Genomic DNA, 72,089 nt, shown 5'->3' on the forward strand with positions numbered 1-72,089 from the left:
AAAATTTGCTCACTAAAGTATTTATCACATTGTATATCTACTTTATCCACACATCCTCACACGGCTTTTTTCATTTACCAGTCACTTTAAAAAACATAATGGCTTTAAATCTAATTACTTTTTCAACTGTTATGCATATCTGTGTTTTGTTTATCTGTTGTCTCTAAATAAATTCTGCAGCATTCTAAATAAATACAGGACCTGTGAAAAAACCTTTGGCACTTGCTTATGATCACAATCATCAATGTTTCAAATATTATTTAACTTTGAAAAGCTTGTAGCAATTAAATATACGTGGCATTTGTCCATTTTCAGATCCCTCGACTTTTTATACTTACTTCTGCCTTGGCATACAACCCAAGCTTTACATTTTGACAACAAAATATGCAGAATCAGCATCTGTGCTACATTTAATTTATGGTGGAGCAGACGATATTTTTAATATTTATTTTTCTTTTCAGCTCTTTGGAGAAGAATAGAATTCTTTCACGTCAGGGGAATCTGACCTCTTTCCTTGGAATTGGTTGGAAAACATAACTTGAGTAGCAACTTAAAATCAAATTAACTGTTCTTAGAGTTTCTGTCTGCAATGAGAGAGTTCCTCCCTTATCGTTTAATCAGAAACAGGCAATGGAAAATTAATCAAATTCATGCTTCGACACATAAAATACGTTTTTAATTTGTCGTCTTATCTTCTAAATCACGTCCACCTTAGAGGCAATACAGAGATCCTCCATGAAAAATCAAATACACTGCAAGTTGTCCAAATATTTACATGAACCTATAACTTTAACAAGAATGGGAAAAACAATGTTCACAGGTAACATTGATCCGCTGCCGGGTTTCTTTCCATGATAGATTAAGATACATAAAAACCCTTATGTGATTTTGTTGTTCCCTCATTTACTGACAATGAAGTTTTTCGAAGATTGTCATGACAAAAATCTGCATTAACCCTTGCTGCCAGTTATTGTTACCAGTAAAAATAATATTTCTAATCATTATTAATTGAAAACTCTTCAAATCTTATGTGAGCTGACACTGGGGGAAAAAAGAAATGAAACATGTACATGAGAAGCACATTACTAAAATACATTTCCCCCTCTTCTGCTCCTTGAAATTGACACCAGTTTAGCATATTCAAATCATATTCAAATTAAGTAAATTCAAAGGACATTTTCTTCAGAGACAGCTATTGAATCACCCATTGGGGTTTTTAAGGACATACTGCATAAATGTCACTTGATCTTTAATGAGAATCATGACATTATGAGAGAAATCTGTAATGTATAAACTATCTTTAAGATACTGCATCTAGCAGTAGAAACACTGAGCATGCTGTTATTTTTACAAACATGTTGGTGGTCTATATGAAGGGAGCCAGGCCGATCATTTGCAGACAACTGCCTCTGCTGCTATACAGCCTTCACTTTCTGCATCTCACAATTTTCCATATGTCCCATCTGCCCCCTCAATGAACCTGCCATGGACGGGGGATTGGAAATAGGGAGGAGCAGGAAAAAAAAACAGAACTTTGCACTGTCGGATAGTTTCGGATAACATGAGTATGTATATGTGTATGATTATGTTTGTATAGATGTGGGGGTCTACTAAAGTATGATAATGAGGAATTCCTGTCTTTGTATTCTATATACTCCTAAATTGCCTGACCACAGAAAGAGGCCAGAAAATATTTAAACACATCAAAGAATAAACAATCTGAAGAGAGCATATTTAATATATGCAGTGTTATTTTATATATTTTTTATTTATCTGCTTCATTTAAACTGTATATTTTCCTGTACAGAAATAATGCTGCCTTCACATGCTCTGTAAATGATGATGCATACCACTTGTTAATGTACGATTATGAGTACATCCTGTTTATGCGCTTTTGTTGTTGTAGCAAAAAACAACAACAACAAAAAAACAAAACCAAAAAAACCTGTTTTTAACTGAACATTACAACCGACACTCGGTTAAAAAATTAGTGTTTAGAAAATGTGTACACTGTGTTTTTATGTTGGTGTGAAAAAATGTGACAATTGAGGATAAATTTTCTTTAAAACGTTGAGTTTCCTGACTACTTTAAGTGACTTTACAAATACATAGTACACACCTCGCATTTCTGCAGATATTTAAGTATATCTTTTCATGGGACAACACTGACAAAATGACAGCACATCTCATCAGACCAGTAATCCATGTGCTTTGTTGACATGTCTTCGGCAAACTGTTTGCGGGCTTTCTTGTGTACCGTCTTCAGATGAGTCTTCCTCCTGGGGTGACAGCCATACACACCAATTTGATGTAGAGTGCGGCGTATGGTCTGCGCACTAACAGGCTGACCCCCCACCTCATCAATGAATAATAGTATATACAGTCTCCAATATGCAAAATTTTAAAAAGTATGTCTATATATATATATATATATATATATATATATATATATATATATATATATATATATATATATATATATATATATATATATATATATATACAGTGGTACCTCTACATACGATCGCTTCGACACACGAACTTTTCGACATCCGACGTAAAATTTGACTTGCCATTTGATTCTACATCCGACGACATGCTCGAAATACGACGACAATGGCAGCGCCGCAGACGAATGCATGGCGGATTTTCTTGTGTGACAAATCAACACAGGTTTCAGAAAAGGTTGGTACAGGTGGTGAAACAAGGAAAAAGTTGACGCTTACCTTCTAAATAAAGATGCAAATGACAGAAAAATATGAGCGTAGGGTGGGCATCCGTGAAATGGCTCAACAATACATCTCCACGGTCCTCCTCCGACCATCGTTCGCCAGTCTTTATAAGTTAAGCTGACAATTCTTATTGTGGTAACATCTCCAGAGAAATCGCCAGCTTCGCCACATTTTCATCATTTCTTTCACAACTTATTCAACACAAAACGCCTGCTGTCTGCCGCAATTGACAATGTTCTCAAGAAAGCATTGAAAGCGAAAGTAAACTTTCACCCGCTCCCCTCCCTCTTTTTCACGTCAGCGCCGCGGTGCCTTCAGGTACAGAAAAAAACGTCCGCCTTATTAGAACCCGTTTCGTTACACTATTACAGGAATTATTATTATTATTATATTATTAATCCGATTTTTATTTATTATTTATTTGTTTTGCTATATGTAATTGCCATTTGTAATAGTACCAGCAGTATTTTTTAAGGATTTAGTGCAGGTTTTTGGGCTGTGGAACGAATTAATGGAATTATAATGTATTCCTATGGGAAAATCCTGCTCGACATACGACCATTTCGACTTACAAACAAGCTCCTGGAACGGATTAACTTCGTAAGTAGAGGTACCACTGTATATATATATATATATATATATATATATATATATATATATATATATATATATATATATATATATATATATATATATATATATATATATATATATATATATATATATATATATATATATATATATATATATATATATATATACACACATTTACACATCACAAAGGCATTCTATTCTATTCCATGACATTTTGGAGGGAAAATGACATTATTATTCATTCATTCATTCATTTTCCATGCCGCTTTTCCTCACGAGGGTTTATTTATTATATTATTTTGAGGAGAAAATAAATTAACTCTATTATATAACCTGCACACAGGCTACCTTTCATTGTGTCAGAGTGTCATTTTGTCAGTGTTGTCCCATGAAAAGATATACTTAAATATCTGCAGAAATGCGAGGTGTGTACTATGTATTTGTAAAGTCACTTAAAGTAGTCAGGAAACTAAACGTTTTAAAGAAAATTTATCCTCAATTGTCACATTTTTTCACACCAACATAAAAACACAGTGTACACATTTTTTAAATATCTGCAGAAATGCGAGTGTTGTACTCACTTTTGTGATACACTGTATATTCATATTCATATTAAAGGATTAAAAAAAGCTTTTTTTGTTGTTCTGTGATACAATAATAGGAAATACTACTCCTTCCTAAAACTAAGAAATGTAATGAAACAATAAAATGTGCAGAGATTTTGACAGGCATCTTTAGTTTCGTAAATTTTCTGTTAGATTTGAAGTAAGGTTCATGGACAATTAACATGGTTAAAAAGAACATGCAGGAAGTCAATGCAGCTTTTGTGGCGGTAAGCTGCTGCATGCCCAGGTTGCCGTATCGCTACCCTATTTATTCAGGGGAAATAAAAGTAGGTGAGGGGCAGGAAAGCAACTTAGAACATAGAATACAATACATTGACTACATGGGATCCACATGGCCAGGACAAAACGAGGCTGACTAGACAGTAGTTATCCTATCTGGTGACTAACTATAATAGAGAAAGCATGAATGTTAACTGTGTGCACAATAATTCTAACACTTGCCCTCAAAACAAAAGTTGGTGTGCAATATGAAATAAATACAATAATAACAATGATGATATGAATAACGTATACAAAAAAAAAAAGAAAAATATTATTCGCGGTCTTCCATTTTGAAATGTAAAAGGTCGCCTCATCTCGGAAGCTCGGGTATGGTAATAAAATCCCACTTCTTCAGTACAAAATACGACTTGAGGGGGCGTTCACGTGAGATTTTCAACTTGACAAGTGTATTTACTATAATTAAAACATCACATGAAGGCAGCATAAATCCAAGCAAGCATTTCAGCAGCGCTCTTCTTCCTCAATCCTAGGCCAGCTTTCATGTTTGATGGACTTTTACAACTCAGTTCCTCATTGGATGACTTTTACAACTTTTGATTCTGATTGGCCCAGTGTGGCTAAGAGGCACAGGTGCAGCTCATTAACGTCCTAATCAGAGCCAATGACAAACAGGTGTGGCAGCGGGCAAAGTAGGAGCTGGGAGACTTTCGACGCTCCAGGACACTTATTACTTGACTGAACACACAAGGCTGTGTGTCATGCAACTAACTGAGCTGTTTTATGCTCACACTGTGCTCTTTTCTGCTTTCCAATACAACTGTGGATGGCTGCCAGTTCATTTACAGTGGTGTCGTCTATGCCTGATTGAAAAGACAAGGTGCACATTTTCAAGAATGTCTTGACAGTATTCCATTTCCCATATGGACAATGAAGCTGCCTTCACCGCTGCAATCACTCAACCACCTCTTGCCTTCCTTTTTACTGCATAATGGTCTTACAACAAATGCTAGACTAAGTGCAAGAAGGCCCACCCTTACACAAGTAAAAATATATGGTCCAAATTTTCTTTTTCCCTGAAATAAACTTGTGAAAGAAACCAGCAAAGCAAGCATTTTGATCATAAGCAAGTGCCAAAGGTTGTTTCACAGCTCCTGTATTTAAGCACCATATGTTGACAAGTGTTGACATATGACTGAGAACAACACTCAATTGTACTGTAATATTTGGAAAGATAAATATAGATAATGTCCTCATGAAGCACTGAAACATGTCACATTCTTTCTCAGTTGAATTTATTGGAAAGCAATTTATATAGTGGTACCAACTTGTCTGCTGAATACAATTCACAGTGTAAATGACATTCAACTCAATATTTTCTGTTCTAACAAGCACACATAAAATGGGCTTTACATGATTGATAGTGTTCTTTTTTTGATGCAATGCAAGTGGATACACAGTGCATGTTTTTAATGATTAAATTATACTTCTTTAACTAAAGCATTGCTTTTCTGCAATATGCTCTGGGTTACCAAGTTGTACAGAAAACTTGCATTTGCTAAAAGAAAGCTTATATTAAGTGTGAGCCAAAACTTGGCATCGAGCTCAGTGCACATGTGTGGTGTGTGAGATTAGAGATATACTGCATGTGGCCTGAGGCTGTTACTAAAATACATTATTGAGTGAATGCTATTGGATCAGAAATTCATTCGGGAACATCAGCCCATGATTTTAAAATTAAAACAGACCATCCATGCTACTTTAGAGAAAATAAAAGTGGTATAAAGTATGGCTCTAAATCTACGGTTTTATAACTAGACGATACGTTTGATATTTGCAAACATAAAAGTCTGCCCTGATTTGATTCGTTCATGGCCTTAGAGCTATTTAATACTGTATACATTGTACAATATCAGTTATTTTTCACCAAGCAATTAAACATAGGCAATTTTGATATTTTGACAATGTTGTTGCTGAAACAATTCAATAAAATTATTCAAATTCATAATTTTATCTAAAAGATGACAATGTTGCAACTATTCATTCCTTTTGATGTTTTGTAATTTAATCTTAAGTATTACTAAGGACTGTGCTTAGCTTCTTGGTGAAGACAATTGGCGGACGACATACATTTTCTCCCAAAAAGGCATTTCACAAACTGTCTAAACTAGACGTGTTTTTTTCTTTTGTTTTATTTATTTTTTTTTTTTACTAGGGCAATTTTTGACAAGGCCCTTTGGTAATAAATTATTAAATATAATTGTTGACAATGCTGAAGATCTTCATGGAATGTGCCATGTGCATAATTTTAAAAATTCCACCACAAATTACCTACTATATTTCTACGGGTCCTCTGTTTCGCCAAACACAGATCTCCGGTGCTACTCAATCCAAATTTTACTCTGGATACACAGTCACAAAAACTAGCAAACCCAAGGACAATAACAATTATATTTCATATTTCAAGAGGCAATCATACCTTGTGTTTCCACATGTCATACTGAAATATTAGGGAACTGAAATTCAATTTTGTGAGTTGCACAATGATTCTGTTTTGGAGTTGATGATTCTACAGATAAAACAGTATATTAAAGTCCTTAGTACAAAATGAAGATTCACTGTATTTAGTTGTGCAGAGACAAACATCTCTGTTGCACTTTTCCATGTTGGATTCTCAAAACAACACACATAACTGTAGGCCACCTGCAGTCTTTGCAGACTGGCTTTACTATAGTTAGTATAGTTGTGGGCCATGTAATGAAATACATAAAACTAGTCCAATGCAAATCTGCTATTCAGTGTTTGATATTGTATTTGTATTACTTTTGTATGTTTTACATAATTTAAGCAGTCTTTTCTCTTATTAAACGGACCCAGGAAGGAAGAGGAAAAGACATAATGTCATTGAATGATTTGACACTTTGCTTACCCCATGGAAGTACACTGCAATTAACACAGTGGGAAACAATTGGCCAATTACAGAAAATCCACAGGTATTACTAATCCCATATGAATTGGGCTTTGCTTTAAATTTTCACATTAACTACTTTCTGAAATTACCCGTTGATGGCGTGGCTTCAGGGGCGTGCCTCCTCTTCGTCTGGGCTGCCAGTTGTGGACTCATGACTGGGTGCAATTAAACGCACTCAAGTCGAGAGAATGTCGGTGCCAAGATTAGTGATCAGGCAGCATAGAATAGGATGTCAACATATCCACACGTATAAATGATTCACATATGACTGTGTTCTATACCTCACATTGGTGATTTGTGTACACTTCATCCCGCGTAATACCATCCCTTTTTGACTCATCCCCCCCCCCCCCCCCTCTCCTAGGCCCCCCAGATAGTGTTGACGGGAAATACAATTAGCTAACGATAGCACCACTTCATTCATGGGTAGTGGAGGTGTTCAATGTATTTCTTGTTGCTGTTTGTTCTTCTCCTCTCTCTGTCTTCTGTCCCCCCATATCCCTTCCTGCTCGCTGCTTTCTCCTAATAAACGAAACACAATGAATAATCACAACGGGGGTATAGTTGAGACATTAAAACTGTTCAGACCATAAGGACACTCAGATTCGCATTCTCCATTTAAAAGCAGCTGAACAAGACATGTTTAAAAAATATTTATATATTTATATACTGTATTTTCCTCAGGTCTGAGGGAGCTTCAGGCTATAGAACCAAACCAAGCCAAATTCAACAAGAGTACTGTATTTTTAATGAACATTGCATGGGTTAAATGAAAAGAAAACAAATTGCTACTTCTGGATATATGAATTTATTTTGGAGCGTTTTTTTTTTTTTTTTTTTTTTTTTTTTCATGTTTATTTATTTTCCTCCCTTTGTGTCTTGAGCTGGGAGAGGTATCCAATCATTAAATGTTACTACTTGTAAGTACAGTGTATTTTACTATGTACAACTGACAGAGCGAAAAGGTTAAGAAACACTAAGAATCAGTAGTACTAAAAGTAAGATTGTTTCTGGAGACTGGCCAGTTTGCTGCCCATGTTTTGTTGAACAAATATCTTAATGTTTCATAAAAATGTTATCTTCATTTAAACCGACACAATGAACACACGGCATCTGCTTGAACTAATTCAAAATAAGCAATTATGTATGGATATGTTTATTTATACTGGACAGACCACGTAAACTTTCAAAGCAAAGGTTGGAAAACCGTGAACCGTCCGACTAATAATTTACGGCTAGAGTCTATTCAATGTAATGAGATTGGAGGTGTTGTTTGAAGCTGCCATGGCAATTGTCATTAAATACACAGAATTCTAAATGATCAAGAATCATTTCCCACTGTGAACCATTCCTCATTAAAATTTTGAATTGGAACATTTTGATGAAAGGAGTCACAAAAGTATCAGTAAGGGCTTTTATATTCATGACACCATAGTAAGACATTTATTCATTCATTCATTCATTCATTCATTCATTCATTCATTCATTCATTCACTACTCCCACACGAATGCTAGACTCCATTGAAGTGGTCTTGTAATGATGACAACAAAAACACAACATAGAATGCTCAGTGAGAGGAAGAAAAAATTCAAATGTCGACAAAAAATTTGCTTCGTGATCATCCTTCATAAACCAGGAATAAGCATGTTCCGACAAAAACAGCTAATCCAACTGGAGCCCAATATTTTTTTGTGTACTTTACTATCTAAGTGTCATCTTGTCATGTTATTGCTCTTAACACAGAACTCTGTCACAATGGCTCATCCTGGTAGTCAAGGTCCTTTTCTGAAAGCTTTGCTGTCACCTTGTGCTGTTCCGGTTGCTGCTACAATTCATATGACATCTAAAAGTGCCACCATCAGCCCAACGTGCACCTCTGAGTCTACCTGTCCCTTGATTCATTATTATTACTCCCTATTGTGCTGAGCTTGCTAGCCGTGTTTAAGTATATAGACACAAAGCAGAAATACAGTCCTTATAGTCATAAAATATATATTACATGATTTAGCTGGTTACACAGTGACTGTTAATACAACAATCCACTTTTATTCATTCTGACAGTGTCTAGCATTCTTCAACAGCAATTTCAATCATTTCGCAGATAATGAACTGAATGTTTTGTGGTAGCCTTTTAAGGTAATTGCAGATCAAGTCATTAATAAATGAACTCCCCATAAACGCTCTTTAACTTGTGTATGTTACCCGTACTAAACTGTTAACCTGCACATTACTCAAACCACTTTTCTATTTATAGAAAATTTTCATTCATATTTTTTTTGTTTGTTGCACAAATGGCTGTGCTAATTTAGGACTGTATTGCACAATTTTTTGTGTTGCAGATATGTCAGTCTAAGGAAGCTATAATTACTCACTTATAGCCTTAGAGTATGTGTTTTCCTATTTCATTTTGTTTCATTGTATTTTATTTTTATTCAGTATATATGTTAATACTGGAGTGCCACGTCAAATTGTATTGTTCATAATGTTCATTTAGTTGCTGACAATGACAATAAAGATCTATTCTATTCTATTCTATTCTATTCTATTCTATTCTATTCTATTCTATTCTATTCTATTCTATTCTATTCTATTCTATTCTATTCTATTCACATAACATTTATATTGACACTTGGTTTATATCAACAAATATCATACTTTATAATCAGCTTCTCTTTGTGAGATTCTGACTGCCCCCTTTAACAGTTACTGTAACGGAAATTAAGGACCGTATGAATTTTCCTTGGGCCTGGACATGCTTTGTAGCTCAAGTCTGGTGGAATTGAATGTGCAAGTCTCTTATCCTGCTCAAGCACACTACACTTATCTTGCATCAGCACTGTTGGAGGAGGTGAGCCTGAACCTGGCACAATAGAAAACGTACAAGAGCCCAACCTGGACAGGCTGTTTTAGCATTGAGATTGTCATTGTGATGCAAAACATTTGTGACAGATGTTTCTCCCGATAGGTATATTAAAAAGTGTCATCTTTTACAACAGAAATGACCCTTGGACTTTAAATAATATTTTAATTCCAATTTCCTCCATACAATGATACTATTGTATGTATAGCTTTTAAACGAGCTGTTGTAGGCTTACTTTTTTTTGTGTTGATACGGGGAACTAACATTTTTCAGGAGCATGACATTAATTTAACCTGACATTGACGCCTTTCGTGGCTTGCTAATATTAAAATTCCTAATATTAGAACAACATTTCCTGAACTCTTGAACTTGAATTGTCACAAAAATTTATTCATGGTAATTTTTTCTAGCCCCTTACTTCCTCTCTTTGGATAAATGATAACTTCCATCGCATGGTGGACAAAACAAGACCGCCAGTTTCAGTGAAGCGAACCACTAATGTAAATAATCTCATGGTAAACTGAGTTTTTTTTTTTTTTTTTGTAATTCCACTTATATGCTTTCATTTTGAAGGTCAGAATTTTCCAGTTACAGGATGTAACGTATTGGGTATAGGTTACTTGAGAGTTGTTGAGTAGACTGGGTCCTTAGTTGAATTTCCATCCATCTGTATTAACAATTTTTGAGCAAATTTAGTAAAATGTGCAAAAAAAACACATGTTCAACCCCACTTCCATTTGTTATCGTTTTGCAATTTTTAGGACAACAGAGTGCCATCAGAGGATGTCATAAAGAGGTGACACTGCCTGCATGACAAAAAAGGAACATAGAAGGATTAAAACTATATACTTGAAGGCTCTTGCATGAAGTAACCGTTTTTACAGCATTCACTGCGTATCGAAATATCATAAAGAACAGAATTTGTGTACGGGAATGTATGCCTGTGAAAGACTGAGCAGAATAAATGTTCTCTGGCATTTCTCACAAACAAACATTTCTGTAGTGGAGACTGAGGCAAATGTGAGACATTTTCTACATTTGCTCTCTTCAAGCAAGCTAAAACAACAAACCAGTAAAGTTTACACATTTCCAATTGATTGTGGATATTTCAATGTACTCAGGATGAATAGTATTGAACATTGAAAAAAAAAAAAAAAAAAATTATGGTATTAGGCTGTATGGGCTGAGCGAAATTGTGTTGGTTCGTTCCACTCAAATGGATCTACATGAACTCTGCTTTATAATACTAGTATATATACGTTGCTAATTAGTAACCCCCAATTTTTTTTACTCACGGTTTCCAGTCATTTTTTAATTAATTCACATTTTAAGTCTTAACTTCATATGTGATCTGACCAGAAGCCCGCCAACCCCCATTATTATTCACAACAAAAAGTGTGTGTGTGTGTGGCTTACCTGTAGTCAATGACAAAGTTGTTAAAAATCCACGTCGACGCAATGTTTATCGTTTTGAGCAAGATCCTTCGATGGAGTCTGGAGACAAAACCATTGTCTGACGCATGTTCTGTAAGTTTCCCACAGTTTTTGTTTAAATTCCTGCACTTTTTCACCTTTGGACAGATGAGAGATGCATATAGCATCGTTCTGATGCCTTTTGACTAAATTTGGAATGCGGTTTCCAGATCTTTTGTTCATATTAGCTTGTGTCGGATCTGGACACAGTCGACGCCATGTTGTGGTTTTGAAACCATGGCAAAAATCCTCGTTTCCTATTGGTTCGCGTGACCTAAAACAGCTTCACATACTGACTATGCTACTCCGCCGTATCAATATCACTGCGCCACAGTAAAAAAAAAAAATTTAAAAAAGACCGACTCAAAAACGCTAATTATTAAAAAATGACTGAAAACCGTGAGTAGGACTTTTTTGTGGGTACTAATTAGTAATGTATATATATCATAAAGCAGAGTTCATGTAGAGCACTTGAGTGGAACGAAATCCATTTTCTAAGTACTTTTTCCATAGTCCCAAAACAGCCTATATTGTGTTTGACTTTACCCCATTTAACGTGCAAACTAGGACAGACTAGAGAAATTAAACGGCTAATGTGAACCAAGCAGGGATAAACGGATCCAGAAAAAAAAAAAAAAATCATAGTAGCGAATTTGTGAAAGTTAGATTCCTGACAGTTAGCTTGACAACAACACAATTCAGAATGAATGTCAAAATTGTAACAACATCCTCGGGTTTGGTCTATTGAACACGTTTTTTTAAACACCTGAACACAACCCTGAACAAAATCTAATAGTTTATATCAAGAAACACATTCTAGCAAAAAAACAAATTGTGACGTAATATCCAGTGGCCCCACCCTTCAACACTTTCACGAGGGGACCACAAACTGAAGGTAAAACAGAGCAGAGAAGCAACAAATAACTTAAAGGTGCTGTGATGAGGGTTTACAACATGGTATCCTTTGATTGTATGCAGATTTAGTCTTATTTGATTGCAGGATGCCTGTATAATGAGCTCTGCAATATCCCTCACTTGATGACAGTAAGTATTTGTTGCCATAAATCCAGTACAAATGCAAATTGCCCTACCACTGTATTTCAATGACAAGTTGTGATCTCATGGAATGGTGAAAGTGCAGCATAATTTAATGCATTAGCCTAGTCTATCATATTCTACTTTTCACATTGGTGAGTTATAATGTCTAAATACAGTGGAACCTCTGCATACGAAGTTAATTCATTCTGGGGACCTTGTTTGTAAGTCGAAATGGTCCTATGTCGAGCAGGGTTTTCTCTTAAGAATACATTATAATTCCATCAATTTGTTCCACAGCCTGAAAATCTACAATAAATCTTTAATACATGCTGCTGATACTATTACAAATGCCAATTACACATAGCAAAACAAATACATTATAGATAAAAATCGGAATAATAATGTAGCGTAATAACAATAATAATTCCTGTAATAATATAATGAATCGGGTTCTAATGTGGCGGATGTGTTTGCGTACTGTACCTGAATGCACTGCGTGGCTGACGTAACAGTGAGATAGAGAGTGTGGTAGAGATTTTACTTTCCCTTTTAATGTTTTGTTGTATTTGGTGTCAACTGCGGCGGACAGTAGGCGTGTTGTGTTGCACAAGTTCTGAAATTAACGATTAAAAACCTGACGAAGCTGGCGATTTCTTTGGCGATGTCACCACAATAATACTTGTCACCTTAACTTTATAAAGACTGGCGAACAGAGGTCAGAGGAGGACCGTTGAAATTCTACGGCCATATTGTCGAGCCAGTTCACAGATGCGCACACCACGCTCATATTTTTCAATGATTTCTCTCTTCATGTCAATGATAGGCGTCACCTTTTTCCTTTTTTCACGACCTGCACTAACATTCTTGGAACCCATGTTGTTTTCTCTCACAAGAAAATCTGCCGTGCGTTCATCTTCCGGGAAAACAAAGAAACTGTGGCGCTGTCACAAATTGTCGTATTTCGAGCATGTCGTCGTATGTAGAAACAAATGGCGAGTAAAATTTTACATTGGGTGGCGAAAAGATCGTGTGTCGAATCAATCATAGGTTGAGGTACCGCTTTACTTTCTTTCACAAACCACAGTGTGCAATAGTATAGGCGGTCTAAATGATGCATATTTAATTTTTAAAAACATGCTAGGCTATTAATATGGGCCAAAGCAGCTGTAACCACCAGTAGAGTGATCTATTAATACTGCCAAAGGAGCAGCAGTTTTCTTGGCCCATGGGAGGGTAGTAAATTCAATTTAAACATGTGTATGAATGTCTGCATAAACACACACACGTACACCCCCCTACACACGCACACATACCACACAACGGGAGAAATGTGCATGTCCTAATTCACCTGAAACTACCATTATTTACAAGCAGCACATTACTTGCAATGTGCCTGCTGATTAATTTGTTATTCCTGTCAGAGTGGTACATATAGATAAACACTAAAACGCAAGGATGTGGGTGGTGAAGCTTGTAAAACAAGAGGAATCATCATCAGTTCTGAATTTTCTCTCGTATTAATGGAGCAAGTTATCAGTGTCTACTGCAAGCTTTTACTACTACCATTGAGGGAATTACAAAGTAGACAAGACGGTATTGTGAATGTGTGTACGCACACCCACACACACACTTGTCACTCTAGACATTTATATTTCATCTTTTCTCATTGAAATGAATGAATATACCAAAAAACAATAGATTTTTACAATACTTTAACAAAATAAAAAGACAGAATTGAAAAAAAGAAACACTGAAACTTAAAAAAGAAGAAAATGACTATTAAAACAATACTGTAACATAAAAACTTGGAGTTGAAAGAATGGTACAGTTTGGCATTGATATCCAACAGGCATTGTGTTGCAGATTCAGGTGTGTGTACTTTGGCCACCAGGCAGCACAATAATGAATTCTGAAAGATTTGATGATAAAACAGATGATACTCACAATATTATGCCATTATTTGCAGAGGATCAAGAATAGATTCCCAATGTGTTTTGCGTTCAAATATTGTCCAGCCATAAGTAAAAAAGTCTTTGATATATTTAAATTAAAAAAAAAAACTTCAAATGGGAGTCATAATAAACACTATCTGGCAAACCGCATTTGCCAAAAGATGGCTTTGATGTTCGATCAATGACCAGACTACATGGTAAATGGTAAATGGTGTTATACTTATGCCTGTGTCATTTAGTTCCCATTTTACAGTAAATATCTGGGAGTATAAATCCAATTTGAATGGTTGTGCATGGACGTAAAGTTGTTTGGTTTAATTTTGGTTTCAAATGATTTGATGCTTTAGCTTTTTTGTGCGCCTATGAAACTGCACAGTCACAAATCAATTACATGGACTCATACCACTGCAGAAACAGACATCTGCGCACCAAAGGAGTGCTGCGTTAGACCAATGGATTAGTCCACTAGATTTGGTTTAATCTCTGAATACTTCAACATAAGTAGTATTAACACTTTTTGTGTATTGGGAAATTCAGTGTAATCATTTTTGTTGGGTAAATCATCTTGTCCTTGATAGTCTGATGCCTTTTGTATTGTATTACATTCTAATAACAACCAGTGAAATAAAGTACTGTTTTTATTACATGTGTATTTTTAAGACAAATTATGCTTCCCAATAACCTTGCCAAGATCCTCAACATAATTGTGTAAAACTATAATCAACTGCAATGTCTTGCTTACATATTGGAATATAATCTGAGTCGAATAATCAGTGAATCTCCTCCTGAAATGTTTTACATCAAACAACAAAAAATACAAAGTCTTCCTAAAAAATTCTGTGTTGGTCTGTGCGACCAACCATGAACAAATGTATCGGTATGAGGGGGAGTGAGGAGGAGCGTCACAGACTGCCTGAAATGAATCTGGATTTCTGTTAGGGGCTTGAAGGGAGGGGGTGGAGATTTACATTTAAATACAACTCACTTGGGATTTGGCAGCTGGTTCCCATAGCAACAGTTGCTCATCTTCCCATTTTAAGTGTGTGTTTCCGTGTGTGTGCGTGCGTGCATGCGTGTTTGCTGGAACCAAATTGTCCATTCATTCAGATGACAGTATACCTCAACCATACTACTTAAAGTTATGTTTGTGCTGTATTATGTTAATATTATAACAAAAGTAATGTTTAGATCTTTAAATCTCATTGTACTCTGTGCAATGACGATAAAGACTTTCTATATTTATTTAACTGGGACATTCACTGACTTTTGAAGAATTACATGAAATAGAAGAAGCACCATGTTACCACCAACAGGCCACGCTTTGGTGCTCCTCGCAAGATTTCTAACTAGGGAATTCGAAAGATGGTCAGAAGAGCACTCAATGAGCTAAGGACCACTCTAAAAGCGCTCCAGAAAGACCTGGAGGCAGGAGGTACACTAATTACGGAGAAAACATATGGCAATGCACTCTAAGGCCATGGCATCTATGAGCGCTCAGCCCATACCTCCTAAAAAATTCCCGACATTGTGATCCATATTTATTTTTATAAAATTCTGGCATGGTTGAGCAATTCATTTATTATGGGTCGAAGTGTGTTTCTGAGTGTGTCCTATAGCTACAGTGGTATGAAAAAGTATCTGAACCTTTTGGAATTTCTCACATTTCTGAATAAAATCACCATCAAATTTGCCTGGCACCGCCAGACTATTCTCCCTGTATTTTTCAAACACTGTGAGAATAGTCTGGGACCCAGCCCATTAACGGCCTCTCGAGCAAGCACAAAATCAACCGTCCAATCAGATTCGTTTATTTGCGTGATGTGTTCTTAACGAGTAACGTCACTCTTGCGCGCCGAAAGTCGTCTCTCCAACAACACAGATGGCGAACGGGAGATCCGAGAATATGTTCCAATCCGAGGTAAAATCCGTTTTAAATGACCAAAAACACATCGACACAAGTCATTTACAACAATCAACATGGCTCGCGCTAGCGATATTGAAGAAACTTCTCCATTCTCCGCTCACGCTAGTTACTTGTAGCTTTAACAACGTCACGTCTGCCCGTCGCTGATTGGTCCACTCCGCTGTTTGTTTACTGTGGCTTGCTCTGCCCTTGGAATTTGATCCGCCGGACGGTCGCCAAAGTCAATCGCTGGAACAGCGGTGAGTCTGGTCAGGCAACCATCAAATGTGATCTGATCTTTGTCAAAATCACACAGATGGAAAAACAGTGTCTGCTTTAACTAAAACCACCCAAAAATTTATAGGCTTTCATATTTTAATGAGGATAGTATGCAAACAATGACAGAAGGGGGGAAAATGAAAAAGTGAACCATCGTGTTTAATATTTTGTGGCCCACCTTTGACAGTAATAACTTCAACCAGACAGACTTCCTGTAGCTGCAGACTACTCTTGACTACTCTCAGACAGACTCAGTCTGGCACATCGATCAGGACTAATCTTGGCCCATTCTTCACAACAAAACTGCTGTAGTTCAGTGAGATTCCTGGGATGTCTAGCATAATTCGCTGTGTTTAGGTCATGCCACAGCATCTCAGTGGGGTTCAAGTGTGGACCTTGACTTGGCCGATCCATAACATTTATTTTGTATATCTGAAACCATTCTGAAGTTGATTTACTTCTGTGTTTTGAATCATTGTCTTGTTGCAGCATCCATCCTCTTTTTAGTGTCAACTGTCTGACAGACAGCCTCAGGCTTTCCCGCAAAACATCCTGAAAAACTTATGAATTCATTTATCTGTTAATGATTGCAAGTTGTCAAGGACCTGAGACAGCAAAACAACCCCATATCATGATGCTCCCTCCACCATGCTTCGATGAGGTGTTGATGTTGGTGAGCGCTTCCATTTTTCTTCCACACATGACTTTGTGTGTTACACCCAAACAATTCAATTTTGGTTTCAACAGTCCGCAAAATATTTTGCCAAAACTTCTGTGGAGTGTCCAAGTGCCTTTTTGCGAACATTAAACAAGAAACAATGTTTTTTGAGACAGCAGTGGCTTCCGCCATTAAGTCCTCCCATGAACACCATTCTTGGCCTTAGTTTTACATATAGTTTATGTGTGCACAGGGATATTGGACTGTGCCAGTGATTTCTCTAAGTCTTTAGCAGACACTCTAGGGTTCTTTTTTACCCATCTGAGTATTCTGCACTGAACTCTTGGCTTAATTGGTGGACAGCCACTCTTTGGGAGAGAAGCAACAGTGCCAAACTCTACTTCTCTCACTGTTGATTGATGAACATCGACTTTTAGAGATGGTTTTGCATCCTTTCCCAGCTTTATACAAATCAAAAATCCTTGATCACAGGTCTTCAGACAGCTCTTTTCACCGAGCCATGATGCACATCACACAATGCATCTAATCAAGACATTTCTTACCAGAAGTGTGTTTTATAGTGGGCAGGGAAGCTTTAAACTGCTCATCAGTGATTGGGCATTCACCTTACTGACACCTGCTTCAATTGCTCTTTAAATCTCCTTAGGCAGAGGGTTCTCGTGCTTATTTTTCCCCCTTCTGTCCTTGTTTGCATACTATCCCAATTAAAATGAAAACCTATTAATCTTTGGGAGGTTTTAGTTAAAGCAGACACTGTATTTTCATCTGTGTGATTTTGACAAAGATCAGATCACATTTGATGGTGATTTTAAGCAGAAATGTGAGAAATTCCAAGTGGTTCAGATACTATTTCATATCACTTTATTACTGAGATCTATTTAAAAATATATATTTAATAGCACTCTGCAGCTAAAATGTGATTAAACAGGACTAATTAATTATAAAGTCACTAATTAATTAGATTATTTATATTAATCGAGACCCAATTCTAATATATGAATAGTATATTTGTGTATTGTCAAATGGATTTTGGCTTAGGTGATATTTTTGATCAAAAACAGCACCTGAAATCAAGCTTCGGTGTTTTTCTTCCCCCCTCACACAAATAGACCTGTTCATAAAAAGGGGAGAGAAAGGCAATGTGAGTGCACGACAACAATCCTCCAAACTTGAAGATCACATTTGTTGATTATGCACTCCAAGAACAACAATCCAACTAGCAGATGTTCTGATTGACCTGGTTTTATCAAAAGTCTGATAGAAACGACTAAGCCAGCCATGTGCTTATAGTTTAAGACCGGCTGCCTCTTAAATCCACTCATGCAATATCATAAGACTTGAGGGCAAGAGCAGCACAGGGTGTGGAAAGGTAATGGTGGTGAAGGTAAAGTGTAATAAAGACTCCAAAGCAGGAACCCCATGGTCAAGATAAAATGGATTAATTCCACTCAGATTGAGAGATCACTCTGTGTCAGTTGAGTAGGAACTCATGCTGGTATGCAGACAAAAATGGTGTAAGTGAACCAATGGAGTGGCTTGGCCTCGCACTTTTACCTTTTAGAAGAGACGAACAGATGGAGCAGTGCTGGGAGGGAACTATTTGACAAAATACTGCAGTCAGAGGACAATCTCATTCGACTGCAGCTGATTGAAAAATCCACTGATCTCTCGCTTATCCCCCCTGCCGTGTGGGTGCAGCTGTGCATGTTAAAGGCTGTCAGATAATATAGGTGGGATGGGGCGAGTTGAGCATGTATCTAAGTGTGCTTTGCAGTAATCTGTTACCAATGCACTGAAATGATACAGTAAAAACATGATGTCACCTGTTTGAACAATGCCACAAGCATCTAAAATGCAGTGCTGTGCATGAACACATTCATATTTTGGGCAAACATGAATTGAACGCATCATATTTCTGTGTCATAAACGTTACTGTGAAAACGCTCATTCTCGAGGTTGCGAGCAGCATTCATAACCTTGTTCATGACTTCAGAGCCTTTCCAACAAAACTGCTGATAAAACTACAGACTAAAAACACACGGCAAAAAAACAAACCTGAACAGCGGAAACCAACCAGGCAACCCAAGCTGCCTGTCACAGCTGTTTTGTTTTAGTAAATACGGCAGCTTTTGTTCCTGAAGCTTTAATGGCAGCGGATAAGCATTCTTTTACATTCAGTTGGACTCTCAACATTATCCAAATGTGCTAAACAATTAAGTTACATCTTAAACATATATGTGCAACATGAATACGGCGTAAATAAATGCTTAACGGCACGGGGGAAGATGCTTACTGTGAGAGAGCGGTGTGCAGTAGAGTTGAGCACAGTAGGATATGTGTGACGAGAAATTTCCTGCGTGTGCCTCCATGAACAAACGCAAGTACGTATTCCTTTCTTTAGAGAAAGTTGTTGGTGTTTAGTTTGGAATTGCTGCATTTGCAGCCGTATTACAATTTTATGAGCATGCGCAGAACTGCAAAGTTGCAATTTACAATTAGGGGCAAAATCTGACAGAACCATGAACTTTAGTTTATAGTTTATTAATTCAAAATTTTTAACTAAACAGTTCATCTTGACATTTGTGAACAGCAATTTGTAATAGTTCATCTAGAAAATGAACTTCCCAAACACAGCTAAAATCTATGTGGAAAAAGTCCTAGGAGTTTATCCACTGTTCTTATACCACATTTCAGTTTTCTTGCAAGTGGACAGTGACCACCAGTTCAAATGGTCCCAGTCCTCTTGTGTAGTGCACTTTAGGTTTTAAATAATAGTGTTTAAACTTGAACAAACAAACTGCATAGAAGAATCTGACCAATTGCACTAGAGTTTGTTGCAAAGTATTCGTACCTGAAAAGTGTGAAGAGAAGTTATCAAAATATAAAGTTCATTTTCACTTCTGATGATGCTTTTCCTCAACAAGTCAATTTTGCCTTGTTTTCATTCATTCATCATCCTTAGCGCTTATCCTCACAAGGGCCACCATGCTAGGACCTATCCAAGCTGATTATGGACAAGAGGTGGTGTACACCCTGAAGTGGTTGCCAGCCAGTCGTAGTTTTGCTTTTTAATTTCATGTGCCTCTTGAAATTTGCACTGCTGTGTCCACAAAAGCAAGTTCTATCAATGAGCATATGTATATAGTCAAGCACCATTGACTCAGGAAAATCTATTACTGCCTAAAATCATGTTGAAATTGGCTTTTACCAATATTCGTGGCATTTATTTTGTTGCTTTTGGAAAAGTACAAACCAGGGGCAGTGCCCACCCACGGACACACTCTGCCCACCCAAAGAAAACTGGACGTAGTACTAACGGCAGTCTGGGCACTGCGTATGGTATCCCATTCATATAGTACTGATGTGTACCAAGTTTTAACGTTTGCGTTGTTACATCCTATTTCAAAAAAATAAAAAAATAAAAAAAAATTGGGTTTTCTTCCTAGGGGGCGCTACAAACATTTATGCATATTTGGATTTTTTTTAAATTTTTTTTATTTTTTTATATTTTATCAAAGTTTTCACTAGTGTTCACCTGGCTGTTGAGTTTGGTGAGTTTTGAAGCATTCTGAGGGAGTCAAAGTAGGGCTCAAAGCGTCGGCGGGACAAAGAACGACTGCTAGGGGGCGCTACATAGTTTATTTGGAATTTGTCTTCACACGGTATCAAAGATTTCACCTGTCTTGACCTGCCTGCGGATTTTGGTGCATTTTGAAGCATTCTAAGGGGGTCACATTGAGCTTAAAGGGGCTGCAGAACAAAGAATAACAATAATAATAATAATAATAATAATAAAACCGAGGAACCACAATAGGTTACCTAAAAAAAAAAAAAATCACCTGCATGTCCATACTGCTCAGTTATGTTATGGATATGTTCTTAGTCAGATAAAATAAAAATCAACTTTTATTTGTTTAACCAAATCACAACAACAGTTATCTTAAGGAGGAAACAAAACATGTTTTAAGGTGCAGTAGCCCTACGCTGGATTTCGACCTAGTTGAGCATTGTAGCTTTTTTTTTTTTTTTTCATTTACATCTTCATTTCAATGGTAAGTGTCACCTTTTTTTTTCTCCACCTGCACTAACCTTTTTGAATCTAGTGTTGATTTCTCTTAACAAGAAAATCAGCTGTGCATCAGTTTTCCGGCAAAAAAAAAAAAAAAAAAAAACTGCGGCGCTGTCAAAAATCATATTTTGAGCATGTCGTCGGATGTAGAAACAAATGGTGAGTCAAATTTTACGTCAGATGTCGAAAAGATCATGTGTCGAAGCGATCGTATGCCGAGGTACCACTGTATGGGGTTTTTTTCGCTCGCAGTGCAGTCATTCGTTTAGTTTTATTACTGTGGCCGCCAGCGTTTAAGTTGATTTTCCATGAAATTCAATCAATTTTAACTGTAAAATGGTTAATATGTGTTGTGTTCGGAACAATGGTTAATACGTATTGTGTAGGAACTTGCTCCAACATAACGGGTGATATAAGCTTGTATTTTTTTTCATCCAACAAAGCAGTGACCTGGATGGATTGAGGACTTAGAGTGGGCGAAGCTATAAGTATTCTGTTGTTTTGATCATAAGAATTTACTGAACTCTGTTTTGACCAAGTGACAAATGACATGTTGCCAATGAAGAGTCATTAACAATAGCCCTTTCCACACACATATACAAGGAAATTCCCGTGTAAGGTGACGCGGGATTTACTCGAATCATTGCTTTCACACATATAGAGATGTCCCGAGAATGACGCGGGTTGTCCAGTGTTGCCCACTGGCGCTCTCTGTGTGGGGAGCGCTGCTGGCGCGATTTTATAACCCGGACATTATGTCATTTTTGGTCGGCATCGGCTGTCACAATGTTGGTCAAATCGTGTTTTGTTACAGGGGGAGCATTCCCGACGTCATAACTGTAGCCAATTCAAGCTCATCAATCCGAGAGAAGGGTGGAAGGAAGAATCCTGCTGCCTTTGTTTTGTTGTCTTATTGGCTCTCTGCCTACCGCTTAGGTTAGTATTATTGATCCCTGTCAAACTACTGTCACGAACTCAATGAGTTATTCCCCCTTTTCCGCGATCACGTGTATTTTTGTTTGTATTTAATAAAGCCTTGAACGCATCCCTCAATTGTTTTCTGATTTGAAGTACAACCTTGTTTCCACAGTAGTGGACCCTAACATCGGCAACAAAATAAACCACACATTTCCAAAGATGGGCGATGGACTCCCTTCCTCGGTTCTACTGTCAAGGACCCATTGTGTTATTCCCCCTTTTCCGCGATTACGTGTATTTTTGTTTGTATTTAATAAACCCTTGAACGCTTCCCTCCATTGTTGACTCCTTTGAAAAAGAACCTTGTTTCCGCAGTAGCGCACCCTAAACAAAATAACAAAATAAACCACGCATTTCCAGAGATGGACAATGGACTCTCCTTGGCTCTGCGATCCCGTAGCAATTTAATTTCATTATGTTTTCAGTTTAACTTCAGTTTAGCTTTTTCCTCATTGCTATGTTGATAACTGGGTTGTTTGTTTATCGCTTTTTCGTCTGCGAAGAGAGAGGAAGTTAAGATCGGCCCGCCATGATATTTACATCATCAGCCATTGTGCTGTGACCCGGGAATTTAACGCCTGCTTTCACGCACACCGCTCCCCAGGAAAGTCCCGGACATTATACTAAGGCGCGACCCGTTAAATGTCCACCCAATCTCCGTTTCAGTCCACCCGGGAAATTGTTTTCACATACAGCTGCTGCACGGGTAAATCCCGCGATATTCTCATTGTTTCGGAGTTTGTGAAAGGGGCTAATGACATTGGAATGAAACAACAAGGCTTTAGCCGCTGTTGTTGGCCCCGGCTTCGCCAAAAGTGTATCTGTAATAAATACCAGTTTTAACATTTCCAAATGATAAATTATTAGTTTTACAATTTCTATCCATGCTGTCTTGTAGTCGAGCCATTCTGGCACCCAAGACCCGATGATAATGGGAGTCCTCTTGCTTCCGTGTATAGAGCTCTCTCCTGCCGCTCACTCGCTCGCAAACTTCTGCCTCCAGTTTGAACTTTTATGCTAAAATCTTTCCAGAATCATGTTCTTCGGGAATTACTTCCTCCTCTGATTCACTTTAAATTTCATATCGCGACCCTTTGCACGATAAAGAAAACAAGTCTCAACTGCTATTTTACATTGAGTCCGTCACCTGACTCCCACTTTCAGCCACCATTCGACGTTAATTACTATGGTTGATGAAGCTACTGGCCGGCCCTTGTACCCCTAAGCTCGGACCCTGCGGCCTCGATATGGCACGCTAGGCTGTTAGAAATGTCGCGCTTTGTGTCGACCCGGCAGAGATGGTTTCTTTTCTACACTCTAGGTGAAGAGTTCTGAGACATTTTACCATTCAGTAGTATGAGAAAGTGTCTCAGAAATTTTGCCTGGGGGGCTCACATTTGCTCGCGGCAACTCACTAGGTTTTACCCATAAACAAATGCCCCCCCGTGCCGTATCCGTGACAAGCATTCAGCGAGCTGATTGATCTCGAGCGGAGAGCTTTTGCTCCTTTTCTTTGCTGGTTGTATGTCCTACCGTTGTGCCATATAACCTTAATAGAGAGACTGAGTTAAGGAACAACACTTTTTATTGTCGTGTTTCAAGCAGCACACATACTCACATAACATAAATTTCTGGATTCTAACCCACTCCCCGACAGACGTCCCGCTCTCGCTTACTGCTAATGTAATACTGTGACGCAGTGACGTGACTCCAACTTGACCAATGGAAAATCGTTCTTTTTGTGGAAATGAGGTAATGATCGGCCATCTTTAGGGGTCAAGGTGCTAGAACAAAACCACCTGTGAAACCAGGTTGTACCATTTTAGTGCTTAAATTTAACTTTTGAAAGCACGATCAGTACGACACAGTTCCTTTACTGGCTGGAATGGCAGTAGACAGCGGTAAATTAGAAAGCTCTTTTCCTAATAATTAGCCCCTCGGTGGGGGTGACCTTTGTTCCTTTGACAGCAGGAGAAGCACACAGGTAATTAATGCACCCCCAACCCCGCCCTCTCTTTCTCATCAGAACACACACGCATTCAACACCTCCTTAAAATGATACAGTGTCCTACATGTGCCCTTGAGGGCATTTTTGCTAGGCATTCATGGGCAATGACAGGGAAGCTTCTTGGGAAAATACAGGGTGTCAATCTGTTGTTTCAGTGACTTTGTTATTGTCAAAATCTTTTTATAACCTTTGCCATGTTTGGCGCATGGGCATTAGATTTGTGTTTGCATGAATTTCTCCACCATTCATACTAGTACATGTGTATGTACATATTTTTTGAGTGTGTTTTTTGGCTAGTGTGCGCACACGTGTGTGTACTGTGTGAATATGTAAAAGTGGGTTGACCGTGTCAGAATAGCTGTGTAATGGTGCATGGTTCATTTTGATATGCCTTGCATTTGTGACGGCAACCACTTATCTCTAGGGGACAATGTTGCACTTAAAGCAGCTGCTGTCAAAAGTACAGTGCATGCTCAAGTGTGCGTGCACACGCACGCACACACATGCAATTAATTACACAGTGCACAGAGACTAAACAGCTTACTTTTTATCTACCAAATCAGTCCCTCTTCAAACTACTAATGCACATTATCTGGCACTCACTTCCTTAAAAGGTAATAACTGATAAAATGAGACAGATTAAGCACGCTATTAGTGCCGGATAATTGTCTGGATAATGAGTAGATTACGAGTTATTTTCCGAACAGATAATACCTCCAATTTGCTTCAGGGAAAAACTGTGAAATTACATACGAAATGCAACATGTGGGGGAAAAGAAATAATGGAAAATGTATCCAAATATCTGCAATAGATGGCTTCTATGCATCCCAGCCTACCAGGCATCTGCCTTAACCTAGCCTAAACCCAGGGGTAAAAGTGGGCCGGAACGGTCAGGTGACGTTCAGGTAAAAGACTCGATGCTTTGATCTCGAAAATAGGACCGGAAGCGTCAAAACCCCATGTTAAAAAAACCTGCCAGGCTGCCACACATGCATTCCACGAAGAAATAATTCTACTAACATTAGATTTACATAAACCATACATAAACAACAAGCCTAATAAAGTGCTTGTATATTGTAATCCACCGGTATTTTATTTATTTATTGTTTAGATACGTTTCCTAAGTACTTCCGCTTTACTTCCGTATTTCTGCTCGCGACTTCCGTTTTACACTTTTTCTAACCACAAAAACAGTGGAGGTGGAGAGGCATTACTCATCAAAATCCCTCAAAAAAGACAATTTGGAAATGTCGTATCCATCTGTCATCATCACGACATGGGAGGACAACATGAAGAAATGGATAAGAGTCCTCACAACCAAAATACTTTTGTATTTTATTGATTTAATGGCAGTGGATAGAAATGCAATCAGGTACCTGAAAAGCTCAGAAGTATCCAGTTGAATGTGTTCAATGAGAATTTTGTATTCAAGAAGGCAGATGTGGAACCAGGACAGTGCCACCACAAAGCAATAACAGGTACAATTATGTTCAATTTGACTACAATTCTGTGTTGCGTCACAGCTGAGACATCATTAGCTTTGCATTAGCTTCGACGACAAAGAAATGGAAAACAAACAGTCATCTATTATGAGTCAGGGCTTTTTATCCTAAATATGTAAAGTCAAGTACCACACGTTTTTTCCCCCCGTTTGTTTACAGGTGGAAAACGCTGTTAAGCAAGCGAAGACAACAACATATCACAACAACACATAGGTTGATGGACATATATCGAGACTACGTGCGATCCACCTTGATGGAAGGCTCAATTCATGCTCCACCTTCATTAATTTTTTTCTAATAATTTTATAAATTGTTATTTATTGACCTGTTTTGAACAAGCACCAATTGTTTTAAATAAAACAAGAAATTGAATCATGTTGTCCAAAAGTTTTATTGCGATCACTCTCTGCAATAAAAATGACATACTATTTGTATTTATATGAACAATATGCGATGACCTCGTAATACTATAACTATAACCTAATTACTGTATTTTTTTGGACTATAAGTCGCAGTTTTTTTGCGTTTGGCTGGGGGTGCGACTTATGTGTGAAATTATTAACACATTATTAAATCATTTCACATGTTATTTTGATGTTTTGGAGTGACACTGATGGTTTAGTAAACTTGTTAGCATGTTATTTATGCTATAGTTATCTGAATAACTCTTAATAGCTATGTTACGTTAACATACCGGCCACGTTCGCATTTCGTTGTTCATGCATCATGTAACATTATAATACTGTACACTTGTTCAGCATGTTGTTCTTTATTATATTTTTATTTTAAATTGCCTTTCAAGATGACATATCTGTTCTATGTGTTGGATTTTATCAAGTAAATTTCCCCCAAAAATACTCCGGTGCGACTTATATATATATATGTTTTTTTTTTCCTCTTCGTTGGGCATTTTATGGCTGATGCGATTTATACTCAGGTGCGACTTATAGTCCGAAAAATACAGTAGGTGAAAATTACCTTTGAGTATTTCCTTGTAGCAACAAAATCCGTGTCAGCCCTTCTGCATTCGGCAGATGTAATATTTTTAATTTCGCCTCATTTTGATGACTCAAGTGGCCGGTGTATCAAGCTACACCCCATGTTAACACAGACTGCACAGATTGTTAGAATTTCTTCCACGAACAATCAACGAAGTGATAAGAACAAACATGCAATCTTTTAGGTGGATCTTTTTGGGTTAGAACTGCCAGCCAAATCCTTAATCTGCTGCTGGTTTTGATTTAGGGCGTATGGCGAGGTAGATCCACACTGGCGCTTTGAAGATGGACGCTGTTCAAAGCATTCCACTTCAAAGCATATACTATATAGGTGCTTCCAGGAGTTCACACAACCAAGCACAGCACAGAAAGTCCCGGAGTGTCATCTACGTCGTGCTTAATCAATTTTTGAAGAATTCATGGGTATCTCTGCTTTGATTTGGCAGTTTAAAACGTTGTCTACTTCAACTGCAATTCATGGTGTTCTGTCTAAACCGGAAGTCCGTAGCAGAAAATTTCAAAGATGGCTCAGCCCATGTTTTGCTCAGGAAACTTGTCTATAGAGTTCTGCCCAGTGGCTACGTCAGTGCACCTGAGTATGACTGAGTCATGTCAATATGCGCATGTGCGTAGCAAACGACCTTGGACTCAGTTGTATGTTCAATTGGCTGACAGAATGACACGTAAGAAGCATGGATAGTTAGTTCTGATTGGTTCAAATGAGCATGTGTTTTCTGGAACAATAAAAAAAGAACAAACCAGAGAGGTAACAAACAACTTGTTGAATTAATGCGATAAAAAAGGACAACGTGACGGAAAATTGATGAGATCTTTAAGTGAAAGGAGAGAATTGAAGCTCATTTTATTTTATCTTATTTATTTCACCTTTGTCTTGTGTTGGGGTTGGTACCGACCCGTTTACAGTTTTAAATAATTATGAGCACCACATATTTTTTAGTATCACATTGAGACTCAATGACTATCAGGAACATCAATTTTTTTTTTAAATTTTGGAATTCTTTTTTTTTTTTTTTTTTTTTTTTAAATGTTCTGGTGAAAATTATGACATTTGTGGTGTTAGGGTCAGTTTTGACCCGGTTAAAATGTAAGTCTTAAAAACCCATAACATGTGCCATACTTGAGCCAACAACCCACAAGAAACATTTACCCCTTCCACTAGAGCTTTTTCAATACTTCCATAAGCATGTCAGGCAAGGTCAGTTTGGAGTTTGTGATTAACAGAGTGAGCGTTTCAGATTACATAGCGTGACAATAAGCCAAACATTCACTGCAAGCCAAGCTTATGATCGCATCTTTGTTGCTGCTGATTAGGCTGGGGACGCAAAACAGCAGTGGGATGCAGAAGACCAGAGTTCTGAGGAGGTAGACATTGTGGAGGTATCCATCGGAAGACACAGACACATCATCTGAAGAGGAAGTCACTCATGAGGAGCTACACCTGCTCAAACATATACTGTACATCCAAAAGTGGCAACATCTGTCAGAGCTGTGTTCTTTCTGACTATCTAGGATGTCTTTTAGAGATGGATAAAATTGACCGCCACCTACACCAGTCTCAGAAATACCAAGAGATGGCCATCGGCTGTTTTTTTACAACATCCACAATGTGTCCTGCATACGATGCATTTGTGTTGTGGACCCAAATTCACCAAGGGTGGAATTCAACATGAACATACAGTATACAAAAAAAAAAAAAAACCAAGCAGATAATATTTCTCAATGAGTTAGGAAATTTACACTTGTCTTTGAAAAAAGGAACGGGTAAACAGAGTCTCAGGCCCCGTTACGTTGGTCAGACAGCTGCACAGCACTGTCACCAAGCACTCCTTCCATGTCCACAGTGGCCAGCCCTACCTCAACATCATCCAAAACACCAACAGAGAAATCACAAGATCCCCCTTTTATTTCTATATACGGGTCGAAATTGACCCTAACACCATATACTGTATGTTCCTATAGTTCATAAAATATTAGAATTAAAGTATATACAACTATGAACATTTGACCAATGTCTTCTATTATCCCTCAGGAATAATCTGGTAGCATGACAACCTTTTTATTATTTATGTAATGGGATTTTTGGAAGGCATTTTTTTTTAATATTGAAAATGTGTATGCTGTCAAAAGAAAAGTCCTCAATGGGTACAAGAAAAATATTTTAACCATTTTTCGTAGATGAAAAATCCTAAAAAGTAACCAAGAGGGAAAAAACACATTGGATCATAATTTTTTTTTTTTTTTTTTTTGATGGTATTCTATGGCAGATTTAAAAGGAGGGTCAAAAACGACTCGAACACCGGGGAAAGTAACAGAAAGCTAACGCAAGACGAAGGTTAATTTGCTCTGATGGGGAGTTTCAGAACATCTTCCATGTTAATGTGCATATTTGGACTAATGTTTGTTCTTTTTCTTAGGCTACATATCTCCGTATAATTTAAAAGTCAATGTTTGCGTTACCTTTCAAATATATTCCGTTTCAAATTGCATAATCTAAGTGTCATTTGTGGTTATTTTTGTTATTGTATGTTACTTATACATATAAATCTGAATGAAATTCAGTTTCTCGTTTATGCCTTGTTACAGTAAATTTAATTCAGTAGCTTAATGCATGTGTGCGACCTGCTGTGTTTTATAGGTTATAACTGTGCCAAGAGCAGTTTTCTATGCATTTAGGTGGTTTTAAGAATCCCCCCACCGCCACCCCCCAGTTCCAAGGCGACTTTTATGTCAGCAATTTCTGGCAAGAAATTGTATCCACTTCAGCCCCTGCCTAAACCTAATGTTATTAATGTGCGTACTTTCTCAGATACATTAGCATAACGTGTCATCTACAGTTTCGATCAGGCTCCAAAATTTTGACTTAGAAATACATGTTATCAGGGTGAACAATTAGCCTTTTGAAAACAGCAATTAGTACTGTTGTAGTGATGTAGTCATTTCAATTTTATCTTTACAAAGTATGTTATCATCTTGTTTCTTTGAATGGTTACGCAAAAATTATTTGACACACTCAACTCAATTCAATATGTTGGTGATTACTTAAACATTTTATTCATGTTCTGACGGACAAACAAGTAAATAGAAACTATGTAAATGTGATATTTATGCTCATTCTGAGGCAAAATTCTGCAATCATAATCTTGCTTGGCTGATTACTTTGTTCCCAGAAACTCCACTGGAAAGCAAATGCTTTGGGACTCTGGTAAACTTATTTGCATGCAGTTTTCTCCTGTTCCAGTTTCCTCCAGCTGTCCTTTTCAACCCAACTAGTGGAGGTGTCTTTCCGCATCCCTGTCAAAACATCGGTCATCAATGGCCCTCTGTCCTGTCCTCTGCCTGTGTCTCTGTTTGCCTTGGGGCTTCCACACTGCTCTGAGCAGACTCTCTTTGTATAAGAGAATCACACGCAAAGAAAGCAATGATGACAGAGGGGGAGAGTTTTAGTAAACAGTGGCTTGTCACAACTCAGCGGGACACACTATAGCCATTGCCTTTCCACTGCCACCAGGGAGATTCTAATCTTAAAGGGCCAATATGACAAAGGAGGTTTTTTGTGCCATCTCAGCAGGGTGGGCTGGACATTAATAAATAACAGTGTGAGAACTTGTTTGGAGTTTCTGAGGAGTTTTATGTTGTGGGCAAAAGCTGTCTGATTAATACCTCCTCATGAACGGTACTGTCACATGGGCTGGCTAGTATCTACACCTCAAGCAGAACATGGAATGATTTTAAAACTTGCAATACTTGTACAGATCGTGATAAGTTGCCATGACTCATGTGGCCAAAGTTGTCAACATGAATTCCTTAGCAATATGGAAATAAACCGTGGAGCGCTTACTTCTGGTTTATCTGACATTCCAACAGGATAATAAACAGTAGTGCTCAAAGCTCACCGGTGCATGAAGTAAGACAAGAAAATGTCAGATGTCCTCTCTAGATTCCAGGCGCGTTTTAAGATACCAGACACAGTAGCCAACACTAGTCTCAGCCGTCATTAACCTACATCGCTCTAATTACCTTCGATCCCCAATGAGAAAAGAAAGACAGTGCACGGGGTGCGATAGCAAGTCAAGAATGAAAAAAGAAAGGCAGAATAAGAAGGACAAAGAGAAGGTGTAGAAGAAGTCATGTTGGCAGGAAGTGCAAGCAGAGAACATATAGCGCAGGATAGATGAGAACAGTTATGTAAACTGACAGGGTTTAGAAAAAGAAGGAAAAAGAGAGGGAAAAAAAGAACTACATATCCTGTACAGTTAGCCAAAAGAAAATGAGAGCTTGGCGTTAACGGTCATATTTTGTTACTAGATTTGCATTTAGTATAAAAAGTATGATTTCTAATTATTTCTTAATGGTTCTGCATGACAATGTAATTTATATGAAATGGTGTGGCTCCCTGTATATCATTTCCATGACATTTGGGACTTCAATTTAGGATTTCAATTAAAAGGCAAGACAGAAAACATGAATGATGTGTTCTTCTCTGCTTGTGTACTTGAGTGTGTGTTCGGACCCTTTATAACCATAGTTAACCATTGTAACCAAGTTTAATTATCAAACTATCAGCCACATTGCTTTAGGTGTGCCGATCGTCACAGCTACGTTCACCCCCCCCACACACACACACACTTTGTGATCAAATTTAAAATGGGAAAACTCACTTGCACACTTCACTGCCTCAATTATTAACCAAAATAGAACATAATGATTATTGAATACCAAGGCAATTACAGCTGAAGTAAACTAATAATTAACGTGCATGCTGTGCAAATTGATCACAGGGATGAAATAGCAATGGAACTGAGGAACAATGCTTATTAAAGAAAATAAAAAGAAGGGTAACTAAACCTGAAGGAAAAGTAAGACAAGAGCGGGTAGTAGAAGAGATGTGATTGACATCTATTAACAGGTAATGAATGGCCCAATACACCTGATGCCTTTGGGTAATTGGGCGGCGACACAAGTTTCACAACTTACTAAGGTTTCAAGGTGGGTTAGAAAGATTTCAGAGATGATATAAGACATAGATACTGACCACGCACGGGTGGTCCTCAATGCTTCACTGCCTCACTCGTCACTCCAGTGTAGTCATGCATGTATTGCCTAACAAAGCACAATAACACACATTGTTCCTACGTAGAAAATGCAACTAATTTAGAAGGATGTCGGGTAAAGTTCTTATCCAACTGAGAAGTTTTCACAAAGCAAAACTTTTTATGCTGTTGGATTAAAAATCAGAACATGTCACATTATTTGTCCTTCAGCCAGTCCATTACACACATGAAAATAAGGACTGGTTTGATTTGGTTTTCTTTCAATAATAAAAGTTACCTAAGGTGTCATCACATCAAAACCAAACAAGAATGATGTATATTTTAAAATTATAATGATAACTCTTAATCACTGAAAAACATTCTCTAATAAGTGATCAAAACCAACAAAATTTTAAAAAGTTGTACAAATCATTCATTATATATTCGTTAACAGACATTGTTCACATAGTAATTTATATTGGGAAATGGCTTGCAAAAATTAGCATTGAAGTCTCTGTAATCATATGCTGTGAAACATTAAAGATTAGCATACATTCATTGTCTGGTTAGCATGTCTGTATTCTGTTCTATTCCTGCTTTCCTCTTTGGTGTTTGCATGTTCTCACTGTTGGTTTATCCCAGTGAATTAATGTTTCCTCCTAATTCTCAAAGTGTTAATTGAATTTAATTTAAAAGTTAATTTATGACTCAAAATTATCTCTGTGCATGAATGTAAGTAGGAATGGCTGTTTGCTGGACACAAGCTCAAGGGTGTACCCTCAAAATTGATTGTATTGGCACTAATGAGGACAAGTGAAAAAGACTTGGGCTAGCATTCTGTGTGCATATATGCGCCAGCACCGCTGTGACACTTTTGAAGACAAGCAGCTTGGAAGGTAAATAAATGAAAATATTCCTGTATTTCAAAATAGCACCACAGTGACCAAAAATATGAACTTAAAAAACAGCCCGTGGGGAACACCTGAATGTAGAAATGTCCTTAATGGCTCCCTAAAAAGAATTTGTAAGATGTTGGGTACATGGTAGAGCTAGATTATGGTTATTGTGCTACATGCTATTATTTATTTGGCTACATGCTATTATTTATTTGGGTTTTCTTCCAAAAATTTAATCGACTGTGACATGTAGGATCTCTGCAAAGTACATTAGGTAGGATGTATTCTCTCAATAGTGATTCTAAGACTAACATGCTTGCCAGAGAAACATTCATACATTGCAAGTGGCAGTGTGAACTACACTAGCAATGGTCGTGATGGCCATTGTAATGCGGTAAAGAGAATATACCGCATTTTCACGACCATAAGGCACACCTAAAAGTAAACAAAATTCTCCAATACATCCGATACAATTATACCAGGGGTTTGAATGGAGTTGACTGTGGGCAAGTAATCAGCAGACATCCACATTTGCTCAGAAACAGCATAATTTCTAATGTATGAGCACATTATCACATTCGGTGATGCACAAACATATGTAGATAAACAAACACGGAGACACACACGCATGCACACGCACACGCTTTCTTTTTTTTTTTTTCTTCCACAGAGTATATCAGAGTTTACTGTATCGTTGTGAGCAGCCAATTCAAGGTCTAATCGGCTGCCTAAGTGATTTTGTCTTTGTCCTTTTGTGTCCTTGGCTTTCAATCAAGCACCACTGATTGCAATCTAGCTAACCAGGTGAGTGGATTCGTCAGGAGAGTGACAACTGGCTGCCAAGATGGAGCAGATTCCTTATCACACCGGGACTTCCTAGATTAATTGAGATAGGTTAAGTGGAAGTAGGAATGAGACAATGCAGGAAGCCGATTGCAGAGTTGGAAGGCGAGGCTATTGAAGGAAATATGGCGTAAGAGCTTTGACTATTTCATGAAAGCACGTTCACACTTTTGTTTTTGTACTGTAGCTTATTGGGAGAAGGTGACTTAGAAACCATTATAGTTATCTGGGTTATTTGCAAAACATGCCATAAGGTGTTACAGAACATAGTCCTATTCATTTGCTCCAGGGTACAAGAGGTAGTTAAAATAAAATAACCAGTATTATTGTTAGATTTCTATACTTATCCTGTTTAGGTTCACAGTCGGTTCACAGTAGGATATTGTACGTGAAATAACAACGAATGAAAATGTCTCGCATATGACATGTATGTGTATGTATTGTTATTGTTAATATGTAAATGACTATTTTACAATAGTATAATGCCATGGTCCTCAATTAGTGGACCGCGGTCCACGACCAGACCATGGCACACCTCTCTGTGGACCCAGAGCAAATGGCACTTTTCAAAAAAAAAAACAAACAAAAAAGATTTTTTTAACATATACTATTTGTATGAATCGCCTCTCTATCGCTATGCGCTACTATTCTAACGCTAAATTCTGTTACATCTTTACTCAAATATCTTCTATGTTCCCACTTCTGTTGTCATCTCTATGACAATGATTAGCTGATTGGCTGAGAGAGCCTGCAAGGATGCGCCGATGTGCTGAGAGAGTGTGCACGGATGCGCTGATTGGCTGAGACAGCCTGTATGCTGCAAGCTAGAGTTACCGGACCGCAGCAGTGTGAAACACAGGTCGCACCCAGCACTTTGCAGTCTGTTTTCATGCCACCAGTGGAAGACCGAATCTAACAAAATGTCATGCCAAAAGTTGACCAAGAGAAGAAAAGTGGACAACGAAAATCGCTTTTTCAATGAGGAATGGACTGACAAATATGCGTCCATTTTACCAACTGCAAGTACCAAACCTATGTGCTTAATATACTTTATGAAAATTGCGCTGTTAAAAGTGAAAATGTGAAATGCCATTATGTTAAAAAACATAGCTATTCGGAAGCGAAGTTTCCTCCTAAATCAGAATTGAGAAGGCAAGAAATTAACAGGTTGAAGAGTCAAGCAAGGTTACTGTTAAATCTATGACACAACAACAAATTGCAACGGAGTGCTCACTCAGTGTAGTGAGTGTGGGTCAAACATAAGAAGCCATTCTCTGATGGAGAAATAATAAAAGTGTGTGTGACTGAAGTGATGGCAGCAATGTTTGGAGGAAAAGGAGAAAATGACAACAAAAATCAAACAAATCTCACTCCCAGATTCATCAACCCGGATTCGTGCATTAAGACCTGAAGTATAAACCTAGCCTAGTTGGGAAAAAAAAAAAAAAAACGGGTCCACAGACCGTAACACCCTCCTACCACCAAACTTTTAGGACAAAAATTGGTAATCATTAGCCTTTGTGCGACTTACTGGCTCATATTTTAGGTATAAAATGATTCATTTTGTTTGAAATGTATCATTCCTGTTCCAAATGGTAAATTAAGGAGAGCCATTCTATAGAATTTCATGATTCTTGATGGTCTTACAAAATGGATGGTGGTGGTGTTATTATTCTGTATATTTTAACAACTTATCATTGTGAAACCAGACCCCTCCACTCACCTCCTGGTCTTCATCTCTTTGATGCATGGTTGACAATAAATATTTTGCAACTGGACTTTTGCACTAATTAAAAAGTAATGCTGTTAAAAGTGTTTACATTGAACACAGCTGTTCATTAATAAGGGTGCTATGTTTTTTTTTTTTTTTTAATGAAAAAAATAATAAAACAACAACTCGGTGTCAGTCACCCCTTGCAAAAAAATGTATATTACCTTTCTTTTTTATTTTTTTCTTCAGTATTAATGAAAATCGCAATATTATAAAGTTGGTTTAAAGTAGGGTCCTTGTCATTTAAGTTCTTCCACAACAGATGAATCCAAAATAGGGCACTCTCATATGGGAACAGAAAAAGTGCACCTTAAACTATTCTCACAGTTCGTACAAACCTGCATACTGGAAAAAAGATTCCACTCAACTTCAACCTCTAGTTGACACGTGTTGATTAAAAGGCTTGTCACAAGATCCACATATTGTATTTTGTTGAGAGTTTGCGGTAACTCAGCACGAGACAGGATTTTTAAATAGAGTATCATTCACACATAAACAAGTTACAGGTTCCATTTATTGTCATGTCAACCTGTCTTCTAGTGTACATTTTATGTGACCTTTAATTAATTTCACATTGTATGCCTGTGTTCATCATCATCCTCCCTTTAAATTGACCAGATCTTCCCCCTAAGCTAATTTTAATCACCAACATACACCCGTCATCCCCCTGGATAAAACTTTACCCTAACATTGATCCCTGATGTTTTCATGGTCCCCTTAAGTTGATTGAAGGTGAGCCAGAGAGCATTTCCAAACCAGCTGTGGTTAAATGCTCGACATGTTGATTGTTACACTGGAAACAAAGCTCTGGACACTTTTTTGTAAACATCAGATGTTAGATCATTTCATAGTTTGACTTTTGTTAGGAAGTGATCCTACGATAATGCATTTCTTAAAAGTCCAGTTGTACATTGTCTTTATATATTGCACTACTCATCTAACCTGCTTGGAATCCACTTTGCTAAAATTGAATTGTTATAAGGCAAAGGCAAACATTTTTAATGTACCTGCTCTATTTCAGTCATATTTACTTTTTTGTGTACCACGTCTACTCACTGATAAAATTAGAGCAAAGAAAAAGAAACGAGGCCAATTATGTCCATATATTGCCCTATTGATAAAATCTATACAATATAGTCCATGGATGGAGAAATTGTCAGTTCATTAACTCCAGCGGTATACTGTAAATACCTTTATAGACTAAAGATCAACAGTATCAGTTTTACATTTCAGCAATGCAATAAACCATAATTTTGTTCAAAATTACTTTGTAGACTTAAATAAAATTTCACAAACCTTTATCAGTGACCAATCTGCTTTTAAAAAATCCCCGAAAACTGCTAAAAAAAACATATCTGTCTGACCGTGTCACAATGACTGGGGATCGTCCACTTTGTACCCCAAAGTCAGCTATGATTGGCTTTTATGAGCATAAACGACATAAAGGAGAAAATGTGCTCTGACACTGCCAGAATAACAGTAGGATAGACAACGGGAGTGCGCCAAGTCCACCAGTACTCGCCAACTTAGTCGCACCTGGTCCTTGTGATCTCTCACCTCAGCTCTGGACTTCACAGCCAATACCAGAGAAACAGGATGTGCAAGAATTACGACTAGCATAACGATTAAAGCCAGACTGTTGAGCAGGACTGCATTGACTAGAAAGTATAAAGAAAATCTCGATGGCATCAAAATTATTCATATGCCCTCGCGTTTCAGTATTTTATTGATCAATATTTGCCACAATTTACCTTGGCAATATGGATGATTAATAAGCAACTGACAGCTCAAATTTGATTTAAAAAAAGAAAAAAAGTCCCCCATTGATCCTAAGTCAACAGGTGACGCAACTAAGACAAATATGCAACCGGACACAGATACAGACACACTGCTTAGGTCAATATAGAGAATGAAGAATTACTAGTATATGGACGGAAGGTAATGTTGAATTCACACACAAGGTAAATACTGGCACCATGTCATTACACAGACATACAACCACACCACACTCCACAATGACACACAAAGCCAGTCTAAAGTAAATACATTAACAAGCCAAAACTTTCTTTTGACTGTTTCTACTCTAATCACTCTCTTTTCTATTCACAAGAATCATGGATAGTGGTTAGGGGGTTAATCAAACCTCATGTCACTTGAGCTCTACAATCAGGACCAGCACCAACCAACATGTTACACACAGTTGACATCAGACTCACCCTCTCCCTGACTTTGTATCATAGCTTTTCTCCCCTTCATGAGTAATAAACAGTGATTTGCCCTTTGATTGAGAAGGCATCTTTATGGTGTTCACTGTGACTTATATTAAGGTGAACACTGAGAAGTTTCTATATTTATAAGCAAATAGTATAATGGTAAAACAACTTTATAATATATTCAGATCAGTAAAACAATGTTTCAGGTCGTGGTTCTAATATCTGGTAGGTCAGTTGGGTTGACTCAAGCACTTAATATCACCATTGACATATCAAACTAAATAGCAACTATCGACACTATAGAACATGAGTGGGGAACCTTTTTGGCTGAGAGAGCCATGAACACCACATATTTTTAAATGTAATTTCATGAGAGCAATACAGTATGTTTAAAACTAAAAATAGAAGTACCAGTAATGTGTGCACTTTATGTAATTTCCAACACTTTTAAACTTCAATAAGTCTCTGGATTCTTTTTACCGTGTATCTGAAAATGAACATTTTACCTTGGGTTCTTCCTAAAATAAGCCTTAACAGACACTAACTATACATGTAATTGTTTTTTCACAAATCTGTTTTCCTATTTTTATTTTGCAAAGAGAATTATGAGATTGCTATGATTGGCTTGTGACCAGATCGGAGTCTTGCCCAAAGACAGCTAGGCTGGGCTCCAGCACAACAGTGACACTAGTGAGGATTTACTGCACTATGAATGAAAGGATGCAATTTTTAAAATGTAGCACAGCAATATTTGCCAACATAATTTTTCTTACTGCCATTGACAGTATCCAAGATAAGTAATAAGAACATGAGAAGAGGTAACTGTCCATCTAGATAAAGTACTGCAATTGATGACAAGAGGAAGTCATGGTGACAGGCTGCTGACAGGAGGGTCAATAAGGAAAGGAAGCAGAAAGGGTGGGAGAGGTGGAAATGGGAGGACATTGTCAATCATTTGAGCTAATGAAAAAGGCAAACACATTAACATGCATGAGCATCATAGCACACACACACAGTGACAAAGACATTTTAACCGACAGAATGAGGGTCCAACTGGTTTGACAAATGACAAATTATTGATTGCCTCGGGGGTTGGGGGGGGCTACTGTAATATTTTACAGTACATAAGAGTATTTGATACAATTTTTACTTAAACAAAAATATCCAATTTCAATTATTTTCTGTTACATGTGAGTATACAGTATGTCCAAGCCTAACAGGGTGGGAAAGGAATTGTAACAATCTGTAGAAAAAAAATCTCCCCCAAATCATCGATCCATGTTGACTGAAGGTCATCAAAAGCTGCAGATGGGAGATTAAAAAAAAAAAAAAAAAAAAAAAAAAAGGGCTGGCAGAACGCAGCGCTTTTAGGGTTGAATGTGGGGAAAAACAGTTGAGCATATACAGTATTCTTCAAAATACCTCAAGTCTTGTATGATATATTGACACTTTGCATGACTTCATTTATAAAGAGGTTTTTGCAACCATGCAAGATTAAAAGGTAGAAAATAGGTAGTGACAAGGCAGTGAAAAAGGATAGAGGTGCAAGTACAACGAAAAAAAGAAAGATGCTGAGCCATAAAAAATAAGGAAGTTCTCTCGTGCCGACAGTAGACAGATAGATGTGAAGAAAGCAAACATGAAACGAAAACACCAAAATCAGAGGCAGGAGTATGACATTCATTGTGACAGGAAAGAAAGGGGGTTGATATTTTGTGTGTTGGTAAGTGTATGTGAGTGTGTGTTAAATTGGTGCTGACACAGCTAGCAGGTTATGACATTAATTAGCAAGCTTCAGTGAAGGTTGAAACCTAATCTTCTGGAAAAAAGAGACACCTGAGGGTAGGGGGACACATCAAAACACACAGTCTCACCTACATCTCTCTCTCTCTCTCTCTCTCTCTCTCTCGCTCTCTCTCTCTCTCTCTCTCTCTCTCTCTCTCTCTCTCTCTCTCTCTCTCTCTCTCTCTCTCTCTCTCTCTCTCTCTCTCTCTCTCTCTCTCTCTCTCTCTCTCTCTCGCTCTCTCTCATGACCTCACTTCCTCTGAGTGAGGGTGAAGGTAAGACAAGGATAGGGTTACTGTCTTAATATAGTCAAGATGTGGGTTCATCTTCATGAATAAAACCCTCTAAAATTAAATTTGGTAGCACTCACCATCCTCCCTGTTCATCTGTTGCCTTAAAGTTGATTGCAAATGAATAAAGGTCCTGCTTGTTTCACAGAGGGTGTATGTATTTCTATGCTCTGAGTAATTTCCATGTTTGTATGTTGGAACATGGAAAAAAGAAGTTTAGTAATAGTATGCTCACAATGGATGGTATGGATGGCATATAAGATGGAGTCATTTGTGTGTCCTAATGACCCTATGGCGATGGACGAAAGACTTCAAACCTCGATAATTAAAGAAACAAACAAACAAAAACAAAAAAACTGAAAAAAACACCATGTTTTCTCTCACCCAGCTGGTGGACACCAGGGCTGCCCTGTGGTGCCTGCCTTAGAGGAGTGGCTCAAGACTGAGCTCCTAGTTGATAGGCACCTGTGAGAGGGGCCAAGGGAGCCAGGGGGCCAGGTTTTAATGGGCTGGGTGGCAGTCGAAGGTGAGGGCTTTGGAAGTCATAACCCCTGCTACCAAAGCTGGTTCAAGGATGTAAAATGTCACCTCTCTGTCAGGAAGAAAGAACCTTAGCCACATACCGCATACCACATATTTTTTACATTAAGCAACATCTCATAGTACACATACAACCTATTTGTGGTCTTTGGGGAACGTGCTGGAGAGCACTCCTGCTGGGAAATCCTGTTTATTCTGCAAGGGATTTCAATGCTCACAACACTGAGATCTGGGATGATTGGGTGAAACCTCCCTCTCCCAATTTAAACCCAAATGGTGCTTTGTTATTAGACTGATGTTTTACACAGAATGTTGATAATGAGCACCATGTTCACACGGACACTGCCCCCAGTGCTCTTATGACCACGGGAACCATATATATTGTGACATCATGCAGGACCAAGTAGTGGAGGGACGTTACATTCCTTGGCCAGAGATGAAGAATCCAGTCAAAATGGCCGTCAGCCCAAAGACTATGCTTCACAGCATGCCTTACAACTCCTCCAGGTGTGGCTGCTTAAGCCACTTAATTGCAGCCGGCCTGGAGGAGTATATAAAAGACGACCATTCTGAGAGAGAGAGTAGGCGCGGAAGGAGATCCACAGAAAGACCTGGTAGAACGTATTTGTCAGAACGGACCTGAGTTGCCCTTTTTGAGACTTTTAGGGCATCCCGAGCACCTTCCTGGCCAGGCATTCAGAGTGAGAACTGTATTTTTAGTGAATACATTTGAATGCAGCACACGGGAGCAAAAGTGAGGTCATGCTTAGGGCAGCCTTTCATGAGTCTTATTCTCCTGGAAATGGTGACAATTTCACAGGTGAAAAAGTCATAAAAGTGAAAGCGCCTGTTCACGCAGTTCACCTTCGTAGTTTAATTTTCCCCTACGCATTTTCTTATGCTCCAGTTCGGTCGACATTGAGTTGATAGGGGCCAACCCAGCTCCTGGCTGCAACTTAACGCATGAGGTGAGCTCTGTAACACCCATCTCCAAGCAATCCACGAACAGAGGACCACCAGTGGTCACCGGATTGGAGCATATTATTGTAATGTAAGTTTGAAGTGTCCAAGATTAATGTGTGAATGCGACATTTAAGATTACAGGTTGGCGGAAAGCCAGTTGCACTCATCAACAACGCCAGATATGGATTGCGAGATATAGATTCCCGACCCCTAATCTAACTCATTGTTGGACACCAATGAATAAAAGAGCCTTCAGAGCTCAAACATAGAAGAGAAGAAGTTCACTCATGCCGATAGTGCCAAGATGGGAAAGAAAGCAGACTTGAAAAGAAACAGCCAAAATCAGAAGCCAAGTATGACATTAATTGTGACAAGAAAGAAATGGGGTTGCTAATGTGTCTGCATATGGGTGTGCGAGAGGCTGACATAAGAGTGAATTTTGAATCACACTCCCTCCCACTTCTGGATGGATTGAAATCATTTACTCCAATGGCTGAATGGAGCTAAGTCTGGGCTCCCTTGCATAAGATGTTACCCCTTTGACCCTGACCCAGCCCCAGACAAGCAGAAGCGGATGGATGGATAGAGTTGCAGTATATTTTATATATACAGTGGTACCTCTACATACGAAGTTAATCCGTTCCAGGAGCTTGTTTGTAAGTCGAAATGGTCGTATGTCGAGCAGGATTTTCCCATAGGAATACATTATAATTCCATTAATTCGTTCCACAGCCCAAAAACCTGCACTAAATCCTTAAAAAATACTGCTGGTACTATTAAAATGGCAATTACATATAGCAAAACAAATAAATAATAAATAAAAATCGGATTAATAATATAATAATAATAATAATTCCTGTAATAGTGTAACGAAACGGGTTCTAATAAGGCGGACGTTTTTTTCTGTACCTGAAGGCACCGCGGCGCTGACGTGACAAAGAGGGAGGGGAGCGGGTGAAAGTTTACTTTCGCTTTCAATGCTTTCTTGAGAACATCGTCAATTGCGGCAGACAGCAGGCGTTTTGTGTTGAATAAGTTGTGAAAGAAATGATGAAAACGTGGCGAAGCTGGCGATTTCTCTGGAGATGTTACCACAATAAGAATTGTCAGCTTAACTTATAAAGACTGGCGAACGATGGTCGGAGGAGGACCGTGCAGATGTATTGTTGAGCCATTTCACGGATGCCCACCCTACGCTCATATTTTTCTGTCATTTGCATCTTCATTTAGAAGGTAAGCGTCAACTTTTTCCTTGTTTCACCACCTGTACCAACCTTTTCTGAAACCTGTGTTGATTTGTCACACAAGAAAATCCGCCATGCATTCGTCTGCGGTGCTGCCATTGTCGTCGTATTTCGAGCATGTCGTCGGATGTAGAAACAAATGGCGAGTCAAATTTTACGTCGGATGTCGAAAAGTTCGTGTGTCGAAGCGATCGTATGTAGAGGTACCACTGTATATATATATATATATATATATATATATAACTCCCTGAGAGCAGATACAGAATGCCTTATTTTCCTTCAGTTGTAAATCCAGTAGATAAGAACAGCTCACAATTGCATCAAACGAGACCTTGAATACCAATATAAAATAGAATTTATCTCTCTTCTATGGTTAGTTATTAAGAGGAAATTGTATAGGCCAAACTGTATGTTGTAGTTTATACTTTATACTAAAACAGGTACAGTATTATTGTTATCTATTTATCCATTTAAAAATCTTGATACTGTAGTAAACAGTTGTGGATAACAGTGAATGTTTATAAGCATTGATCTGCACGGATCACGTCACATGTGACTTACCTAAACATACTTGACATGAGCGTATGCTTGTGACAAGCCATATGGTCGAAAGCAGGTCAAAGGGCATGAGAGAGCAAAACAAAGTCAGAAGCAGAGGGGCACAAAGAGATATTTAGATTTTCATTCACGAGTCTGAAAATGCCCTAGACTTCAGCATGCACAACCAGTTAGCTCTGTTTACAAAGGCCAGCAGCAGAACAAATGCAAACCATACGCAGCATGAAGACGCCAGGATAAGTGTGTGCGCTGTGCCAAAGCAGCAGGTCTTAACGCAGGGAAATTAAGCCAGACCTGATGTTTTTCAAATCGTATATGCCTTTCAGAGAGCAGAATCTAGCACCCTCCCCCAGTTTCTCTCATATTCACGTCTGGTTTTGGTTCCAATGTATTCAGTTTTTCAGGCGAGTCAGACTCCTGCCTTTTCCAACTATGCTTGAAGCAGCATTGAATCTGTTTCTATCACATTCAAACAAAATCAGACAACAATCCGAACAAAGAGAGTAGTGATGATTGTTTGTGATAATATTGCATTGCTTTCTCCACGGAGATGCGCACTTTGTGGTGATGAAAGTAATTACAGTTGTATGCATTCATAGTTAGAATTGCAGGCCAGTATAATGGATAATAATTTTACAGAGGTGACTGTTATACACCATCGTGTAGTCTAAGGACACAACAATTTCAGCGTGTCATTTTCTATAAATGTGTGAATGTTTTTATTCAATTATCGCAATGAATTATAATCCCTACTGACAGAATTCGATTTACACTCAGCTGGATGTTTTTTGCTGCACACCTCACAAAGGAACTGTACGACACACATGTAGAAATGTGGTCTGAGTAGAAATGTAAGGGCCAAGGGGAACTAAAACCCTCTTAAACCTGGGCTTGTGGGTAGGTGTTGGGTCTGTGGCCTTGCTCAAAGGCACTTTGGAAATAGTCAGGCAACATATTAGCCTTTCCCCAACGGATAGTTCTCATACAGTATTTATGTCCACAGCTTGACTAACACCATGACCCATGGCTTACAGATAAGCCTCTACAAACCAATAAAATACACTGTTTGTGAAATTCAATTTAAGATGAGGACTACCACATTGCCCTCCTGGTTAGCATATTTGCCTCACAGATCAGGATTCAAATTCCCATGCCTTCTTTTGTGATATTTTCATATTGTGCAGCTTTTGTTCAGGGGGCACAGGTAGCAACAATCTGAGTGTAAATGATTTTTTTTTTTTTTTTTTTTTTTTGTATGTGCCATGTTATTGCATGGTAATAAGTCCAGGATGCAAGCTGTCTCTTGGCCAAAGTCAGCTGTGATAGCTTATTTTTGTAAAATCTCATGAGTACAAAATATTGAACCTCTGAACTGGGAAGCAACCTTTTGTCTACGGTGCTGCTATTACCGTAATTGTCGGACTATAAGACGATACTTTTTTCCTTCATTTGGAATTCTGCAGCTCATAGTCCGCTGCGGCTTATTAGTTGATTCATTTGGGTTAATAGGTAACACCTTATTAGACAGCTGCTTTATCAATATTCATTACCGTAATTTTCGCACTATCAGGTGCACCTGACTATAATCCGCACCCTTCAACCCACGAAAACGGCATTTGTTCATTGATAAGCCGCACTGGAATATTAACCGCAGATGTCCTCAGTGTATTATGGGACATTTACACCAAAAGATATTAACCAGTAACACATTATTTGACAGCGGCATCATATGACTGTCATAAAACCAAATGAACCACCATAAAGCTTTAAACCAATTGGCTGTAAAGGTTCATTGCTATAAAAAAGTTTAATTTGGTCCTCACCGCGCTCTTGGGGGAGACAGTCAACCTCTGCTGTCAACACTGTTGTTGTCCAACATGCCTCCTAGCATGCATTGCAGCACAACAGATGTAAATAACAATCAAAAATCAATTAATTTTAATTAAATCTTCAGTTACTGTTCCAATTGTTTCATCAATTGCTAGTTATAGTATTTGGTAATACTTTATTTGAGAGTGGCACCATAGGACTGTTATTAGACAATCATAATTATGACATGACACTATCATGGACATTACTGAATGCTTATGACAAATGTCTTTAAGTGTCATCTTGCAAATTATGTGACTAACTCCATTTATGTCCAGCTTGATCTTTTACATCCATTCCAAAGTGAGATAATTTGCCGGATAACACTAAATGGCAACTGTTATAAGCATTCATTAATGCTCATGAATCATAATTATGATAGCCTAATAACAGTCTTATGGCGCCACTCTCAAACAAAGTGTTACCAAATATTATAACTAACAATTAATGAAACAATTGGAAATGTAACTGAAGATTTAATTAACACAGAACATGAATTTTGATTGTTATTTAGATCTGTAGTGCTGCAATGCATTCTGGGAGGCATGTTGGACGACGACAGTGTTGACAGCTGAGGTTGACTGTCTTCCCCAAGAGTGCAGTGAGGGGCAAATTAAACTTTTTTATAGCAATGAAGCTTTGAACCAATTGGCTGCAAAGGTTCATGGCAGTTCTTTTGGTCTTACGACAGTCATATGATGCCGCTGTCAAATAATGTGTTACTGGTTAATATCTTTTGGTGTAAATGTCCCATAATACACTGAGGACAGCTGAAGTTTATAGTGCAGTGCGGCTTATCTATGAACAAATGCTGTTTTCGTGCCAAATTTGAAGGGTGTGACTTATAGTCAGGTGCGCCTGATAGTGCGAAAATTACGGTAATAAATATTAATAAAGCAGCTTAGGTATGTGTGTCATTTCAAACTACAAGTAAACAATTCACTGTTGCTATATATCTGTTTAGTCTTCTATTTATGGATACTTGGCAGTCACCTGGTGTACTTTCTAAAAATACCTGCTTTTTCCACTTTACGCACTATTGAACGGCACTGTTAAAATCAAATTCCTAGACCCTTTCATCATGTTCACCATCTCGTTTTTCTTCTTCAAAGTCCTGTAAACTTTGACTATACTTCTGTACGGTCTTGCTTTTTCTTCCTTCTTTCTGGCCCTTTCCCAACTATTATTTCCAGCTCTGTCCTTGTTTCCTGTCTTGCAATCTTAAATTACCTTTATAACTATTATTACATAATGCAAATTAGTTGGCTTGAAAGTTGATGGGTACAATTTGAGCATCCTGAAAAGTTGGTAGTAATGTCCCGTCTCTATGCAAACCTACACCCTTCCTTTCTTACCTTCCATTCTTCTCCATTTTATATTTGCAAATGGCTTGACTCTTTTGCTATTGAGAAAAAAAATGACAATGAAGATGAACTTAAATGCCATGGATATGGAAAGCAAAATAGGTACACTTGAGAATCTACTTCCTAGTCATTGAATCATTCAGAACTGCACTGTATTGGTTGTCCTAGAACAGGGGTCCTCAAATACAGATCTTGAAGGGTCCACAATTTTTGTTTTTTTTTTCATAAAAGCATGGGTCCATTTATTAATATCGGTCAAGCAAAAGGCAGGTCGAAGGTGGTAAAGGTGGTTTTCTTTTGACCAAACAAAAATACAATGCACATTCTGATTAAATAAAGATACATTGACAAACAATTCTCTTGACTTAAAATAAAAATACAAAAAGGTATGCAAGTACTATGATTACACATGTACACTAAATAATTGACAAGATCTGTCATTAAGGTGCAAAAAGTAACTATTGACAGTACGTTTTGTAACTGTAAAACACTGCTGGACAAAAAAGAAAACGTGCAAGTAGTACAGTACAGGTTGAATAGAATAGAATAGAATAGAATAGAATAGAATAGAATAGAATAGAATAGAATAGAATAGAATAGAATAGAATAGAATAGAATAGAATAGAATAGAATAGAATAGAATAGAAATCCGGCAATTTTTTTCAATAAGTCCCTTCATGTCCAGTCCCCATCTCTTCCACCAATTCAAGAGTGACATAATTTGCCGGATGACACTTAATGACATCAGTCTTAAGCATTTATGCCATAATTATGATGGTCTTATGACAGTGTTATGATGCCACTGTTAAATAAAATGTTACCCAATTGAATCTTATATTTTTGCTCTCAATTCACAGCAAAACAATGTCCAAATGAAAGCTCCTAGTGCCATATTTTGTTTTAAATAGAAGTGTATTGCTGCTACTAAAAAAAAGTAAAGAATTATGTTTTTACATTACATTACATTTTTTCATTGTACAGTGGTACCTTGACATATGATCGCTTCGACACATGCACTTTTCGACATCCAACGTAAAATTTGACTCGCCATATGCTTCTGTATCAGACGACATGCTCAAAATAAGACAATTTATGATGGCGCCACAGTTTGTTTTCCCGCAAGACGGACGCATGTTTTTTCTTGTTAGAGAAATCAAACTGGGTTCCAAGAAGGTTAGTGCAGGGGGCGAATAAAGGACAAAGGTGACGCTTACCATTAAAATGAAGCTGGAAATGATAAAAAAAATAAAAGCGTTGTATGCGTGTCTGTGAATTGGCACAACAATACTGCCGTAGAATGTTTACGGATCTCGACAGTCCTCCTCTGACCTCCGTTCACCAGTCTATATCATTTATTTTAGGTGACAAATATTATTGTGTGAACATCGCCAAAGAAATCGCCAGCGTCGTCAAGTTTTTAATCATTTATTTCAGAACTTGTGCAACAGAAGACACCTACTGTCCGCCGCAGTTGACGCCAATCACAACAAATCATTAAAAGAGAAAGTAAAATCTCTTCCGCACTTTCTATCTCACGGTCACGTCAGCATTCAGCTTCAGCATGCAAAACACATTCACCACCTTAGAACCCGACTCATTACATTTTTACTGGAATTATCATTATTATTATGCTGTATTATTATTCCGATTTTTATTAATAATTTATTTGTTTTGCTATGGGTAATTGTCATTTGTAATAGTACCAGCAGTATTCATTAAAGATTTAGTGTAGGTTTTCGGGCTGTGGAACAAATTAATGGAATTATAATGTACTCTTATGGGAAAATCCTGCTCGACATACGACCATTTCGACTTACAAACAAGGTCCTGGAACAAATTCACTTCTTTTGTTGAGGTAACACAGTTTTTTTAAGTAAAACGTAATAGCTAATAAAATAAAAATTTGATAATTATCATGTAAAAACATGCTAACTATCAGATAAGAACTTGGACTTTTACTTTTTTATGTGAAAGCAATATGCTTCTCTATTTATTAAAAAAAATACTTAAAGCCTTTTTTATGGTTGTTTTTAAATGGCCATTAAAAATATCGATTGATGAGTAGGTAATACAGTAAATCCAAAATTATACCTTTCTTAAATGGTACTTTTTCCTGTCTCTATTTTTACCATCACCTTCAGTCATGTATTGTCCTGATCTCCTACTGCTTAGCCAATCTGTCCAATTTTTTTCCCCTCGTGTTGCTTTGCCAGCTGGCTATGGCCACCGCCTCCGTGAGGAGAGGACAGGTGTAGTGACACACACTTCAGTAAACACACATCCACCTGTGGCATCAGTCAGCCAAACAACAAACAGCAGCGGCATTTAGGCATTAAAATGTATGCCAGATACATAAAAAATAACTACTTGCACAAAAGCACAGGCATAATCATTACTTCTGTATAACAAAAAAAATCTTACATATTTTGGACAAATAATGTTTTTGCCAGTTTGCATTTCGTATGCATGTTAAACATTAGCTGATTTTCTTTGGAAACAGAAACACTGTCATGAATAATAATTTATATTTAAGCAACTGAGGTGTCACCGTCTGCTTGTTTTCCACCCACTGTAATCATAGATTTATGTTTAAAGGTTTGTTGGCTGCCGCTCAAAATATGCAGCATTCCAAATAACTTGTCCAATTCAGCGGATTGCAACAAAAACAGTGTCTACATGCTAATGAGTTTCCCCTTTCTTTCTTTGTATAGGCATTGACAAAACCTGACATTATCCGGGATGGACTGTATAGCTCAGGGATTGGCCACATTGCATTGTAATTAGTCCACATAAAATTTGACGAGGGAAAAAAAAAAGTGTATTCAAGTACAGATTTGATTTGCACCCTTTCAGAATCAGTCTGGACTTTGAGGAAAAAAAGACCAAATTATACATAGCTCTTTTTATTATCAGACCATATGGAACTTGTTTTAAAGGCAAATTCAATCATAAACATATTATGCTTTTGATGTTTATTCTTATTGCATTAACTGTGGTAGAATTATGGAGAAAATGCTCACTGTACATTATTGTTATCTTAATTGCAGGTTAGGGATTTGTAAGTTAAAACTTTTTTTTTTTGCTTTTTTTTTTGCTTTTTTTTATGAATCATTGCAGTGTGCTGCTTCCTGTGGACACATAATAGCAACTAAGTAGTTAGTTAAAGTGGGGATTGTTTTTGTGCTGGTGGTAATGTAACCGCCATGGTTAGGCAGGCAGGGCTTACGTGTGTTTTCAGTCCAAAGTTAAAATATGCTGTCATTGTGGGGGTGGTGTGATGTGGAGCTGCTCCAAGGAGGTGGGTGGATGAGGAGAATTAGATTAGTGGATGGAATGTAATCAGTAAAACAAAATTACGGAGTATGATCAGAAAGCGAGAGAGGGGACATGTGATTGACAAGATAAATGGTAAAAACTTTTCAAGAGTCTCTATGTGAATGCCAAACAGGAGTTTGACGATCCATAACCACAAATGTGATATGTGTCAAAACTGAGCCAGGAAACTGATTGAAAGGCTCTTTAAAAATATGCTGCCTTACTAGAAAGCCATTCCATAAATGCAAATTGGAGTGGAACAAAATCGTGGAACATGATTTCATATTGGATGTTGGTAAAACGCAGTAATAATGTCGAAGAGCAGACTGGCTGAACAGTAATTAGGAACGATCTTGCAAAATGGGCAAGTGGTTTCTTTTTACATTATTTACCCTAACTACAAACCCAATTAGCTCAAATCAGATTCAGTGTTTACATTAGCATCAGGAGATGATTACGTGAAAGTTAGGATTCCGGTCTCACATTCCCCCGCTTGTCGTCCTTGGATTGTGGCGGTCTGTTCCCAACACGAAAACACACATACCCCGACACACACCCTTACACACAATGTGCACCCCAACACACACACACAAATTGCAAAATTTCCCATGTTTACATAGTAGCATTAACACATATATTCATCCTTTCATTCATTTATTCATTTTCCAAGTCGCTTTTCCTCACGATGGTCGCGGGGGGTTAACACATATGTTATGCCAATATTTAAATACGTGTTGTATTTTGATCAAAAAGAAAGGCTTGCAAAACTGTTAAGTACCACAGACCAAGGGAATTTTCAAGTATTTCAGGGACCGGCATATATCGTATAGCTTTTAGGTAAATCAGAATATCAGAAGGTAGATACACATTTTTTTTTACTTTGCATAGCATAATATTTGCTTAAATCGCCCTAAAGGCCATGGTACTGTGTTTGGAACAGAGACATTAGTTTGATCTTAAATTCATTTGCTCTTTTTGGGGCTTACACCGGAGAGTGACTAGTTTTGCAGCCCTGCTGTACCTGGCATCTTGTTTGATATTGTCTACGAGAATAGTCACTGCAGTGTGTACTTTTCAAATAGTGTCCGAGGGTGGCGCATGTGACATCGGGGAACACACTTTTTTGCTGTACTACAATAAAGTGTATTTGCACATCCACTTTGTGGGTGGCAGTGGCGCTCTAATTTTCAGAGGGTGTGCAGTATTTTTCAACCAAACCAGAGCACACAGCAAAGAGCGCTGGAGATATTAAGAGCTAAGATAAGGAAATATGACAACGCGTATGTAGCTTTTGGCTTGACTTTTAATACAGTAGGTGTAGGAAGAAAGAGTAGGCACCATCTAACTGTCTGTATTACTCTAATACACCCAATATAAAATAAAGAGCACTTATACCATAGTTTAAGGAAAACAAGCAGAATACAGGGCGTAAAAGATACACGATGCCTTCTTATCATGGAAGCCCAACGTGTGTGTCATGAGCAAGATTGACGCACCAACTCCCGCAATCAGTTCTAATGGCGGGACGGTCTGTCCTAACACAAGGAACAGAGGAGAACACCCGATATCCAACCTATAACACGATTGACAAGACTCCAGGAGCCCCTTTTACACTGAAGTGGCAAAACTGACGACCTGCGTTGCCTGGACGACAGTAACTCCCGAATCTTCCTGCCCAATCCACAAACAGACAATAATCCCAAACACACCCTTCTTCCTGCCCACGGCCCGCCCCGCCCCGCGAGAGCCTTCAAAAGACTGAATGTTTAACTAAGCAAGCGTTGTCATTTTTTCTTGGGAACCTTTGTTGACGTACGATAGGGCGACCTTGCCTCCCCGCCTGAGGGTTTCTGTTTCGCCTTGCATTTTGACCTCTGTAAATCTGAATGAATTGTCAACTTGTTCTTGGTGAGCCTTCTTTAAACGTTTCAAAATGGAGTCAGTACAAAGGGTTAAGACTAAGGTGAACGCGCGGAGTTTGCCCTTCTGGCCGGATTGCCGGGGTCCCGCCGGCGTGGGTCCGGCAGTTCGGCTGGCGCGATTCTTTACGGTGTCTAAAATGTTTGCAGTGGACAGCAGGAAGCCAAATCATTAAGACATCCCTCTGTCCAATGACACTGTCGTTTTTGTCCTATTAATTTTTGCTTTTTTCGGTCAATTTTTTGGCATATTTTCCTCATGAGTCAATGTTGCTAATCAATTTGAATTTATCATTATTTATTGATTGATGATTAAATTTTGTTTTTCAGTTTCAATGGTCAAAAACTGTACCTTGAATGCATCTTTACAGTTAGGATGTGACTTTTTTTTTCTTTTTTTATTTTAGAATTCAGGCAAATTGATGGGCTTTAATTTTTAAAATAAATACTTTATTGTTAGTTGATATATATTCCTTTTTTTTCATTAATGTTAAAAATGACAACGTTATACAGAGGTGTACTTATAATCATAATAATTTTATAGACAAATGATGCAATTTACAGTGGTGACAGAGAGTTTGGGGGGAGGGCACGAATTGTTTATATCTTCCTGGGGTGTAACACAAAATACTCCTCCAGGCCGGCTGCAACAGAAAATCATTTAGAAGCACTGGTTTAGTAGAAGTATCCATGTTCCATTTGGAAGTCTGCTTAATGTGCATGGAAAGCCACAGTCTCACTATGAAGAATATGAGACCCTACAGCTGGCTTCCGGAAGTCATTCATTTCTTAACACTCTATTGTCCGTGTAAACTTTCGAAATTTTTAAACAGATTTTCATAAAGAAACTGCCTCTACAGTGCGGGGTAGAGGCATTTGGAAGGAAAAAAATGGAGAATGATGGCACATGTATCGTACCTTGGGAGACCTTGTCTTGGTCCAGACCCGTACTGTACTGTACAGTCTCCCATTTGAAGATACATGGTTGACTGGATGGTTTTACTAATATGGACACAAAGAAATAATTTGAACTCTGTTTTCTTCCCCAAAATGTATGCTTTATTATTTTTTAACAATATTAGTTTACGGCAAATAGGTCTTAATAGGGCTTGATCAGTATATTTTCTCCACCCATTTCCCCTAAACATATAATACACATAATATAGAAAATATTTACATTCACAGATGATTATCTCGTGTGAATATATACATTTTTAATCAACAAAACAAACCTAAAAGTGAGTGCAAATTTAACAACACTTACAATCAGCGTTTTTATTTACATATGTGCAAATATCAGTGGATCACCGTTATAAAACAACATGCCCCATCCATTCCATTATCAGTTCATCTTATCATGAAAAAACAAAGTATGATGTAAACATTAATTTAAATTTACATACATTTCCACATCCATTTTGAAATTACGACATCTAGTAGACTCATTACACCTAGCAAACAAAAGTGGAAACTTTTCAGAATGAAAGTGCACTTGCTTTGGTAAACATTGCGTGAGAGTGACATTACCATTCGTAGAGACGTTTTATTAAACTTCACGTACACATTCGTAACTGCAAATGAAATTGTCTAACAAACAATATTATGATATGATATATACATGCATTGCTTCCGTAGAAGCCCACTCACTTTGTCTATGGTTGAAGAGTCCGTGTCAAAATAAAAGCATGTGATTTTTTGTCTGTACTGAACGAATGAGCTACAGTATAATGTGCTTGTCATGCAGAACAACCGGATTAGACCCCCTGGCGGGCCGTTTCCGGCCCCCGGGCCGTGCATTTTACACCTTTCTTGATTTATTGGGTTTGGAGAAATATTTTGTCCGTTCAAGCAGGCTGATGTGAGTTACTCATGTGAAAAGCCGAAACCATTTCCCTTGACTGACAGACCAAAGAGGCAGAGTTTGAAACAAAAAAAGTCCTAAATTGTTTATTCCATATCAGGACCTTCTCTGTTCTGACCACCACACAAGCAGACACAAATGCTTGTACAGTACAATAATGACCCAAGATGCACATAATCAAAACCTTCCCTGCGCCTCAACTCCAAAACATTTATTTGGAGTCTAAATAGTTTCAGGCATTATTTTTCTCTGTCTGTATGACTTCCCATGACCAAATTTATTTATATAAGGGAGCAAAACTCTTCTCATGTGTAGAATTAAAATTTTGCTGTGCACTTTGAAGAAAGACAAAAGTCCCCGGTCTAGGGTACATCCACTGCATGCTGTGTGTTTTAGTGAGAGAAAATAATATTATCATCACAACATGAAGCTGCAGTGGCATTCCAAGTTTAGAAGATTTTACAGTCATATAAATATTACATGTTACCAAGTTACACGAGTAAGAATGCATTATAAATGTCAAATGAATGTATTGTTATTATTGCTATATGTCAAAGTGTATATTGTTCCAATACTAACCTTATAAGGGAGCAAATATTGGCCCTATTTACAATGTGTCACTTTTTACTCTACTCTCTCACATGAATTTCTCCACTCTTCTTTCCCTCTTACACTGAGCAGTTCCTTTCATCACAGATCTTTCACCTTGTGTGTTACCCCCCTGACATGTGAGTAGCAATAGTGGTTTAATTGTCCTGCTGCTAATCACTATTACTTTTGTCTTCTCACCGATCAACATTATCTCTGCACAAATCATCTGCGTTTAACTGTATGTGTCTGCCTGCTCCACACACAGGTTGCCAGGGGGTAATGTTAACGGAAGTAAGACATAAAAGAATTGTGAAGAGGTCTGCATATCAGGAAGCAGTAAGACTGACATTATATTTTCAATAGAATTACTTGGAAACGAATTACACTGTAAGAGGAATGAAACTTGGACCCATGGCCACCGTGTCTACAGGAAATTAGCATGAAAGGTCGGCCTCCTCTTTGTACCGTATTTTTTGGACTATAAGTCAGTTTTTTTCCATAGTTTAGCAGAGTTCTTATACTCTGGAGCGACTTTTGTGTGATTATTTAGGGTCGGGTCGGGCTGGACTTTTCTCTCACTTTTTAAAAAATATATATTCATATATTTATACTAAAACGATGTTAAATAAAATAAAATTAGGATAAAAACAGGGGAGGTGCTGTGCATGCCTGCCCCACTCTCTTTTCAGTCTTCCCCTCCCGCCCTGGCGCCCTCCACGAGTCCACATCCTGGTTTTTCCTTTTCGATATGCAGCAGCTATGAGTGAAAAACAAACTAAAGACAGTGGATTGAAAAGCAAACAACTGCGGTAGGAATGGGGTATGCAAAGGATTCAAATTGTTGAAGATGCTATACAGAAACCTGTGTCGGCTTCGCTGAATGTAAACAAATGTGGCGCTTTGGTCTCATATGAGAAAATTATTTAACAAACTTTTCCAGCGTTATTCGTTGTAGAAATGCATTTATAATGATCATAAAAAATATGTAGACTATTTAAACATTGAGAAAACTGCCAACTCGAAGAGATTAAAATAAATGTCAAATCAACTATCTGCCTGTTAGAACAGACACAAATATAAAAGATATAAATGTTTATTGAATATCCATCTTAGTCTTGTTTAACCCTTTAACACCGAGCGTGTCGGCAGCGACGCGTTTACGCATATCGTCTTTGAAGCTTTGTCACGCTGTAATTACGTAACCCACGTGCCGCTGGTTGGTCTGATTTGAAAGTGCGGAAGTTGATGTCCACACCAGTTTTTATTTGAAGTCAATCGACCAAGAAAAACGGGAGATAATGTCATTTGAATTTTATATTTTTATTGCACTCATAAATATGCATTAAAACGCTGCATGGACCATGTATCTATCTCCATATTTCCATCATTTCTTGTCCTTTTTCAAAACCGAAAGCAGCACAAAAGACTACATATCCCAAGAGCCGTTGTGTTGTCACGAAGGACGAACTGAATGTGATCATTTTTAATAAATTTCCGAGCGAGGCGCCACTAATGAAAGGGAGGCATGCCAAGCAAGCAACGGCCGGTTGGTTTGAGCGAGCGACTTTGAAACGTGCAGAATGAATGTAAAACTACATTTAGCGCAAGCTAATGCATTATTTCATTAACTTAAGGAAGAAGATGAGCCGTATATGTCGTTGTTTTCTTTGGATGAGTCGCCGTTTTGGCGAGGAGAAGTGACAGCAGCACGCAAACGGCGAAAGAGTAGGCTGTGTGACGTTGAGTGTGACGCAGCTCCGTGACCTGTTTAAGAGAAGTTTTATTGAGTGCGCAAAAAAAAAAAAAAAAACTTTATTGGGTCGCATGCCTGAAAAAATTGAATTGAACTGAACTACTTGTCAATATTTTTAAAAATACTTTTTTTCAATGTTATATATATTTTTTCTTCACTATAATCTTTTCAATTTTATGTAGATGTGTGTTCGAGAAGCCTGATTGCATATACGTATATACTTTTGTTAAGGTGATGTGTACAACACCTAACAAAGAGATATCCTCCAAACCCTTTTTGTGTTAGATGATATAAATAATCTTTTTTCTCACTATTTTGCACTATATATAACCTGTTTTGACCATAGTATGTGTAAAGGCCAAAAACGCCTATGACCATACCTGCTTTTTGTGTTGAATTGTCAAACATAAAACTATTCAATCTTATTTTTTCTATTGAATGTTTATCCTAACAAGTTGAATAAGTATTATCAAGCTTCAAAACGGTTGGTCGGGCATGTTTGGTTGTCAATGGGACATCAACATTACAAATTTTGAAAAAAGATTTTGAGATTTTTTTGTCTTTTTGGGTCCAAAATGTGGATTATAATTGGTCAGTGAAGAAAACAACAGTTTGGACATGAAGTTCAAGGTGTCCTGAAAAAAGGGACCCAACTTGGCCATTGTAAACATTTTTTTCTTTGAAATATAAAGGCAACATGAAATGCATGCAAATTTGACCAAAATAGGCTTAGGTGTTAAAGGGTTAACTGGGAGAATATGTTAGAAAAGACAGGCTTTAATTTGTTATCATTATGCATGTATGCCCAGGCATCGTCACAAATCGTCACAAAACGTAACTGTGCATTGCATCCCCACATTTCCTCCTTCTCCTGAGTCCTCACAAATAAAACAGAGAATTACGGGGGGGGGGGGGGGGGGGTTGGGCTCGTGCCTACAAATAAAACATAAAATGTTGATTTTTCTTTGGGCTCGGGCCTGCAAATCAAGTTAATTGACCGGTGGGCCGGGTCGGGCTGGATTTTTTTTAGCCCGTTTAACTTCTAGCGTCATTTAATCTAGTATACCTTACACCTATTCAGCCTGTTGTTCTCTATTGCATTTTAAATTGCCTATCAAGATGACATGGCTGTTCCTGGTGCTGGATTTTATCAAATAAATTTCCCCCAAAAAGCTTATACTCCGGTGCGACTCATATATGTTTTTTTCCTTTCCATTGTGCATTTTTTGGCTGGTGTAACTTATACTCAGGTGCGATTTATAGTCCAAAAAATACAATATTTCTTACAGCTTCCGCTCTTCCTGAGTGAAAAGAACATTTGGGAAGTCTTTGCTGACACATGGGTTAGAGTTTTCAGTGAATGAAGGCAGCTACAGTATTCACACAGAGGCAAATATGCAAAAGGATGACCATGGTATCTAACCATGATTTATACTACCGTTATTTCCCGAATATAAGGCGCACCCGTGTATAATGCGCACCCCAAATTTACTTGTAAAATCTAGGGAAAATTATTGTACCCGTTTATAATGCGCACCCTAATTTTAGAAGAAAAAACAGCTTGTGTACAGATACAGAGATGTCATTTTACTGACTGGTGAAACACAGCACAAGCATAGCACATTGGTAGTTCAAAACATTACCGTAAACTGACAATATTTACGGTAATAATATGATTTGACAACTTCTCCAACTTACCAGAATCTAGGAGAAAACAAAACAGATGTGACTTTTCTTTTAAAGGCTGCTGTATAACTTGCTCGTTTCCTCATGATGAATAAATGTTTCTTCCATGGATTGATACGGTAAAATGAAAGTGAGAACGTAAGTCGGAAATCTGTGAGAGCTCATAGCTGTCAACTCGACAGTAACAAAAGGAACTATTGTTATTTGGGTTTGAGTTTCCCGAGGGACCGATATAGTTGACGGACATAGGAAGTGTGTGTCCTTACATTTGTTATAGTCCGAATTGCGGAGCTGCAATAAACGTCGACTCAAATGAGTTTAAGAAACTAAATTCTGTGCTTTATGAAGAGTGAAAAAAGCAGAATTTAACACAGACGAAATCATTCGGTCGATTAGAGTGAAGTATTACCGAAACAAAACGGTGACGTCACGTACCGTAATGGTCGGCAACGGGTCGCCGCATACGTTTCTTCAACACAACGTGGCCGTGTCAATGAAAAAAAAATCGGTTTATATATATATGTAATACATATATATTTCTGTCTCCATCCATGAACCCGTTTATAATGCACACCATGAGTTTACAAGTTGATTTTGGGGAAAAAAAGTGCGCGTTATATTCGGGAAATTACGGTAATTACTGTATTGGCCCGAATATAAGACGGTGTTTTTTGCATTGAAATAACACTGAAAAAGAGGGGGTCTTATATTCGCGGTCTAGACAATATACCCATTCACAACGCTAGATGGCGCCAGATATCATGTAAGCGATGTTCTGTCATGACAGATCTCAGCTACTCTTTTTAGTTTAACCAGTTAGCAATATTTTATTGCAATGTTTTTCCTTATTCAGATTTGTTTCAAAACTACAGTTACAGTTAGACTTCAATTTGATGGTTAATTCAGTTATTGCAATTTTGTTGTTTTATCACAATAGATTGGTTTATTTACATTTCAAAAACCAGAAGCCATTCATTTACGAATGTGATTGCACTTTAGTTGACATATTTAAATGTTCAGATATTAAGATTTGAATGAGGCAAAATAACATGCTTTTTCTCTCAAATATATTTTTATAATCATTTGTTTCGGATGTACTGTAATTATTTTCAGTATAAAAATTAATTAGGTGTTCAAAAAGTCTTTTTTTCAATCTTGAGTCTTATTTTCAGGGCCGTCTTATATTCAGGCCAATACGGTTGATTGATATTACAGATTAGAGTGAATGGCTTTATTTTCTATTTACTTTCTCACTCATTCACCTTTCATCTGAAGCGAGGGAGGAAATGTAAATAACTAAAAACACCAAATTATCTATTGCTGCTCAGAACACAGGATGATGTCTATAAGTAAGGAGACGGACTGACCGAGAAAGACACTGGTTTCTGCAAAGAGGCATCAATAACACCAAGTGGAAGTACAGTCTATCAAGGAATACTTCAACGGCAGCCTCAACAGGGACATGGCAGGAGATTATCAAATTTACCATCTAGATTCTAAAAGGACAGCAGCATTATGCCTGGCCCATTGCACAGTACCTTGACGCTTTTACCAGTGCAGCAGTGGAATACTGTGCAGAGTCAACATGATGAAAAGCAGGGTGACAGGAAGAGTGTTTAAGGATTTATTCACAATCGGGCCACGTACCTGGATAATGCTAACACCTATGTGAGGATGCTGTTTGCGGATTTCAGCTACGCATATAAGGTTTTTTTCAATGCACACTTGACCAGATGACGTGATCACAAATTTGATAATTGATTTTACTATACCTTTTTAGTATAAAACAATTGTCACTGTGTAATACAAACTCGACGTACCATGTGCAATACAATTTCAATGTTTCAATATAATTTCAATACAAATGTTGTGTTCTGGAAATCATTCATATTATTTAGTCATATGTAGATCTATATGTTCTCCAATTTTTTAAATTTAAGTTTATTTTTTTATATTTGGCTACAGATGTGTTCACCAATGTTGGGGTGTGTTCATGTGTGTTCGGTTACATGCATGTGTTTGTTAGTGTCTGCATGTGTTCGCCCGTGAGTACGCGTAACTTGATTTTTATCAACTGTTGCTGTCAGGAATAAATTATTTTGAAACCACACAGACAGACATGTATTTTATTTATTTTTTTGTAGCTCTTGATCCTTTACATAACAATGCTTGGACCATAAACAGATCTAACTCATCAAAATGTTATTTGTGTTTATTATTCTCCATACAATGCCGTCAGTGTACAATGTGCATTCAAACTCTACCGATGGACACTTGAGTGTGGTCAAACAGAAATGCGAGTCAACATTGTATGGTGAAGGTCACGCTATAAAAAGTGAGCCTATAACAGTCAACTTGAGTCAAATGCTCCATTAGCCTTCAGAAGCTTGGAATTTCGATTTAGGTTTAGCATATTACACTGCATATTTGATAAACAGACAAACGCACAGCCCCACCCCTCCCCACCACACACATACACACAAAAATCACCTATACAAACTATTGCTCACACATATTCTACAAATCTTAAATTAGTGAAAGTCTGTGCACATTTCAAACTGTGCCTCGTGCTCACTTGGCTGCACTCAGGTGTGTACGGATGCTTTCTGTGGTTAGCCAGCAGGGTTCTTATGTCCCCCGCTGTATGCGTTGATTAGTTTGGCCTTGACTGAGTCAGGTGGTCTACTGGATGCTCAGTGGACTGTACCAATGTGACATTACAGCAAACTTGTGTGAGAAGAACATGAAGACCTGCTGATAAACAACACAGGGAACAAAGCAAGAGCTCAGCATGGAGGGGTTTCTGTTTTAGCAGCCTTACATTTCTCATACATTTATATATTCCTGTAGAAATGAGCGCAGTTGATGTGGGGTGCTCTCAGAAACCTGACGGACATTCGCATAATAACATCAACCACTGTACCTTTATATTCTTGAGGAATTTACATGCTGATTTGATAAGAGAATCGTCTTATCAATACACAGGAACATTTTGAGGCTAGCCATGGATTGTTGTTTGCTGATTTTTTTTGTTTTAACTGTAAAGCGTCTTTGAGCATCGGTAAACAGTAAACGGACAATACTTATATGGCGCATTTATCTACATGGTTACCATGCCCAAAGCGCTTCACATTGGCACACATTCACATACCATTGGTGCTGCTGCCATACAAGGTGCTGCCAACCCATTGGGGGCAAATTAGGGTTCAGTGCCTTGCCCAAGGGCACTTCGAAAGTGGGCAGTCGTAGCCGGGAATCAAACCGCTGACCCTTCGGTCCAAGGGCAACTCCAGCTACCAACCGCGCCATGGCCGCAACAATAAAAGCCCTCTATAAAAACATGTATTATTATTATTATTATTATTATTATTATCATGATGATTATTATTATATCTACAGTTTGACATGTCAAAACTGCTAGTTCCGTGAAACACTTTGGAGATTTTTTTGATGAACAGGGCTATTTCCACTACAAACAAGGAAGTAAAAGTTATGCTGATTTTGGCTACTTCCACACTAGGACTGATAATGGCCTTAAACGTGTATTTAGTTGGACTATACGGCATGTCTGCTACACTAATCTGCCTCTTATCCGTGTAAGAACTTGCACAGATAAGTTAGCCGGCAAATATAACCCGCCGCTTAATATAGACTAGTGTGTCCATAACAACAATCGGTTACTATGGAAGTGACGTCATGCCGTTGCCATTTTTAGTGCGGCATGACGGCATAATAAACCATGGAGGCGGACGATGAAGATGTGGCATTCCTGCTCCTCTTTTGTTTTTCACACATTTTTCTTGACCCGTCAAACTACTTTGCAATAATATGCTTCAATTCAGTGCCCATTTGGGGTCCTTCCATCGCGGATTACGCGGAGATGGGCGTTTTTCTTAAAGAGCTCGTCTCCTGCGTTAAGTCTCCGATCAGCTGGCCCCTCCCAACTCAATGCTGACCGAACAGGAGTATATAAAAATGCGTAGAGGAAAATTAAACCGCGAAAAGTGAACTGCTTGGTACACCCAGTCAAAGAGGCGCGAGAATTTCCATGACATTTCCGCCTGTCAAAACTGTGGTCACTTCCAGGATTGCCACTGTTATGCACAAGCACTCCTGGTTGCGGCTTCCAGGAAATATACACGGCGCCATACCATATATTTCTATTTGTTACATTCCAAGTGGTGAGAGCACAACTAGGCATCGATTGTAACATCCAATGTAACCATGTCAGGCTTTTGTTGTTGTTTTCTAAAGATTTATTTCAATCACAACTCGACGACTGCTCATAAAAGGAGTTCCCGACCCCTGGTTGAGAAGGTGTAGTTATTTCAAAATAACCCGCCGGCGAGTAATAAGTTTCCGGATCAGAGGTAAACTGTCCGGGCGATGACGTAACACATGAGGCTGCTCCTTTCTACGCATGCGTAGTTTTCGCAAATGCAGTCGTACCTTGCAGAAGCGGGGGGGCCTTAAACGCACCTTAAACATAGTGCGGACAGGTATGAAAATAGTCCGCAAAATAGCCTTGAGAAAATTATCTGTCCTAGTGTAGATGTAGCCTTACTTTCTTCTTAACAGAAGTGACCTGGTTGTTTCAGTTATTGGTAAGTGATTTTGTGTTCTCAGACTGCCTGTTAATGCACCAGAGGGACTTGTGACAGCCTGTGTGTTGGCAGGGTAGCTGCCGTTATTCTTGTTAACTTAATTAATAAAGAGATTTTTCAAATCTTTATATTCTACTGCTTTCTCTGTAATCATTTCATGTTTCAACATGGACACCTTTGGTTTTCAGAGAGATGTACAAAATTACATTTGTTTTTTGTTTGTTTTAACCCAAATTAAGTTTATATTTTCAGGGATGCTCAGCAATCTTAACATTTTGTTATTTATTTATTTACTGAATTTATGAACAACAGTTCTGACACAATTGTAATGAATCACAGAAAGCACATTGAAGAGGCTCCTTGAGATATCAAAGGAGGGAAAAACAATATTTGTGGAAATGAAAAAAGAGTACTGTGAAACGAAGCATGCAGAGAGGAAAAGAACAGAAGATGCAGGGATCTTGCAGTACATGTGATGGATGAGCTTTTGCTCAGGTGTGACGGTGTAACCAAATTTAATCCCTGAGCAGAGAAAAAATGAATGAGAGACAAGGTTATCATTTCCCTTCCTCCCTTCTCCGCCTCTGTATGAATCCTAGGTCTGAGTCCAACTATTGTACTATAATTCGATTTCTGTTAATTTCGCTCCCTTCAGAGCAATGTTAGTCGCTTTTTAATGATGTTCTCTCTGTGCCTTTTCGCAAAACACATACTGTCACTATAGTCACGCATCAATTCACTCATCCATGTTCTATACTACTTATTCTAGTTATGTCAAACAGGTGCCAATCTCAGTTGACTGAGTGTAGTGAAGTAGAGGTGTTGAACTTTACATTCTGTTTGTCGTGTCTGACAGTGTTTTGTTAAAATTTTGATCGTATGACGCAAGTGGAAAATTTCCAGGTCAACTTCCAACTCCTGCATCAGATCCTTATGTTTAGGTGATAGAAATACAGTAGCTTATTTGGGCATAATGGAAAGAAGCTACAAAAAATAACAAGCCTTCATGGCATTTTACTTGGAGAAAACTCACATGTATAACCTAAGGAGGATATGCAATTCAATTACAGCAACAAGCCAATGTTTCAACCTATAATCTTTGTCCTTTCAATACAGCATTACCCTGCACATTCGTATGAACCGTACACATAACTGTCTTTCATGAATGTTGTTTGTTTGTTATAACTGGTAAGGATAAAACGTTACTCTATGTCTCTTGAATTGCAATGAATCCTAATGATTCTGATTTATACCTTATTTTGGTTCCTGTGAAGAGCAATGTTATTGAAACACTGTCAGTCATCAATGCCTGATGTCAGTAATTGTTCTCTTAGTTGTCTAACTCTGGAACCCCCGATTGATCATTGATTTGGAGATACCGTGTGTTCCAGTAGCTTTATTCATGAATATTGTCTTTTACACAATTAAATAGACAACCTGGGATCGGGAAAATTAGGCTAGGTTCATACTACAGGTCTTAATGCACAAAGCCGATTTTTTTGCCATATCTGTTTTTTTTGGCGTGCCCGTTCAGACTGCGTTTGTCCATTGGGACCGTTCAAGTATCACGCATTCGCACTAATTCGCAGTCCTGATGCGCTCAGTAAAGAGACCCGCATGCGCAGAAGCATCAAAACAAATTACACATGCTAGTGGTATGTCATTCCAGAGTGATCATATTTTGATTTCCAAAAAGAGGACACAAATAACAGACATTAATAATCCCCGTTTAGTCTTATATTCAAAGTTTATATGGACTGATGGAACGCATACACGCACACACATGAGCCTTGACGTGTGTGCGTGAAATGACGTGGGTGCGTCAGTTTACCCCGACTCGGCCATGTGTGCAATGATGAAATATTGCCCATTGTACAGAATGAAAATCGAAAATTGTAAGGCTTATTCTTTTCTTCATTTTATTTTTTTATGACTGTGGTCAAGCCCGTTTCGTGCTTAAAAGCAGAGTTCAAGCTAGGCGCTAATGCCTACATGGAGGAAGTCGGCGTGATGTCACGATGACATCACCTCACTTAGCAACGTGTCGCCATTTTGCGAAAGGGACACGCACAGCTTAACATTACGTAGAAAAACGTCTGAAATTCATATATCTCAGGGTTTTTTTTGCATCTTTTTTCATAAAAACGTCTTAAACATGGCTTACTATTATCATGAGTCACTGCCGACAGACGCGAGGAGGAGATACAATTTAAAATTACCATGTATTGGCTTGCAAATTTCCCGATACAAAGTCGCAGCTGATAGCTGGATAAACAAAGGATTGGCCTGCAGTGGAGTTCGGAAACATCTACAACTACCTCATAAAGTCACCCAGTACGTTGACCTTTATCAATTATGTGGAATATGTACTGTGCGGAACCGAGAAAATTGGTAGTATATACGAAGTGATTATTTCTGCCGTAATCGGTAATTTGCCTCCAAGCGTTATTTAGCCGTGAACACGTCACGGCAAAATAACCAATTCCCATCAGGCCAATAACAGACCTGTTAAGTTTCACGATTTGGTCGGGAGACTCCCGATTTTGACCCCAATGCTCACGCCTCACGATTACAAAGCCAAATCTCCAGATTTTCCAAAAATGTAAATTTTTTTTTTTTTTTACGTTTTTGTTTGTCACCGTTTTGTAACGATACCATTCGGCCCGATTCGGAAAGTGACCAACAACGAATAGCCTGGCCGTCTCCGACTTCCCTGCCCTCACTCCCCTTCAGAGCTGGAAAAGCCCAATCAATCATCTGACAGGGAGGGAAGAGGCGAAGCACCACCGACTTCCCAAGATGCTGGCACTAATAAACCGGCTTTTAGACTGGTTCAAGTCTTTATTTTGGAAGGAAGAGATGGAGCTGACCCTGGTCGGCCTCCAGTATTCGGGAAAAACGACGTTCGTCAACGTAATTGCCGTAAGTCTTACCTGCCAGCGATAGCTAACTAGCCTAATGCTAATAGCATTGGAGCTAATGATGGGAGAACGATGAGGAAGAAGTCGCTGCTTTACTCTGTGTTTTCGTGGATCAAACGTCATGGAATATTAAACCACTGCGGTCCTACCCCCACAATATATGAATTTAAGTGAGAAAGCATATCGTTACTTACTTGAAGTTTAATCATTTAGATTCGCTATTATGCTAAAGCTAAAGTGTATACTATACACTTTATTACATTATATCATTATTACTGTGCTGAAACAAAAAATATAAAGTTTCAATTCTAGGTTACACTTCAATTAAAAAACTGCCATGACAAAGATACTTTTAAAAACAAATATGATTAATTTTCTAAATGATGTAATTAATGTTTTTAATCTTGCTGATTTAGTCTGACGAAACCCTAATTGGAGTGATGGTTGATGAGATGAAGAGGCTGCTGAGGAAGCTGATGTCCAAATTTGTGCAAATGGATGTGATCAGGAAAGCTGAGGATATCCTAGATGTTGATTACAGGAACAAGGAGAACTGGCATGACACAGGCAACATAGCAGTATCACATGATGCCAGACAATACATGGAGCAAGTTGAAGACTATCTCTGATGCCACCAAAAAGAGGTTCTTTGACAGTGTAGTTAATTTTTACACAAGTGTTGTGACCAAAATGAACTTGAAAAAAAATGGTTGCATTTTGTCTTAGTGATTGTCGCGCGCGCGCGCGTCATCGGGGTTGGCAAACAGAAATCTCCCTAATTGCAATTTCTACAACTTAACAGGTATGCAATAATATACCGATTGACTAATCAGAGCAGTTCACGGCAAAAGAAAAATAACGCTTTGCGAGTTGCCGGTTACGGTAATAATCACCACTGCCTAGTCTATTAAATCGTAGCAGCTAATCGGGGCAAAAAATAACCGATTAAACTCACCAGTAATAAAATGTCAGCTGCAAACGTAAATGTGCTTGGATTTAGGGTCCCACAGGCGAAAATAGTCCACAGAACCGTCTTCTTTTACTGTTCCTCGATTAATTGCTTTCAGCCATTTTTACAATCCACGACAGAGCAACTGCTTGTGAGTAATCTTTTACCCCATTTTCCATATGGCGACGCTTTGTTGTTGCTGGTGACGTCATTAAATGCCCGGATGTCTGACTTCCTCTGTGGCTGTCGTCCTCCGTGCCTCTTGCTCTTTGCGGGCATAATTGCTGCATTAAATCCGATTTGGGAGTCTTGACAGTTCAAACTGCTGGTCACATTCTGAAAAAATCGGATTTGAACCACATACGAAAGTGACCCAGATCGGATTTGAAATGGTCCACTTCTATGCGACTTGTCCCGTTCAGACCGTCAAGTTAATGCCTGACTTGAGTCGGAAAAACACGAAAAAATCGGATTCGTGCATTAAGACCTGTAGTATGAACCTAGCCTTAGAGCCCCAACTGAATGGATTAAGGTACACTGCACTGTATTTCTATCAACATCTTAATTCTGTGTCCAGAAATTTCCCACAACATGATTAATGTGATCACTAAATGACACAACGGGCTGATGATAAGTCCTGATGAGGAAAGATATTGCATATACAAATGTGTTGACAGAGGAGGCTCCTCTAATGGCGACCCTACTCTGACCTCTGGCCTTTCCCCTTTGACCAAGCCTGTGGTCATACATAATGATCCCCTGCCATACTGTTGGTGTTGACATGGAAGTCCCTTGTCACTGTGTCACAGACACAATGACTCACTTGTATGGGAGTGCAATAGAGATGGGTTGTTTTTGTTTTACTTGGAACTATAAAAAGGTATCAGATACACAGGAAGGAAACTAGTTTATTAGAGGAGGCAAAAAAAAACCACAATGTAATGTACATTGTTTGGACGTTAGATGCTTCTGCACATGCTCCATTCGCGATAAATATTGGTCTTTTGAATACAAAAAGTAATTGTTGTTGTCAAATACATGGCAAAACAAAACGCAAAAGGCTTTTGAATTTGGCTTTTGATGAGGAAACCTAAACTCGTGACTTAAACAGTGGGGTGATTGATCTTTTGCGGTTGCTTCCCCCATGTTGTGCCTGCCTGCCTGCTGCCGCACCATTACTAATCTAGGCCTTTTTCAAATTGTGGCTAAGTTGTTGCATTATTTTTATTTATCATCACTGTAAGTACTATGTATATTATTTGTAAGAATGGGGGAAAAAAATGTGGCTAAAGACCCACTTTTTTAGACAAGCCTTTTAAACTGGGGTAGCCTGACTATATTTCTTAAGTCTTTTTAATGTTTTCAAATTTGATCTGTTTTACTGTTTTATTTGCTGTTTTGACTTTTAACGAAATGTGTTTTTTTTATTTTATTTAATTTTTTTCTCATTTTTATGAGATAATACTTTCCTGCCTTTTATTTATCTTGAACTATATGTTTTGTTGTTGCAAAGCAATTTGAAGACCTTTCGGGTTTTTGTGAAGGGCTATATATATAAATTTGATTTTATTTAAAACTCCAGACTTACTTAAGTGGCTTCCCTGTCATACAGTTATTACCTTAACAATAATGTAAAATTATGTGGTTTAATGAGAATAAATGCAAAGTTCCAAACAAATACATACCAACTGTCAACAATTTACCCCCACATTAAGCTGGCTGTAGTAAAAAGACTTGGACCATAAAATCCAGTTTTGATTGATACTGTTAGAACTGTATTATTTGTATTGTATGCAGTGTTGTTAATAACGGCATTACAATATAACGGCGTTACTAACGGCGTTATTTTTTTCAGTAGTGGGTAATCTAATTAATTACTTTTCTCATCTTGGCAACGCCGTTACCGTTACTGAGGACGGAAAGGCATGCGTTACTATGCGTTACTATATTGGTCGAAAAGTCTGAGGGAGACGGACTCACCGAGACGACAGAGCAGAGCAGGAGCGGGGAGGAGGCAAGAAAGTTGTGACGCCAAGCAAACGCGATGCTAGGTAGCTCCAATAATACATGTTGTAGCCGATAGCCGACAAACTACGCCCGCTTGTTATGGTAGATATGGTAGACATGGTAGATATCACATGTACTGTATATAGATATAACTAGATGCAAAATGACGGCCATGGCTCTAAATGCGTTAGTAGACAGCCGCCATCTTAAAGCAGTAGGCTATTAGGACGGCTCTGTTGTAGAGAACCTTCCTAGCGAACCTAAGTAACTTTTTATCTAAAATACTTCTAAATCGGCAAAATCTTGACTTGAATCTATCTTTAAATGATGAAACAGTTTTAAAACTTTCATATGTTGAAAGTAGAGAGAAGGGAACTAATGCAATAATGGGAGCAATTTTAACAACTTTTAACAAGTGATTCAGGGTAAAGGGTAAATTATGGTAAAGAATTGGGCTCGGGCCAATTGTACCAAAAAAAAAAAGTAATTATCACCAATTACTTTGCCAAGTAACTAATTACTCTTACATTCAGGTAATTGAGTTACAAACGCAATTACTTTTTGGGAGAAGTAATTTGTAACTATAATTAATTACTTTTTTCAGTAAGATTAACAACACTGATTGTAGGTGTAGTTAACACATGTCTGGACTTGCATTGTATCATATGGAGAGCCAATTGGTCCCTCTTGTGGGTCACAATACGACAGGTATTATAAAATGTATATTTCAAGTCCAGACTGCAAGTTTCAACTTATGGCGAAATCCCCTGGATCTGCGATTGATTGGTAATTGTGCAGTCTATTTTTCACTGAGCTCAGGAGGGAAAGTTTCCAACTGTCTGCCACTGCTAACATGGTGATGAGCATAGAAAATGGATGCTTATAATTATATGGCATGGTGGAATTGTTCATATTTTTGCCTCACTGTTCCGAGGATTTTTTTTGTTTTTGTTTTACTATTTGCTCGATCCTTCCTGCATGAAGTTTAGATCATTTTCATTTGCATGTGTGTGTTTGGTCACAATGTTTTGACTAAACATTAACAGAGCAATAATTCAAACTAGATCACGTTATTCTAGCCCACAGGCCCATTTATGCATATCCACAAAAATTTGATGCAGTAGCTCATTATCTACAGCCTGACGATGATGTTGATTTTGCAACTCCTCACCGACGGTGCTATTTACCTAGTGTCTTAGCAGTCGCTGATAATGAGACTGATGTGTGCATGTGTGTGTTCTGGCAAATTTGCTATATACCAGATCTAATGGAAGGATCAAGAGATTTAATCAGTTAGTTTTTTTCATTGTTTCTGCATCCGTCTTATCCTCTCCCCAGCCTTTACCCCTGTGGTGAAATTTACCATTTCTATCATCATATCATTTTCACCAGTGCTATCACAGCCTCAATTTGCTGTTTCTGTGTATAATCCTACACATGAATGCAAGGATAGTGAAATGAAAGCATAGAGTAATTCATGAGGGTCCAATCCTCACCTATGAACTTCTACTCTCTGATTACTCAAGTTAGACCCTTGAAATCATCACATGAAACCCTGAAGGGTTTAGCTTCAGTAGGTGGACTCAGGTAACACGTAGGTGTTGCCTTGATCTCAACCTAATTCATTCATTGAAAAAAAAAAAGATCATTAAGACAAAAGTGTTGAAATTTCAAAGTAAAAAAAAAAAAAATTGTTTAAAAACACTAACACACACACACGCATGTTATATGTATACTACTAGTATATACGGTGCATTAATAAGTGCATTATATATTTGAACAATTATATAAGAAACAGACTTGTTTAAATTTTTGTTTTTCATGTTTTAACTTTTCCCAGAATGTCCTTTTAGCAAGAATCCATAGATGAACCTTGAAAGTGCAACCGCAATTTGAGTTGAATGACACCAAAATGGATGCACAGGAGCTGATGTATTCAGAGCAGCGACATAAAAGGTGACATTTGAAAGGATGCATATTAGTGAAATGCACTGGATACATTAATTCAGTGTGACTAAAAGCCTTGTTAGCATTCACAGTTGGAAAGTCTGGATGTGCAATCATGAGAGAAAAAGGAAAGAAGGGGACAGGGGCAACAGAGAGAACAAAAGAGGGAGAGGATAGAGTGCATAGTCTTTCATGTAGACCTCACTTTAATGACCATCACAATTATAGACCTTTTATTGAAAAAAACCAAAACATTAGAAACATCAGCATTATTGTTCTCCTGCTCATGTGACTATTGTAAACTTTGCTTATTTGTCATGATAGTATGAGCAGAAATGCAAGAATATAATTTTCACAAACTGTCACGTAACAACAGTGGTACCTCGACATACAATCGCTTTGACACAGACCGTGCAGTCCATACGGCGAGCTAGGCAAATGCTAAGGGCATCGCAGCGTACAAAAGGGCGTCAAGAAAAATGTTCAAATTATATTTGATGATAGCAGTATTTAAAGAATTATAAAAGACAATAAAACAAAAAAACAGCAATACATATAGTAATAGGTCTTTAAATAATAATGAAATCATTTTCCTAATGCTCCTTCTGCTCATTTCATTGTTTCCTGTGATGCAGTAATTTCACCACAGTCTCTAATCTCACTCACCCCCCCAGCAGACCAGTGAGCTACCTGAAGGTGTTATTTTTAACCTCCGCACTTGAGCAACGTCACAATGATGACCTCATGAAAAAAAAAAAGAAAGAAAAGATAAGCATAAACGTGAGAAAGACAGGTTTGTTGTGATGAAAAAAACTTTTTTTTAAATTGCATAAACACGTATACTTAGCGCAATTGCAAGCTAGCTTGCGGTAAGTTTAGATGACATACTGCTAAAGCTTAATTATTCTGTATCATTAGCCAGGACTGTTGTTTTAAGAAATATTTTCCAATTCAGCCAGCTGTGCATTAGGGTCAGTTAAATTTACTCCCTTACCCATTTTATAGAAATTTGGACTAAAATTTTGTCTTGCTGATTTTCATGTGATGTGAAGCACTTTTATATTGTGTTAAATTGTGCTATTCAAAAAAATTGCCTTGCCTAAAATTGCCATGGTTGATTAAATAAATACACCATTAAATATGCAATGAATACTTTCATAGTTCCGTGGTATGGGGGAATAAATGCGCCATTGATTTAAATGCAAACATTTGTTATTAAATAGGTCATTAATTCAATAAAATAGCAATTCAATTCATGTAAAATAATATTCAGTCACAGGAACAGCATGCAAAACACAACACCACATTAGAACCCGATTTGTTACATTATTATTATTATTATTATTATTGTTATTATAACATTATTATTATTCCGATTTGAATTTACAATGTATTTGTTTTGCTATGTGTAATTGCTATTTTGTAATTACACATGCAGTATTTATAAAGGATTTAGCTTAGATTTTTGGACTGTGGAATGATTTAATCGGATTACAATGTATTCTTATGGGAAAATCCTGTTCGACATACGACCATTTCGATTTACAACCCAGGTCCTGGAACAAATTTAATTTGTATGTAGAGGTACCACTGTATCATGATATAGCCTAACAACACATAAAATATTATTTAGTGGGTACAGTGTATCACAAAAGTGAGTACACCCCTCGCATTTCTGCAAATATTTAATTATATCTTTTCATGGGACAGCACTGACAAAATGACACTTTGACACAATGAAAGATAGTCTGTGTGCAGCTTATACAAGAGAGTTCATTTATATTCCCCTCAAAATAACTCAAAATATAGCCATTAATATCTAAACCCCTGGCAACAAAAGTGAGTATACCCCTTAGAATCTACGTACATCCCTAAATGTCCAAATTGAGTACTGCTTGTCATTTTCCTTCCAAAATGTCATGTGACTCATTACAGGAGTGCTGTCAGCATTGCTGCAAAGATTGAAGTGGTGGGGGGTCAGCATGTAAGTGCTCAGACCATAGGCTGCAATCTACATCAAATTGGTGTGCATGACTGTCACCCCAGAGGGAAGCGTCTTCTGAAGACGGTACATAAGAAAGCCCGCCCGTCTCATCAGACCATAGGACATGGTTGTAGTAATCTGTGTGCTTTGTTTACATGTCTTCGCAAACTGTTTGCGGTCTTACAGTAACATTTACTGACCACTGGTGGTCCATTTTTTTCAATTTTCACAACAGGTTTTCAATAGGGTTGAGATCTGGGCTATTTGCAAGCCGTGACATTG

General features: G+C 38.0%; 1 long non-coding RNA gene across 1 annotated transcript; it reads right to left on the reverse strand.

Annotated features, from left to right (window-relative positions):
- Nucleotides 1-7,526: 7,526 nt before the first annotated feature.
- On the reverse strand, nt 7,527-36,834 carry LOC130918073 (uncharacterized). The gene is made up of 3 exons (XR_009063555.1): nt 36,741-36,834; nt 31,937-32,004; nt 7,527-7,664 (listed from the first exon to the last, which is right to left on the reverse strand). It is a non-coding gene; the product is annotated as an uncharacterized LOC130918073 (long non-coding RNA).
- Between the last annotated feature and the right edge of the window lie 35,255 nt (nt 36,835-72,089).

This window comes from Corythoichthys intestinalis, chromosome 6 (genome assembly GCF_030265065.1).
Source record: "Corythoichthys intestinalis isolate RoL2023-P3 chromosome 6, ASM3026506v1, whole genome shotgun sequence".
NCBI classification, from domain to species: domain Eukaryota; kingdom Metazoa; phylum Chordata; class Actinopteri; order Syngnathiformes; family Syngnathidae; genus Corythoichthys; species Corythoichthys intestinalis.